This window comes from Canis lupus, chromosome 26, assembly GCF_048164855.1.
Source record: "Canis lupus baileyi chromosome 26, mCanLup2.hap1, whole genome shotgun sequence".
In the NCBI taxonomy this organism is placed as follows: Eukaryota; Metazoa; Chordata; class Mammalia; order Carnivora; family Canidae; genus Canis; species Canis lupus.
Genome location: NC_132863.1, coordinates 3036086 through 3108174, shown reverse-complemented (window position 1 = coordinate 3108174; position 72089 = coordinate 3036086). Strand labels below are relative to the sequence as shown.

At 42.0% G+C, this 72089-nt stretch overlaps 1 long non-coding RNA gene and 1 pseudogene across 1 annotated transcript; one reads left to right on the top strand and one right to left on the bottom strand.

Moving 5' to 3' along the window:
• Positions 1-34763: 34763 nt before the first annotated feature.
• LOC140617823 (uncharacterized) lies at positions 34764-63053 on the top strand. Its single transcript, XR_012017964.1, has 3 exons — positions 34764-35208; positions 35367-35558; positions 62915-63053. It is a non-coding gene; the product is annotated as an uncharacterized lncRNA (long non-coding RNA).
• LOC140617940 (Y-box-binding protein 2 pseudogene) lies at positions 48832-54935 on the bottom strand (annotated as a pseudogene).
• Positions 63054-72089: the final 9036 nt, after the last annotated feature.

Genomic DNA, 72089 nt, shown 5'->3' with positions numbered 1-72089 from the left:
ATTGAGACTTATTTTATGGCTCTATATGTAGTCTATTGTAGTAAATGTTTCACATGCACTTAGGAAGAATGTGCATTCTACTAATGTTGGATGGAATGTTCTAAATATTTCTATCAGGCCTAGTTGGTTTATAGTATTGTTCAAGTTTTCTATTTCCCTAATCTTCTAATTGTGGATAGAATTATTGCTATATTATTGAAAATGAGGTATTGATGTCAAACTATTATTTTTGAATTGTCTGTTCTTCAATTCTATCGATTTTTGCTTCATTTATTTTGAGTTTCTGTTTTTAGGTAAGTATATGTTTATGATTGTCAGATATTCTCAATAATTGACCTTTTTATCATCATAAAATGTCCTTTGTATCTATTGATGGCTTTTGCCTTGAACCTATTCCACTTGATATTAACAGAATCACTTCAGCTTTCTTTTGGTTATATCTTTTCCACTTATTTACTTTTTTTTCCACCTATTTACTTTTTAAAGTTTTTTTTTAAGTAATCACTACCCCAAAGTGGGGCTCAAACTTATAATCCCAGGATCAAGAGTCCCATGCTTTACCGACTGAGCAGCCGGGCGCCCCTCCATCCATTTACTTTTGATTAATTTGTGTCTTTGAATATAAAGTTTGTTTCTGGGGTGCCTGGGTGGTTCAGTCAGTTAAAGCATCTGCCTTCAGCTCAGGTCTTGATCCTGGAGTCCTGGGATCATCAAGTCCTCTGTTGGGCTCCCTGCTCAGTAGGAAGCCTGCTTCTCCTTCTCCCTCTGCTGCTCCCCCTGCTTGTGCTCTCTCTCTGGCTTACTCTCTCCCAAATAAATAAATAAAATCTGTTTGTTTTTTTTTTAAGTTTGTTTCTTTCAGAGAGCACATTAATAGATCATTTCTATCCACTCTTTCAATGCCTGCTTTTTTTTTTTAAATATATATTTTTAATTTTTTATTTATTTATGATAGCCACAGAGAGAGAGAGAGAGGCGCAGAGACACAGGCAGAGGGAGAAGCAGGCTCCATGCACCGGGAGCCCGATGTGGGATTCGATCCCGGGTCTCCAGGATCGCGCCCTGGGCCAAAGGCAGGTGCCAAACCGCTGCGCCACCCAGGGATCCCAATGCCTGCTTTTTTAATTGGAATGTTAATTCATTCACATTTAATCCTTTCATTTTATATTTGGACTTTACATCTACCATTCAAGTTTGTTTTTGTTTTTGTTTTTTGGTCTTGTCTTTTTTTATTCCTCCATTCTTCCATTACTGCCATCTTTCATGTTAAATAAATACTTTCTGGTGAACCATTTTAATTCTCTTACCATGTCTTTTACTGTATTATTTTGAGTTGTTTTCTTAGTGCTGCCCTGGTGATTACAATTAACAATTTATAAAAATCTTGTCCGAATTAATATTAACTTAGTTTCAATAGTATACAAAACCTTTGTCCCTTTCCAACTCCATTCTCCCCTTCTCCTTTACGCTATTACTATCATATAACTTGCATCTTTATACATTGTGCGTGCCCTTCAACACAGATTTATAATTAGTGACTACTGTAGTTGCCTTTTAAATTAGATAGGAGAAGAAAGCACTACAACAACAAATGTTTATGCTATCTTTTATATTTGCCCATGTAGTTATCTTTTCTGGTGCTCTTTGTTCAGTCATGACAATTTGTTTATTCATGTGGATTTAATGTGTCCTTTTATATCAGCCTTAAGAACTCCCTTTAGTATTTCTTACAAGGCTAGAAACAAGTGAGATTTTGTTTATCTAAGAATGTCCTCATTTATCTTTTATTTTTGAAAGATAATTTTGCTGGATATAGAATTCTTGGCTCACAATTTTTTTTTCCTTTCAACCCTTTGAGTGTTATCACACTGCCTCTCAGTTTCCATAGTTTCTGGTAAGAAATTTGTGTTAATCTTGTAAGGATCCCTTACTCACAATGAATAGCTTCTCTTTTTCTGTTTGAAGAGTCTTTGTCTTTGGATTTTGACAGTTTATTTATGATGTGTCTAGGTATAGATCTCTGAGTTCAGATACTTGTGTTCATTGAACTTCTTGGAAATATATATTAATGTTTTTCAACAAATTTTGCAATTTTTTGGCCACCACTTTCTCAAATAGTCCTTCTGGACTTTTTTGTCTTTAACTTCTGGGACTCCCAATATGCATATGTTGGTAAGCCTGATCATGTTCATGTTCAAGTCTCTGAGGCTCTGGGTATTTTTCTTTATTCCTTTTCTTTCTGTTCTTCTAACTACATAACTTCAGTTGGCCTATTTTCAAGTTTGTTGATTCTTTCCTCTGCCAGCTCAAAATTGCCAGTAACGATTTAGTTATTTTTTCATTTCAATTATTTTACTTTTTAACTCCAGAGTTTGTACTTGATTCTTTTGTTTTCCTATTTCTTTATTGATATTTTCTGCTTAGTGAAACAACATTCTCATACTTTGCTTCAGTAAGAGACCTACTTACACAGAGTTTCCTATAGCTCTTTAAACATCTTTACAATAATTTAAAGGAGTTGATTTTTGTTGTTTTTTGTTTGTTTGTTTTGTTTTGTATTTTTTTTGGGGGGGTTGTCTAAGTAGTCTAACATTGGATGCCTGGACCAATAAACTGCCCAGCCTTTTTGAGGGGCTCTATGTATGTTTTCAGGCATGCCTTTAGTGCTCAGAAAGGCAATTACAACTGTCCCTTACCCTCCATTCCCAACATGTGCAGAGCCTCAAAATTAGCCAAATGTGATAAAGTAGGCCCTTTTCAGGTCTTTCCTGGATATGTGCTCATCTTTAAGCATTCACATGCCTTCTGGATTCCCAGGTATACATAGGGGTTTTCAGAGACTTTTCTGAGGACTTCATGACCCAGTTATTACATTTAAGGTTTTTTTGGCTTCAATTTTTCTCATTGCCTCATTCAGCTGCAATTTTTATTTTTTTATTTTATTTTTTTAAAGATTTCTTTCTTTTTTTTTAATTTTTATTCATTTATGATAGTCACAGAGAGAGAGAGAGAGGCAGAGACATAGGCAGAGGGAGAAGCAGGCTCCATGCACCGGGAGCCCGACGTGGGACTTGATCCCGGGTCTCCAGGATCGCGCCCTGGGCCAAAGGCAGGCGCCAAACTGCTGCGCCACCCAGGGATCCCCAAAAGATTTATTTCTTTATTTATGATAGACAGAGAGAGAGAGAGAGAGAGAGAGAGGCAGAGACACAGGAGGAGGGAGAAGCAGGCTCCATGCCGGCCGGTATCCCGACGTGGGACTCGATCCCGGGTCTCCAGGATCGCGCCCTGGGCCAAAGGCAGGTGCTAAACCGCTGAGCCACCCAGGGATCCCCAGCTGCACTTTTTAGATAAATTGTCCCTGATTGTTTTTGACAAATGCTTCCAAGGAAAATTTTTTTTTCATTGGTAGCTTTCTGAGTCAGGGTTAACAAAGACAAGCCTCTGAGTGAGCTTTTCCAGAGAACTGCCATGGAGATCAAATAATGATGATTTTCACAGAATGGAGCTTTATAGGAGCACCAACTCCATTCTGATTCCTCCAGTGTTTACTAGGCTTCTGGTTTTCACTGTGATTGTGGAGTTGGAAAGATGAGATTGGGAAAGGATCAGTTAAAATGCCTCAGGCTCTCTGTTTTAACTGAGATCATCTATTTTACCTGAGTAAATGCTCCTCACATTTTTCCAAGCATTGGATTAATTTCCATAGTTCTGAAAAAGTGTATTCTGGTAAGTTTTGCTATTGTTGCTTTTATGGAGGAGAGGATTTTCAGCATACCTTGCTCCACCGTTCCTGCTGACATTACTCTGTAACATGTTTTATTATTAAAAGCATGTTTCCAATTGTCTTTTATCCAAGATTTTTCATTAGTGGGGAATCCAATTGCAGAAGGGGGGTAAAGCAGAAGAAAATAGCCCCCTTATGGAAGTCGCTCAGGATCATCAGGCTTAGGAAAGAAAAAACATGTAACTAGTATATGCAATCATCATACAGAAACACCAAGTCATTTTGGGAAAAAAAGCACAAAATTCTTCCAAGTAACTTGAAGTTTCTCATCTTGAAAGAAATGAGGATAATAATAATAATACCTATCTTATAGAATAACTGTAACATTTTGAAAAACTAATAGAGAACATCGATAGGACTTTGGGGTAAATATACTCAATAGATGTTAGTTTTCAACTTATAAGATGAAAAGATTAAATAAAAAATTCAATAGAAAATGAAAAGACAACAAAAATGCTTCCTAATATTTGTCCTTGACTGACTGAGTTAATGATTTAAACTATGGGAGAAAAATTATCTAATAGTAAATGGGGAATAATTCAAAATTTGCCTCTCAAGATGGCTTGGTGGTCAGTGATTAAGTGATTAAGTGATTCCATTGTGTTTGAGATCCTGTCGTGTGGGGGTTGCAGATTTGTCTGCATAAACAGTAAAGACTGCTGATATGCTTCTAATAGACAAATCAGAACATTAATCTGTCATCATTAAAAAGTAAGGGTGTTGAGAGAAAAGATATCCTAAGAATTGCTGGTGGGAACTTTGGGATGACAGGCAATGAAGAGTAGGAAGAGTAAGTTGGCTGCCATCTTGGTCCAATGGAAGGTTAAGGTTTTGGAGTGAGGCAAACTGTCCAACAACTGTTTCTGCCTTGCTTTTATCCATGTGGTCTAGAGTGGTTACCTGACTTCCAACTACCTCTAAACCTTCTCAATAATAATGTGGGGTGCTTAAAACACAATTAACATCCTGAACTGATTTTTATCAATATGGTAGAATTAATGGTTTTGTTGATATTCTTTTTGCCCTAAAGTGTTGCTTTTTATGAATTTAAAGAAACAATAGTAACCTCTATTGAAATACTTTTTTATTCTTATATTTCATTCTGAGAAGCTATAGATAAATGTTTATTAATTTAGCACTTAAGACGGAAGTATGATTTACCTAAATGAAAACTTGTTTGCTTACATAATTAAAATTCAAACAAGTTCACTCATATTCTAACTGCATCTCACAGAACATTTAAGGAAATGCTCATGGTAAGTTATTTGCTTTCTCTTGGCTCTAGGCTAATAAATAACAAAATAGTAATATTCAGATGCTCACCTTCGAATGATATGGAATGTGTTAAAGAGTGAAGTGTGCCTTTCCTTCTCACCCTCCACTGTCATAGTCCTCAGAAGAAGCCTATCACCACTTTCATAGCTGTTCAGTTTTTTTCTTCACTCACCACAAAGTTTGTATTTCATACCACATACACATAGACATACACACAGACACAGATACACACACATACACACATACACACTTTTAGACATACACCACACCCTATATTTTGCTTCTTATATAAAAACATAATCATGTTATACATTAACATTATCCTTAGAGCCCTCCAGCTCCTCTCCATCTTACTCAGAATAAAAGTTGGAGTCCTTATCTGGCCTCATCTCTGTTATCCCTGCTTAATTCATCTCTACACATGGTAGACTCTGTGCTGTTCCTCAAACACACTGGGCATGCTCCTGTCCTAGGGCCTTTGCATTTGCTGTTCCTTTTGTCTGGAACACTCCTGCCCTAGGTATTCATATGACTCCCTCTCCTTTCTTCTTCAGGTCTTTGTTCAAGTCTCATTTAACACTGAGACCTTCTTTGTCCACTCCTTTTATTAACAATTCCACTCTGACTCCCATTCACTGTCTCCTCTTCCTGATCTATTTTTTTTTCTATAACATTATTGCCATCTGGTGAACTTCGTAGTTTACTTTCTTATTGTTGATTTCTCCAACAAGAGTGACAACTCTGTAATGACTATTAGGTCTATTTCATTCGTTTCTGCATCATTACTAGCTAGGCCAGTGCCCGGTGCATAATAGTTGCATAATAAATAATTGATGAATGAGTAATGATGGTTTCTTAAATTTTCACACTAACCTCTAGAGATTGGAAGATGGTAAGAACTTTTAACTATAAATTACTATTAGTAATATTTTATGTATTAGATGATACATAGATGATATTTAGACCAATGGAAAAGGTCATCTGTGTAAGAATAAATCATGAACTCCTGCTGGAGTAGGGAACAAAACTATCCAAGGATGTTTGATGCTATGTGTGGGTCTCGACCGTCTGCTCTCTGAGCTTTTGACAACTCTCTTATCTTTCCCAGAACCATGGATTTGAAAAATTGGTATGCCATTCAAATAATAAATTATGTGTTTATCTTATAACTCTGTCTTCTTGTCACTTCAGTACTTAAAGCACTGCTCCAAGTTAGGACCTTTACCTAGAAGTTCACTGCTGGATTTTATCCTTACCTTGTTGTTTACTGGCTGGCTCATCCCTCTCCCTTCAGGTCTCAGCTTGTAATATTACCCTCACAGCGTACTTGCTAACTGTGAAAGTACTACCCTCACAATGTACTTTCTTAGCATTCACCTCTAATACATAGTTTCACTATTGGGATATATGGTTATTGTCTATTTTCACAGAACAGCATGGAAACTCCAAGATCAGAGATCTTGTTTCAGTGCCTGGCCATGGCATTAGCTCAATAAATATTTGTTAATGTACTCGGACTTTAAGAAACAATTCTTGTGGGACACCTGGGTGGCTCAGTGGTTGAGCATCTATCTACCTTTGGCTCAGGGTGTGATCCTGGAGTCCCGAGATTGAGTCCCACATCGGACTCCCTGCATGGAGCCTCCATCTCCCTTTGCATATGTCTCTGCCTTTCTCTCTATGTGTGTTTCTCATGAATAAATACATAAAATCTTTTTTAAAAATTAGCCTTTAAAAAAAAGAGGGATAATTCTTGGTTAGTCACCAGGGTCACAAAACACTTAGCTCCCTGCAAATGACTATTAATTTTGACATCTATGCCTAATATATGATAGATTTGTGGTGTCTTTGTATCCTTTTCTTTATATTTTCCCTGATTATAGATATTATATTCTAGTTGTAAAAAGAAAATAAAACTTCAAAAATGTGTAAGATGTAAAATATATGTCCTATAATCTCATCTTCTAAAAATAACTATCAGCAACCATTTTATATTAAAAATGAAATTTAAAAAATGAAATCATCTTATACACACAAGTTGAACCTTTTTTTAACTTAAAATATACAATGGACACATTTTCATATTGCCATTTTTAGATAGACTTCGTTCTTCCTAATAATATTTTATTGTGTAGAATTTACTACAATTATTTAATCAGTTTCATATTAGAGAAATTTAGCTTGCTGCCAGTGTGTTTTGGGATAAACTATTAAAAAGTGCAGTAAATATATCTTTACATACATCTGTGTAGTTTTCTGTAGGACAAATTCAGAAAATTGATGTGTACAAGGATGTAAATATGTGTTATAAGTTCATATTGTGAATAAGTTCAAGAAAGGAATAGTTAAAGCTGGAAAGTGAAGAAGAGGCTTACCAAAAATTAAAAAAGAAAGAAAGAAATGCTTAGGGAATAAGTAAAAGCTTTTGAAAGGGTATACCTGCAGGACACAGACTGGGCTTTTATTCTAGCTGATAAATGATACTTATGACAATTACTAAACAACATGGGAGAATATGTATAGCCTATTGTAAAATGAAATATTTTATAAAATTATATACACACTATAGTGGCAATTATTAAAAATTATGCTTTTCTATAAATCATGATGTGAAAAGAAAATATGTTTGGGGATTTGATTAATTAGAAAGGATGAATCAGCTTGTTATTTTTTCTTTTGTATTTTTTACCTTTATTGTTTTGTTTTGTTTTGCCTTTATGATTGAAGTATTCATAAACTTGGTCCAGATTACAGATGTGACTGAGGGTGCAGAACTGAGGGTATGACAGGGACTAAAACAGATGAACCCATGGATTTAAGGAAAAGGGAGGAATCATTAAAGGTGAAGGCTGAAGAATGGATGCCTGATGAAGTACCCAAGAATGCCAGGCACCAGAGGAAGGAAATATCAAAGGCAAAGATTAGATTTTTAAGTCAATTTGAAGATAAGTAGCACTAGCTGCACTATTCTCTGGAAGATTTGCTATAAAATCAGTGTATTTCTCTCTTAAAATTTGAGAAAATTCTCTGGAGAACCAGTAAAGGTCTGACTTGTTTTTTGTTTTTTGTTTTTTTTCAGAATTTTTAAAATAATGGATGCAATCTCTTTTTAAAAAAAATATAGGACTATTTGCATGTTCTATTTCTTTTTATATCAGTTTTTAAAACATCATATTTATCAAGGAATTTATTAATTTCATCTAAATTGTCAAATGTATCAGGAAAAGTTGTTTATAATAACCCTCTATCTTTTAAATATTTGTAGGGTCTGCACTCACATCCTCTTTTATGTTTCTGATATTGGATTGGTTTACTTTCTTTTATTTGTGGTCAGTATTCCCGGGGATTTATTTCTTTTATTTTTATTTATTTCTTTTATTAGTCTATTTAAAGAAGTAGCTTTCAGCTTTGTTTATTTTATTTTATTTTTTTGTTTTATTTTATTTTATTTGTTTATTTTCTTAAATTGTATTTTTAAGAATCCCAACTCCAGGATGCCTGAGTGGCTCAGCCTTTGTGTGTGATCCTGGGGTCTGGGATCTCCTTGCAAGGAGCCTGCTTCTCCCTCTGCCTGTGTCTCTGCCTCTCTGTCTTTCATGGATAAATAGATAAGATCTTTTAAAAAAAAAGAATCCTCAACTCCTCATAGCTTCTGACACTTATCCTGTCTTCACTAGACTATGGAAAGCAGGAAGTAAAAAATAATAATAATAAAATTAAATTAAATTAAAAAATGTCTCTAGAGAAGAACCAGGAGAAAGAATTCACAAGTCAGGTAAAACTATATTCACTCATCCTATTTCTCTGGAGCAGAGGCAATAGAGAGCAAGTACATCTCAGATTCAGATGTTTAATACATGTAATGAAACATGATTTATATAAATGCAATCCTGGGTAAATTGTGAAACTTATATGATTTCTCTGGTTCTTTGGGCCATTCTTGTGAGATTTAGATCAAAATGCTTTTCAAACTTTTCATAGGGGAGAATATGTGGAAGAGATGGGAACCCAAAGCAGCTCTTCTTTCAACTTTTTTTTTTTTTTTTTTTTTTTGCAGTTTTATTACTGAGGTGATTAAGAGTCTGGGCACTGGAGTCATATTTTCTGGGTTGGTCTGCTACTTTCTGTGTGACACTTGAGAGCCAACCCACTGAAGTTTAGAAGCAAGTACCTGGATGGTATTTCTGGGTCAAAATTCTCCTGTTTTAAAGTTTAGGTCATTTGGGTGCTTTAGAGACCCACAATCTCCCCTTTTCCAGAGACAGTGCTGTCATTCTTTTAAATAAGGCCTAATGTTGGCATAGGGAAGGAAATTTAAGTTGGTAGAGGGCCAGCAGCTCCCATATTTATATACAGGGATTTGATCTCCTTGTACGCAGGTGACCAGGCATATTTCATGTCTGATTTGAAAATTTTACATATTTCAAAGATCATAAAATAGTTGAAAGATTTCTACTGAATAAATCTTTCATTTCACACAGACCATTTGGCTAATGAAATGCTATTTAATAAATACCTTTAAGGGGGCTCCTGGGTGGTTCAGTCAGTTTAGCGTCTACCTTCATTCAGCTCAGGTCATGATCATGGGGTCCTGGGATGGAGCCTGGAATTGGGCTCCCTGATCGGGGGAGTGTCTGCTTCTTCCTCTCCCTATGCAGCTTCCTCTGCTTGTGCTCTCTCTCTTTCTCTCAAATAACTAAATAAAATCTTTAAACAAAAACAAAAGAAAAACCCAAATACCTTTAAGTCAATAGCTTTCAATCTGGTATCAGGGAGTATGAACACTGAGATGTTTAGTCAAAAAAAGATTTTCATGGTCAGATATGTTTCTGAAGCACTGAATTCTTAGTGTCCACCTTAGGAGGCCTCAATAAAACTTTAGTGTGTCTATTGCTAAAGAATTGTACTAGAAAAATAATGTAGAGACCCAGTGTAATCTAGATACACAGAAATAAGGCTTCACTTGCAAGTAGTTTTTTGGGGAGGTGACGTCAGGAGCACAGAGAGGGAGACAGAGAAGGGAAAGCTAATAGAGCACGTGCTATTGTGCTATTGAGCAGGTTTCTACCAAGGAGCCCAGTTTGGCTGGAGACCTTTGGGGGATGGCATAGACAACCTCAGTGGGTGAGAAAAGTGTGTTGGCTATAGTCCCCTCCAATCCATCTTTGACTGCAGGATGTTCTAGTGGCTCTTGCAGCCTGCCCTGTACAAGCTGAGACAAAGTACACAGGCATTAGGTTGCAGGGCCCTGCAGCAGTATATTGCAAGCATGCATTGGACAGATGGGTGCTATGGGGATGCACGTGGGCACACAGCATCTCTGTTACACTCAGGACTTGACCATACAGTGTCCTTTCCCTCTCCATCCCTTATGGATTTACCCCCTTCTTTTCATAACAACTACTAACATCATATTGAACCAAGGTTTTATAGAATACACTGGGAAATTTTAGTTTTAGGTAATGTTTTCCTCTCCTTTCCCTCCTGCCGATCTACAACATAATCATGGGTTCGTAAGATTTGCTTTTATAAAAGAATGTCTGATAAGAAAGAATAAACTTTGAAATTCTGTCACCAGGCTCCCATGGCTTACAACCTTAGTTGAAATGCTTCCTTTAGAGAATGTCTTATGGTATTGCCTGTTCCTATTACTGTGATTATGTAGCAAGCCACCCCAAAACTCAGTAGTTCAAAACAGTAATATAGATTAAACTCACAGAACCTGTGGATCAGGGACTCAGACAGAACATGGTAGAGATGACTATCTCCATGATGTCAGGGCCTCAGATAGAAGATTGAAGGCCTCTCACTCACATTTCTGGTATTTGGACACACCCATGCCTATCGAAGGGCCTCCCCAGTGTGTTTATCTCCCAGAGAACTTCCAGCATGGCAACCTCGAGGAAGGCAGGCTTTCTACATGAAGGCTCAGGCCTCCCAAGGTGCAGGTCCCAAGACAGAGTCAGGTGGAATCATATCACCCTTTATGCCATCTCCTCAGAAGCCATTTGTCATCCTTTCCCCTGTATCCTACCTGTTAAGGTAGTTATAGAGGTGTGTTCAGGTTTAGAGGGAGGGAAAATGGACCTCACTTCTCACAGAGAAATGGCAGCATGTAAAATGAGAGGTGCGAGAATGCAGCCATCTCTGGAAAACGCAACCCACCACACTGCCCAGACATCTCAGCAGGTGGTGAGATATACCTCTCTGGCACTGAAGGAAACTGCTCCTCTGTTTGTGTCCCTGTGCCATGTTGGATTCAATGTAACCCAAGGGGAATACATTCTTCCTCTTTGCTCCCTGAGGTCTAAACGTGCCTCATTCCTTGCTTTATCTCCAGCATCTGGGGCAACGCTGCATCAAGCACATACTAAGTAATGCGTTTTGAATGAATGAGTGAATCACCTCTTATTTTATTTTAACATTGCTTATAAGGAGAAGGAGGAAGAAGAAGCAACACAAATGTCTGGCCCTACGGGACTCAGTGGGAGGGCGAATGCCACCAGTTTTCCCTTGGTGTTTGTCATTCCCTATGACATGCCATGGAGCAGGTGCCATTAGAACTTCCACTTTATGGGTAAAGGTGCTCATGGCCAAAGAGCCTGAAGGCCATGGCCAAAAGTATGCAGGGATGGGAAGGCAGGCCTTTCCACAGGAGAGTCCACACTTTTCCATCATCCGCCCATCCTTCAGAAGGATGAAGAAATGGCCTGATGGAGTTTCATTTCAAATCCTTGCCCTCTGGCATCCTCCAGATGAGTGGTATGGAGGTGTCAGAGAGGCTGGCTGACTCCCTTCCACCCCCACTGGGTGGAAAACTAGTGCATAGTGGAGTCTTAACCATTCGGTTTAATGTTCAGGAACTTGGTTTCATTTGACTGTTCTGCTCAGACAGCAAACCCGCTTTCTGTACACGTTCGTGTGTGAATGAGTGTGAACATTTCCTGGTGCAAGGTATTTTAGGGCCCCCTTCACCGTGTGGGTAGTGGCCTGTAAAATGCTGCTGGATATCTGGATGCCCCTCACAGCTCACATCCCAGCCCAGACTTCACCTTTTCAATGGGTAGGTTTTTTATTTTTAAAGATCGAAGGAGTTTTATGAGATTTAAGAAGTTTATAGCTTTAGGTTAAGCGAGATCAAACACTAAGAGTCCCATTTAATGTTTTCAAGAGAATCCTTAGATGGGCTCATAAATTCTGAAACAAGGCAGCCACAGATTCCAGCAGAACTGATCTACTCGAAACTCCCTACGAAACCTTCTCCCTGGTGAGCTTTGGAAAATATTTGCTACCCACAGCCTGGGGTGACGGCAAACATTCCTGTGCAGGCCTGGTGTCGGGGCGCCATGGTGTGGCACAGCTGTGACCACGCCGGTTGGTCTCCAGCTTGTGGCCTGTCACAGGGTGTTTACCTGAGAATGAATCTGAGAGCCACAGGGCCTGACTAGTGTCTCGCGGGCAGAGGAAAATGAGCACAGCTATTTTAAAGCAGAGGGCTGTACATCTTGTCCATGGCCTGCTACTCACAAGGACAAACAGGGCTCACCTAACGAGGGGACACTCTCCAAACAAACCCCGTTACACTTCAGGGGTTTCTTTCAGACGGAAAAGAAAGGGGGACAAAAGGGTCTTCCATGTGCTTCTGGTAAAGAGAGCACACAGTTGTGAAGGCAGAGGCCAGCACCCCGCACATTCCCGTCCCGGAGAGAATCCCGAGGGATGCACAAGTGCACACTCACATACATGGGCACACACTCCCACACAGAGACACACACAATCGTGCAGGTATGTTCACACTCATTCACACACGAACGTGTACATACATACATGCACAAAGGCACATACACTCATAAACCTATGCTGTCACACACATGTACATGAACCTAAACACGTGTATGTGGTAGACATTCGCAGAAATATACACACTCACACGTGCATACTCACGCACATGCACAGACAACTCACTAACACTGGCACAATTACATGCCCACACACACACACACACTCTCACTCAGGCCCACTTGCACAACCACATAAACCTCCATACACACATTTCCTCATGCACAACATACACTGCCACACCATGTTCTTGCAAACGCACATATTCTCCTCACACACACACTCACAAACACACATTTCCAGCACACATGCTCACACATGTACAACTCCCACTCAAATACACGAATGCAGTGTCTCTATCTTCTGAACATTTTTGCACAGTGTGAAGGTGTTTTACCATCTTCAGTTTGGTGGGTGGTTTCACACCAGGAACCTCGCTTGGGCTAGGCTGCCCTTGTGCACCTGCTGATGCTGATTGGACTTTAAGTCGAAAGACAGTTCTTTTTTGTTTGTTTGTTTAAGATTTATTTATTTGACACAGAAAGAGAACACAAGCACAGAGGGTGGCAGGCAGAGGGAGAGGCTCAATGCTCTCCATTGAGCAGGAAGCCCGATGCACGGCTCACTCCCAGGACCCTGGGGTTAAGGACCTGAACCGAAGGGATGGTTTAACTGACTAAACCACCCAGGTGCCCCTAGAAAGAAATTTCCACTTTCTCCCTTCTATGTCCTCTGCACAAAGGACAAGGACTTCTGTGGCATTTTTGAGGCCAAGTGGGTGCTGTGGGTGGATTCTCTTTGGTCGGTTGGAACCTCATGGCCAAGGTTCATGGACTCTCCAAAGTTAATGAGCAATTTGCATTTTCCTGTTTGATTACCTGTATTTTGTCAGCTGAAGTTTATCTTATGCAAATTGGTCACTTCTGCGTCCTTTCCCCGTTCCCAGGTGTTTTCTTGCGAAGTCCACAATGACGTGGTACAAAATAACTTGTTGAATGAGTCACCAGCTCTTCTGTAACCTCAAGTTGTCTTGGAAAATCCAAGTCCAGTAAATATGGCACAAGTCTGACCCCCCCACCCAGACAGTGCTGGTCCAACATCTATTCACATGGGCCTCTGTACAGATGGTGAGTCAGGTGACTTTTCTTCTATTATCTGGAAAATTAAGGTAACTTTGGACATTTAAATTATTATTACTGCACAGATTACAATAGTTTTATTGAAATAAAGAAGCATTAACACCTCTTTTCAACCAAATAATTTTAGTGTTCTCATCGTCCCTTTCAGTGCTTATTCCTATGGTCATATAATAAGGTACTTGGCGTTTTATAAACAATCCACATTAAAATTCTCTGAATCCCTGGGAACTCATTCTCTAGAATTATCAGACACTCTTGTATGTAAATGATAGTATCATCACAGCAGGCAGTAAAATTTAAAAAATTAGAAAAGAGGACTATGCAAAAATGAGTCGTGTGTGTGTGTGTGTGTGTGTGTGTGTGTGTGTATGTGTGTGTGTGAGAGAGAGAGAGAGAGATAAAATACATGGAATATAAATTTACCAGTTTAGTAATTTTTAAATGTACAGTTCAGTGGCAGTAAGTATATTCACATTCTTGCATGACCATTGATTTCTAGAACCTTTTCTTTTCTTTTTTTTTTTTTTAAGATTTTATTCATTTATTTATTCGAGAGAGCGAGAGAGGCAGAGACCCAGGCAGAGGGAGAAGCAGGCTCCATGCAAGGAGCCCGACGTGCGACTCGATCCTGGGTCTCCAGGACCAGGCCCTGGGCTGAAGGTGGTGCTAAATCACTGAGCCACCCGGGCTGCCCTCTAGAACCTTTTCATGTGGCAAAACTTAAACTCTGTGCCCTTAAATAATAATTCCCTGTTTATCCCTTCCTCCACCTTCTAGCAACCAATGACTCCACTGTTCTAAACACCTTTGTAAGTGGAATCATGAAATATTTGTTCTTTTGTGACTGGCTTATTTCACTTTCCATAATGTCTTAAAGGTCCATCATGTTGTAGCATGTGTCAGAATTTCTTTCCCTTTTAATACTGAATAATATTCCAATGTACGTGTATATCATGTTGTGCTTATTCAGTCATCTGTGGATGGACGTGTGGGTTGCTTTCACCTCATGGCTGTCGTGAACAAATGAACATTGGTGTTTCCAGAGTCTTTTTAAAGTAAAATGACCTAATAACTACAGATTTCTTACTGTGTTGATCCTAACTTCAGAGTCTTAGTTTCCTTATCTGTAAAGTGACTTCACCAAGGTCCCACAGTTAGTAAGGGGGGTGGGATATATGCTATAATCCAAGTTCTGTCTAAGCCTCAGGAAGAGCAGTTCAAAGTAGCATACAGCAGGACCCAAAAGCACATGCAAGCTTATTCATGAGCATCTTTTTAGCTCTCAGCGCTTGCTCAGCTGGGCAGCCTTTGGCATTCAGTAGGTTTTCTAAGGAATCTAAGGCAGATTCCACGAGCTTATTTATCAGTGGGCCAATAGATGTTGGTGTGAGTTGGGTGACTGGAGTTTCTCCAACTGGAGAAATCCCTGGAAAATTCTAGCTGGGATCTCACATTATAGCATTTCTTTCTTCTTTAACTGCTGCAGATGTGCAGCAAGTAAACTGTAAATTTTTGAAAACAAATTTCCTAACAGGTTTCATACTTTTTTAGACATTGTGATATTGTTCTTACACAGTGGGTCGTGTAAGAAAATTCTGGCCCTATTGGAACTGAAAGAGGCTCTGGAGGATGACTCTGGGCAATGTTGGGCTGAGTGATTAAGAGAAGGCTCAGATGCTTGGTACCAACACAAGAGACTGCAGAGCCTTCCACTCAAACAGTGAATGAGGACCCACCAAATGATAAATCTTGGCCTGATGGCAGGACTGTTTGCTTTGTTGCATTTTATACCCAAGAAATACAAATGATAGGATCCATCAAAGTAGAAATTTCCCAGCCTGGAGGTGGGAGCAGAAGATTCCTGGGGAGAAGCAAAATTATTCCCAGGAGCCTGAAAATCATATGGAACATGGCCTTTGGGCTGAGTAAACACTGTGCTTCCTAATCAGGGTACATTCCACTGACTTTAGGATACCATGGGTTATAAAGCCCACCCATATTTTATGTGCTGCTAGAAAAGAAACACTGACATTAAATTATTAGCACAATGGCTAAGATGTTGTCAATTGTCAAAAACATGCCAATACTACCATATAAAGGAAAAAACCATATTGTGTGCATGGTTTTTCAAGTTACAATAGATATCTTGTTAAAGCAGATTAGTAAGTTCAAATTTATTTTAAAATGTTGCAGAACTCATGATAACATTTTCCTTTTTTTGATGGTTGCTAAAAATACAACTATCTGGGTTTTGACCTTTCAAAAGGTAATAATGTTGAAACTACTAATTTCTCTCTCTCTGCCTCCATTCAGGGGTTCCTGTGAAAAGTCATTAACTCCTGGGGAGTAGATGAAGGTTCTGAAGAAGGTTGCAGAGGAGCTGCTAATTATAATTAGCAAAGGATCGGGTCTGTTAGGAAGTGTTGGGCTTGTTGGGCTCCAAAGGGGATACAGTTTCCACAAAAATCACAGAATGCAACAAAATGCACTTAGAAACATTATATTCGAGGAAGTGAAGTATATAGGACATAAGTTCACAAATATTAAACTATTCCCTTAAGCATGCAGGTCTGACAGATTTCTTTCAAAGCACATCCTGACATCCATTATCATATTTAAATCTGATCAGACTAAGTCTGACCAGAAAATCCATCCGGGATACTTCTGCTTCTGTGACTATTCATGTGTGTGATAGACATTCAGAAAGTGCTACGCAAAAACAGGCCACCCAGAAGTCTTTGGAGTCACACGGATGCTTTGGGGAAGCCACCCAAAACCCTTAATGAGTATGACTTGTATTTTTACAACCTAGTTTTGGAAGTCTGAATGACTGAGTCTGAAATATAGACGTATCTGATAAACAGTGAAACGTCAGAGCATTTACTGGTTAGTTGCAAGGTGACATGCCAGCAATGACATAAACAAGGGGGAAAATCAGTGTCATAATTTGAGAGGATTTTATAGAAGTCTTGGCCTCATAGATTTAGTGATATTTAAGATGCTGGCTCATTAGTTTGTATTCTAGTTCTTTAAATAAGATGATGGGCATCTCCTCTTCCTATTCCACCTCTACATTTCTGCCACTGCCCTGCAGAGGGACCCTTCTTCCTTGGTCAGACAGCCTCCCTGATATGAACCCAGAAGTCATCTGCATCTTCAGAATAGCTTCCTGACTTTTCCTACGAGATCAGCATCTCAGAACCCAGAGGATCAGTTCCATGGTTCTTGTTACCAGATTTGTCCCCTTGTGTCTGCTGTGGACCAAAAAGGACAAGAGAAGTGGCTGCTCACAATTTGTTGAGTACAACTGGACAGCTTTCCCTAGACCTCATCGGAAAAGGGGCTTCCAAAGACCAGAGGATAAAATAATTCTATCTTTGCTTTTCAGTCTTAACAATCTGTTTCCATGGACTATTTTTCAGAAGGCTTTAATAATCCATATCCCTTTTTTTTTCATCCTAACATCCCAGAATAATTAGAAGACTGCAGTCTCTTGACATTTAGTGACCTCAGATTTTTCCTAAATTTGCCAGAAAGATGATTTTATCTGATATATTTTGTAACTTGCCAGAAAGATATTTGGTAAATGATTTCTTTGAACTGAAATTCTTGAAGGCAAAGCATTATTGAAGACATAAATATGCTTTAGGATCCTTTTGCTAGAAGTCATCAGGCCCAACAAATCTAATGGTCTGCCCCATGAGGCACTCAAAGTGTTGATCCTCAGCAATCAGGGAACGTGAACTCACCTGAAAACCAAGAGCAGTCTAAATGTGAACATCCATTGACCGGAATTTGTTGCATGCCTGCTACAAATACAGCTTGTGCTAGGCACCTGATCCTGAGGACTAGTCCTAACTCCTCCGAAGGAGTCAGAACCAGCACACTTGACCACTTAGAGCATTGGTCAAGGGGTCCCAGGATTGTCTTGGATGAAGGAGTGAGACTCTCATCCCAGGAGCTGTAACCTAAGAATTAACAAGAAGTTGATGCTAGAGGATGCTACTTTTGTACTTTTTCCTTTTATGGGGAATCTGAATTTTAGCTCAGCATTTTCTTGGTTTACTGAATGATTATTGGGCTCCTGGAAAGTATAGTATAAGCCAATGTTAAAAGCAAAATGAACGCTGTCCCCAAATTGCAGCTCTGGGGGTGTCCAAGGTGTCAATTGGGAAGAATGTGTCATGACACAGATGTCTACACATCTGGACTACAGGATCCATTTTAAAGTATAACAGGTGTCAGCTTGCACATAGCAGCTCTCAGACTGAGATCTGAGGTTCCCTTGAGCCCACACAGGATCACTTTGTGTTCTCCTTCCCTGACTGGCTGGTGCAAGTGGAGCATGAGGGGAGTGTTGTGCCCTCAGCTCCATGTGGGGCTGCCTGCCCAGGCCCTGCCTGTCTCCTCTCAGCACCATGATGTTGCACACTCCCTGTGAAACACCCCTATTTGCTGGGGGTAGCACCCTCACCTCCTATCTGGCCACAGTCACTTTTCCATGTTAATACATAAAATGCAATTGGCCTTGGTGTTTGTGATTTTGTTTTGCTTTACAGAATCTGGGCGAATGTCCTAGCTTCTTCTCTGTTGTTGGCCATTTCTAGACCCATGTTGAAAAGTCAAATCCTCTTCCCCATCACCTCTGACTTCAGAGGAATTGAGCCCTGTGCAAAAGACCAGCAGTGAGAGACATGCACGGCACATATTCCTGCTGCACTCTCACATGGAGCACTTGGGGCTTCTTGGAAAAGAGGGACATTGTTTCCCATGGAAACAGTCGCTGGCTTATGAACCGCCTCTGGTTTTGGTGCTTAGCACACATCTCTAATTTGCACTGTGTACGAGGTTCCAGCATGACACATCAGGGAACCCCCGGCCACCAGCAGCTCCTGACTCTGTGGATATAGGTAGGCAGCCGGGTTGGCCTTAGACTGCCATTCTCAGAACGGGCCAGGCAGCTCTGTAGCGGAGCCCAGAGGCTCCAAGAGTCCCTACAGTAACACCCCATCAGCTCCCTGGGGTCTCGAACAAACACAGCCTTCTTAGTCAAGGAAATAATGCTCCCCTTGTGATGCAAAGCCCCCCATTGGGACTGTGAGGCACTTCCTGGCCTCACTTTGAGCACAGCTGTCTGCAATTCCTCCTGCAAAGCAGTGGCAAACTGGCGGGCCTGGCTGGGCTCAGGTGGGCAAACAGTCATTTTGAAGAGAGACACACATGGCCAGGGATGTGTATTCACCCCCTCAGGAAGTGTCCAGGTTCCATGCTGCTCTGTGTGGCATAGAGATGCAGATTTCCTCTCAGCCTCCAGGTTTCAAAGCCAGAGCTGGTTGGAGACTTTTCAGAGCTTCACACCTGGGAACAGCTCCTTCCAGAAGGAAAGATTTTCATGGATTCTTCAGGGACGCTGGCTGAACTCTGGCTCTGAGTCTCTTCAAGGAAAGCATCATTTGGGGGTGGGGGTAAATGCGAGGGTCTGAGGCTTTTATGACTCCATCCCAGCAGTGACTATTCTTCTTGACATTCGAGGTGTACTTCCTAATTTCCTCAGTGACAGTGACAGCTTCATTTGAAGAGTTTCGCCTCTACTCCAAGCCCCTTTGCTACATATACTTCTTAAAAGCAAAAGAAAACAAAAACTCTTGCATCACTCCACATGATTTACAAGATCCTGATGTAGCCTTTTATTATGTAAAAACCAAATAGAAATGATTTCCTCAATAACACCTATTCGGCCTGCAGGTCTGAACAGCACGTCTTCAAGGGTCTTCCCACTGTCTGGCCCCAGATAACCATTTCTTCCCATTCTGCAGACACTGCATATTACACAGAGCAGAACCTAGTTGGGTTTGCCTGCTGCTGGTTCCCAATGCCTAACTTAGTGTTACACATAGTAGGCCTTTTGTATTTGAATCCTCCTCTCCTGTAATACACTTTTAGGATCCTCAACAGGAATTTTTCTGCTCCCAGGTTCACACACATCTTGTGTCCCGGTCTTCCTAGCCAACACTCAGGACCCCTGACCCCTGACCCTGGGTTTCCACTCCAAAGGAGCCATATCTTTGAAATTCAACTTGTCTTTTTCTTTGAAAACTTTTCTATTAATATAGACTATGATATCTTTTTCCATTTTCATATATATTTTTATTGGTTATCGTATTGTACAAATTAGTCCAATTTTTAGTCCAATGTTTTATTTTTTAATGGTCTGTATCAAACAGTTTTCTACTCTGATATCCTGGTGATAAATATTAGAAAAATGTGTAAGTATGCACGTGTATATGACACCAGACACCATATAAGCAAATAGTTGCTGCATTATCTCAAATTTCTTAGTGAATGTGCCAAGTCTATTCAATTGAAATATAACCTCCCAGGGGAGAGAAGTGATGTTTCTTTTGTGACTGTTAGTGCTTAACCTTGTTTCAAGAGTACAACGTACCATAAACTAATGTTTTTGAATATATTTGTGTATTGGTATTATATGGGAAGAGAGTTTGGTGTTTCCTACCAAGACTCCATATTGACTAGATGTCCGTGATTCTTAGTCTGGATGTGACACAATCTGTCCATGTGATGCTGTTAATATGCTATTATTATGGAAAGGTGATCATTCATTAGTGGCAATCTATGTGAAACTACATTTCCCATGTTCCCTTGCACTTAGATGTGATCATGTGATTGCGTTCCACCAACAATATGTCAGCAGAGTGGATGGCCATCACTTTCATGTAACTCCCTCCTCTTCCTTCCTCTGTGGGTTGGATGTCCACTCTCAGGGTGACCTTGAAAGTCACATGTTGAAGATGACTGAGCCAGTGTGTGGAGCAGAGCACTTTCTGTACTCAACTCCATCTTTCCTCTATCACCTATCAGTATGGCTTGGTTTGGACCTCATGTGAGTGACAATGATCTTCAGTTGCATTATGCCAAGGTCACATCAGCTGGTACTTGTCATAAGTAATACACTGTGGGGACCCTGAGGGCACAGATGCTGGAGAAAGCCTACCATCTTCTAGGCATTGATTTAGAATGTTCAAAATGTCTTTGTGTTTTACATTACCCTATAGAAATCTTTGCCTTTTGGTACCCATGAATGGACAGCATCTCAAGATGTCAGAACTACATACAGGACTTTATGTTTACAGGATGTTGCTGATCATTCAGTCCAATTTGTCATTTTCAGTCTTGAGACAAAACTCTTTTTTTTTTTTTTTTTTTGAGACAAAACTCTTCCATATGATTTAGTTTGGCTATCAAAAAGAAAAAAAAAGAGAGAGAAATTTTACTTCCTTATTTGACAATTGAAATATTCTTACCTGTAGCTTATGTGATGCTATTTCTAACATTGCCACCTCAGTTCATTTGAACTACTCATTCCTCTCAGCCTCAAATTCTCTGCAGGGACTGAGGGAAAGATCAGAGGGAAGAGGATGTGAGTCTGAGGGGGAGGTTCTATTTTGGCCCTGTGGTTGGTGTCAAAACTTATCATCTGTTGACTTTTGTCCCCAAATAATTTCATGTGACAGATACGTTTTGTTGTTGTTGTTGTTGTTGTTGTTGTTGTTGTTGTTTTGCTGGTGCTTGGGGATATAGATTGGCCTCTAAAAGAATTAAATTACTAACTGATCCTTGAAACTTAGTGGAAACTCTAGATAAAATTGTGAATCAACAAACATGCCCCCAGCATCTTGAAAAAGTAAGGCAGGATATTAAGTCCTAAGGGAGTTCAGTCAACGTTGTCAATCAGTCAATGTGATTTCCAGCTCAAAGACACTACAATCAGGCTGAAAGATACACAGGAATAGCCTAAGTGCTGTATCATCCAGTGTTTGCTGTATTAGAAACCAAGCCAAATGTAGAGTTTAAAAACAATAAACATTACTTATTTGTCAGGTTCTCTCAGTTCCTGGGCAGTTTAACCAGTTTAGATAAGCTCAGTTGGAGTTGGGTGGTCTAGGATGGTCTCACTCAAATGTCTGGTTTAATGTCACTTGGAATAATAGCCATGTGTCTCCTATTCTCCAGTAGGACAACCCGGTCTCATGCCTTTGGTGGCAAAAGTATTCTGAGTATCAAAAGAGGCAAAGCTGCATAAAAGGACACAATCAACAGAGTGGAAAGGCAATGTACAGAATATGGACAATGTACAGATTTGCAAATCATGTATCTGATAAGAGATTAATATCCAGGATATATAGAAAACTCTTACAATTAGACAGCCAAAAAGCAACCCAATTAAAAACTGGACAAATGACTTAAATATACATTTCTCCAAAAAAGATATACAAATGTCCAGTATTTAAAGTATGTAAAAAGATGCTTAGCATCACAAATCATTAAAGAAATGCAAATTAAAACTTCCATGAGGTATCACCTCACATCCATTAGTATTGGCTACTATCAAGAAAACAAAACATAGTGAGTGTTGATGAGGATGCAGAAAAAAATTGGAACCTCTGTGCTATAGGTGGGAACATAAAATGGTGCAGCTGTAATGAAAAACAATATGGTGGTTCTTTTCAAAAATTAAAAATCAAAGTAACATGTGATCCTGCAATGCTACTTCTATGTATATTCCCCAAATAATTAAAAGCTGCATCTCTCCCTTTTTTTAAAGGTTTTATTTTTTATTCATAAGAGACACAGAGAAAGAGAGAGGCAGAGACATAGGCGGAGGGGGAAGCAGGCTCCATGCAGGGAGCCCAATGTAGGACTTGATCCTGGGACCACAGGATCATGCCCTGAGCCAAAGGCTGATGCTCAGCCACTGAGCCACCCAGGCCTACCAAAAGTTGGATCTCAAAGAAATATGTGTACACTAATATTCATGGTAGCACTATTCACAAAAACCAAGAGGTGGAAGCAACTCAAATATCCATCAGCGGGTGAATGGATGAACAAAATGTGGTGTATATAGACAAAGGAATATTACTCAACCTTAAAAAGAAATGATATTCTAACACCTGCTGCAACTGGATAAACCTGGAAGACATTATTCAAAATGAGATAGGCCAGTCATGGAGGACAAATAGTGTGAGTCAAACTCATAGAAACAAACAAGCAGAAGGATGATGCCTGGGACTAGGGAAAGGGGAGTGGAAATTACTGTGTAATGGGTACAAAATTGTAGTTATACAAAGGAAAAAGTTCTGGAGATTGGATGCACAACAATGAGAATGTACTTAACACTACTGAACTGTACTTTCAAAATGGTCAAGATGGTTAAGTGTTAATGTGAATGTATTTTACCACAATTAAAAAAAAAAAAAAGAGTCCACAATCCAGGACACAAGCACTTTTCAAGTATCTGTTTATATTACATTTTCTAATACCTCTTTGACCAGAGCCTTTTGCCCAGTCCAGATTCAAGAGGCAGCAAATGGGTTCTGCTTCTTGATGGGAGGAGTTGGGTTGTGATGGGGTATAATCCCTGGGCTGGTGAATTGTGGGGGCTGTCTTTTCAAACCATCTGCCACCTTGCTATGAGTTCATGGAAAGGGGGAGGGCAGGGCAGGGCAGTGAGGAATATGAGCTTTGCTTTGAAGAAGGTTGGCTTTCAACAGAGGGATGGAGTAGAGTGACAGGCAGCCAGGAGCAGCCTAGAAAAGAGATGGTGTCTAGACTGGAAAAGGAGCAACGTCAGTGCCACTGGCAAGAAAGGATGGAGTGAGTAGCAAAGCAGAAAGATGGGAAGATAGGAAAGCAACCCACCTCAGCAGGCTTTCAACATCAGCAAGAGGACATGCAGACTATCTGAAGAACAGCATTTCCCAAACTGCATGCTGTCTGATTTCATTAAGTATTTTAAAAAGGTTTTTGTGATTAAGCACCTTTGGGTATGTGTAGTGACTAAAGGGGTTTCTTCACTGCAGGACTTTGGAAAGACTATATTATTATAATGTGCTTTTGCATATTCCCAAACAAAGTGATGCAGTAGAAGACGTCTACCAGACACACTGGCATGTGTTCCATTGAACACCATTTAGAGAACCCACAGCAGAATCTGGGCACCTGTGAGCCAGAGAATAAGTGACTGTTTTAATATTATGCAAGTTTTTATTAGTTCCCTGAGGGCAGTCTCTTCTGTGTGTCATCCACCACTGTAAGCCCAGGGCCTGCAAAAATGCCTAGTATATAGTAGGTGCTCATGAAAGAGGTCATGTTGCCTGTAGGATGCCTACCTTTCTAGACTCTGTGTAGGTGAAAAATTAGGTTCAGCTTTTCTGCCCCCACTTCAGCTGGTACCTTTCAGGGCATTCTCCCTTGGAAGGTGGGGTTGAGGAGGGACCCACTAAATAAAGTCTTGAGAGCTTTCCCATGTCTGATGGCGATAATATCAGCAGGACAGGATGGATGGGCTTTGCACTTAGATATAATGAGGTGATCCGCCGGTGGCTTTCTCAGAGGTCCAAGTGGGCAGAAGCTGTGGGCTGGAGGATGCAGCTTAGAGGACAGTTTTGCATGTCGATTAGTAATTCTTTTTTAAAAGTTTAAATTCAAGTTAGTTAACATGTAGAATATTATTAGGGTTCAGGGTAGAGTTTAGTAATTCATCAGTTGCATATAACACCCAGTGCTCATTACATAACATGTGCTCCCTCGTGCCCATCACCCAATTGTCCCTTTCTCCACCCACCTTTCCTCCAGCAGCTCTCAGTTTGTTCCCTAGAGTTAAGTCTCTTATGATTTACCTCTTTCTCTATTTTTATATTATTTTATTTTTCCTTCCCTTCTCCTATGTCCATCTGTTTTGTTTTTTAAATTCCACATATGAGTGAAATCCTATGGTATTTATCTTTCTCTGACTGGCTTATTTCACTTAGCATAATACCCTCTAATTCCATCCATGTCATTGCAAATGGCAAGACTTCATTCTTCATATCTTCTTTATCCATTCATCTGTTGATGGACACCTGGGCTCTTTCCATAGTTTGGCTATTATGGACATGGCTGCTATAAACTTTGGGGTGCAGGAGCCCCTTTGAATCACTATGTTTGTACCCTTTGGATGAGTCCCCAGTAGTGCAATTGCTGGGTCATAGGGCAGTTTTATTTTTAACTTTTTAAGGAACCTCCACACAGTTTTCCAGAGTGGCTATACCAGTTCACATTCCCACCAACAATGCAAGAGTGTTCCCCTCTCTCTACACCCTCACCGACATCTGTTGTTTCCTGACTTGTTAATTTTAGCCATTCTCACTGATGTGAGGAGGCATCTCATCATGGTTTTGATTTGTATTTCCCTGATGATGAGTGATGTTGAGCATTTTTTGATATGTCTGTTAGCTATCTGTATGTCATCTTTGGAGAAATGTCTGTTCATGTTTTCTTGACTGGGTGTTGTTGTTTGTTTTTGGGGTGTTGAGTTTGATAAGTTCTTTATAGATCTTGGATACTAGCCCTTTATCTGCTATGTCATTTGCAAAGATCTTCTCCCATTCTGTATGTTGTCTTTTAGTTTTATTGTTTCTTTTGCTGTGCAGAAGCTTTTTATCTTGATGAAGTCCCAATAGTTCATATTTGCTTTTGTTCCTCTTGCCTCTGGAGACGTGTCTAGCGAGAAGTTGCTGCAGCCATGGTCAAAGAGGTTGCTGCCTGTGTTCTTCTCTAGGATTTTGATGGATTCCTGTCTCCCATTTAGGTCTTTCATCCATTTTGAATTTATTTTTATGTATGGTGTAAAAAAGTGATCCAGTTTCATTCTTCTGCATGTGGCTGTCCAGTTTTCCCAACATCGTTTGTTGAAGAGACTGTCTTTTTTCCATTGGATATTCTTTCCTGTTTTGTCAAAGATTAGTTGGCCATATAGTTAGTAATTCTTAAGAACGCTATAGAGGAAATGAAAAGACAAAACGAAATAAGGCATGTTATATATATTAAATAATGGAAGAGTTTCCCTCTCCTCTGTAGACTCTCTAGAAGGCCTGCAGCATCTCACACTTTCCCCTTTCCCTTCTCCATGGTCTGTTTGTGAATCGTGGGAGAATTCATTAGGAAGATGGCAGGACACTCTATCTGGTGAGCGCTCACACACAGGGACTGCCTGGTCCAGCCTGTCCTGAAGGGCTTTATGTCATATTTAGGCAAATTTGAAATAAGTGCCAGGACAGGAGACTTGGATCAGCTCTATGGAATGAATCAGTCTTCTTACAGATTTGGGGGCAAGTAAGGATAAATCCACCAAGAGACAGGAACAGACAGCACACACAGGAGGGAATATAAATAGTCACCACTTACAGGGAAGTGTTTGACCCTCCCAGTTCTTGAGAAATACAAATAAAATCATGAGGAAATATTCTACACAAAATTTAGTTCCAGTAATGGGTGGCTAGGTCACAGATGTTCATAGTTGCGCTGTTTTACCATAGAACAAAAGGTCACATGTAATCTAAACATGTTAAGTTCAGTTAAATTATGGAAACTGTTAAGTAAATTACAGCATTTTTTACTTGGTAGCATATTATCCAACTTTGATAAATAATAAATAAGAACACTTTAACACAAAGTGATGTTATTTCAAAAATAGGGAGGCAGAACAGAAGCTTGTGTAAACAAAATGTCATAGATGACATACATGTACACCTGAAGCTAGGATAAAGCTAGAAATACAAGTCTGGATGCTGGGCCAATGGGAATATGAGCAAACATATTCTATGTTAGGGGTGGTTAAGAAGCAAAAGAAAATTTCTTAAGCACCTTCTGTGTGTCAATTTGCCAGTAAGCTGCACTTAGTCCTCCCAGACCTATGGGTTAGGATATTATGATTTTTCTTTTCATCTTATAATTACATATTATTAACAATAATCATGACACTAATTATTATGGATTGAATTATGTCCCACCCAAATTCATATGTTGAAGTTGGAACTCACAAAACCTCAAAATGTGACCTTACTTGGCAATAGCATCATTGCAGATATAATTAGTTAACTTAAGGTCATACTAGAGTGGGGTGGGCCCCTAAACCAATATGACTGTTTTCCTTATAAAAAGCCAGGACCAGATTCTCCTTCAGAAGGAACCAAGCTTGCCAATACCTTGATCTTGGACTTACAGATTCTAGAACTTCGAGATAATAAATTTCTGTTGCTTATGCCACCTACTCTGTAGTACTTTGTTACAGCAGCTCTAGCAAACCAACACAGTAGTAATCACAATAATAGCACCTAGCATTTACTGCATCATCTGCAACATGAATGTCAAGGACATTCAGTGTGCAAATAGTGTCATCCTTGCAGAAAGCCTGGGAGAGGCACTCTCAACTCTGCTTAGGGGTGAGGTGCCCAGGGCTTACAGCTCATTGGTGGTAAAACTATGATTTCAAGGTGGCTCCAGAAACTGTGTAGGGTCTTAAATGTTTCTGAGTCTTGAAAGATAAGCTTATCATCTTACCATCTTATGGGTTGAGAAGCAACCTCTTCAGCTGGCTCTATCTTCCTTTCTGGTTGGGTTTCTTAGAAAGGGATGACCCAGGTAAACTGAGGGTTGCCTCCACGGAGCAAGGGGTGTGGCAAGTCCAGGGTTACCCCAGCACAACATGTAATTCTATCCCATATTCACATCACTGAAACTCTGAGGCCTGTCCATCCCACTGAGAATGACCCACTACAGACAGGTCAGTATGAGGGAAGTTTGTGTCTGTCGAGGCCCTAGCAAGTCACAACCCCTTTGGATTGCTTCTACTTGTTCTGTGCACCCTCCTCCAGTGTCCTAGAACTTTTCCGCATGGCACTGAAGCTCTTCTTCAGAGGACAGCTCTTAGGCCCCCAAAGCTGTGGATGCCATGAGATAGTCTGTGGATCGTGTATTTAGTTACATCTCTGTTATGCTAGTCTAGACCACAATCCCAGACCAAGACAATATCTGAACAATGGATTTGCCACAGGAGAGAGGACCCAGGACACCATCTCTCTGTGTCCTCTATACTTATAAATGGCAAAATCAAGTAAGAAAATGATCAAGGCCACCCTGGAGGGGGTGAAAGAGGGGTGATCCACAAGGCAGCATCAGCCAGTGGCAAGGGAAGAGGATGTGAGAAACAGTGGTGCCTAGCAGCCCACTCTGTTCCTTATGTGGCCTGCATCTAAAAGAGCTGCTACCCAGTTAGCTCCCCAGAAGTCTTGCTCAGATATGCCAACCTCTTGAGAGTTCCAGTGGTTACCTCTGTAAAATGGCAAAGCCTGGATTTTTTTTTTAGCTTTATCATCAAAATCCATGGTGGCCTCCACTTAGTTCAGTATCCTTTTCCATGGTTCTTTCTTACACATTAAGTTGTCCCACTGTTTCCAGAAGGAAATGTCCATTTTACATATCCTCCACCATGCTTCTACTCATCTACTTCATCTGCTTAGGAAATCAATAATAACAGTGTATCAGTTAGCTATTGGTACAGATCAAAAAGTCCTAAATTCAGTAGCTTAACATAGCAATCACATGGTACTGCTCATAGGTCTCCTCCACATGTCCACTCTTCAGCTAGTTGATCCAAACTGGGTTTCGCCAGCCATTCTGCTCCAGACTGTCTTGGCTAAAGAGGTGTTGCTTCGGGATCCCTGGGTGGCGCAGCGGTTTGGCGCCTGCCTTTGGCCCAGGGCGTGATCCTGGAGATGCGGGATCGAATCCCACGTCGGGCTACCGGTGCATGGAGCCTGCTTCTCCCTCTGCCTGTGTCTCTGCCTCTCTCTCTCTCACTGTGTGCCTATCATAAATAAATAAAAATTAAAAAAAAAAAAGAGGTGTTGCTTCTCGGTGCTGGTATGTGGGTTGGCAAGTGTAACTCTGTCCCATGTGTGTTCACTGTGGCTGAAGGAGCAGCAGCAACTCAGGGGGAACTCCTCTCATGTCAGTGGCAGAAACATGAAAGTAGAAACGCAGAAGAATCCTTCATCCTGGCTCCAAACTGGAAAACTATTCCCTCTTCTTTCAGGTTCTTGGTCAAACCAAGTTGCATGCTCAAGCTCAAAGCCAAGTGGCAAATGTGTCCCACCTACCTCATCTAGACAAGAGTGCGAATAGGAGTGTGGGAGGGCAGAGGGGAGATTTAGGGACAATGCTATCTGCCACAAGGGGTAAGATGGTAATAATAGCAGCAAAACATAGGACTGCAGGTAGTAACAGATGTTCGTAAATACTTACCACATATCAGCCCCTGGAATTACTGGGTTACATAAATTGTTAATCCTCACTGCTGCCCTACAAGAGAGGAATTCTTGTTCCCACAGAACTGCAGACTAGGCAATGGGGTCACCTAATGGTTCCTAAACTCCCTGAAAGACACATAGTTATTAAATGACAGGGTCTGGATCTGAGCCCAAGATTTGAAATCTGAGGTTTGTTCCGAAGGCCAATCTGTGGCAAAATCCTACCTCCCCTTCAAAAATCTCTGTCAAATTTTGACTTCTCCATGAACCATTTCTTGATCCAGCATTGTTATGCCTGCACACTATGTTACACAATATTGCAGATAAAGATTTTCATTTTAAAATGTGCTCTTTCCTTGTTGGGTGTTTTAATGGAATTCAGTCTAATAGAATTTCCCAACAGGCAGGTGGGTGATACACCAGACTCTACACATGAATACCCCATACTGGAAGTCCAAGAGAGATTCAGTTGCTTTTCACATCTGATGCCATTTGTCAAACAAAGAAGACTTTTCGCACAATTGGAATATGTCCACCATTTTCATCGTCCCGATGTTAGAGGAAAGGGCCTGGGATTGTTAAGAATGAAGTGCTTATCTAAGGTGACTGAGCAATCATCACAAGTACCAAACAATGCTGATGTTCAGCCAAGGGGGCTCCCCTGGACTCCTGGCCACCTGAAACAGAAAATACTTCTTGCAGGCTAGAATACTGGTGCCTTTTGTTTAAGTGAGATCTAAGTCACACCCTTGGGAGAGAACTGGCACAGCCAAAATTTATTGGGCCCACCTGGTGATCCTGAACATTCTATTTGGACAAGTCACTTACTTTTTGAACTTATGCTCTTCAAAAATTCTTTTAGAAATGTCAAGGTGACTGGTGTATTAAAAAAATGAGCCAGAGCAAACAAGGATGACATTCTTTTAATTCTTTTCCTGCTAGGTCATTTTCTCCTTAACATCTAGCTCTGTGTACCATCATCTTCCATAATAGACCTTCAGCCTACTCAAAGGTCCACACTTCAGGGAAATTGTAAAGTAGGTGAGGTTTTTTAATCACTTGACCCAGATACCCCTTCACCTTTTCTCACCAAGCCTCTGGCTGATGTTTAGACTTGAAGACTTAGAAAATGAGAAAGTCATGCTGGCAGCTTACCTGTGCTGCACCTGCTAAAGAACAAGAACAGAAATCACTAATGGTGGCCTCATACACTGGCCACTGGGGTGGCGATATCCAGCTCTTCATTACATCTCACCTGCGACTGCCAGGTCAGCCTCACTCTGTGGCCATGTATTGCCAGATTTGCAGTGTTTGCTAGTTAAGAAATGCCACTTTGAGTTTAGAATCTGGTTTTGGCATATTTTTTCAGTGAGTGTGTCTATGCATCACATCGATGAAGGTGGTGATCTGAGGGTTTTGTCATTAGGTTAAATCATATATATTTGCTATTGTTCGATTATTTTTAGTCTACAGAAATAATTTTTCTGTATGGTTTTACTTAAGGAATTGCTTGCTTTCATGACTCCACAATGAAAAATAGAAAGAAGTATGCATAGCTGACTTTTGAGAAACTATGTTTTCTGGAAAATTCCTAAATCCAATTTCTATATACTGAATGCAATTTCCCTCTCAAGCATAGAAAAATCAGTCACTTCAGAAAACTATTTGCTCCCTAGATATTACAAAATCACACTTAGGAAAGAAATTAACGTAAAAGAAGACTGATAGAAAATCAGGACGCAAACTAATCATCATTTCTGAAACCCTGAACATGAAGCAGAATTTCTAGAAGTGGCAACATAAATGTCTAAGGAAAAACAATTGTTTAATTAAGAAAACCTGTTGCATAGAAATACTACCTTCCTACATATTTATAGGACAAATTGAGGTCTGGGGTATATTCCTGGGTGTCTTCAGATTCAAATGAAAATTTAAAAAATTTCCATTTTAATTTTCCTGATAACACAGAACACATAAGCTGGCATTCCTCCACAACTTCAGAGCTTCACTGGTCATTAAGTCTCTGTCACTGAGTGTGGCCAGAAGCCAGGCTATGGGGGGACAGACAGGCTTGTCAGTGAGACAGAAATGGCTATAACTCAACTGTACTGGCTCATCTATCCCAAAAAGCTGACAGTAGCCGAGGCATATTTGTGGCATGTTTGTGTTTGTTGTTGCTGTTGATTTTTAGCTAATAGCTTTCTCAGACTGTGGCTTTGTATATGTCAACTTGCAACAGATCCCAAGTAGTAATAACATACAGAATATGAGCAAAAACTTGTCATTATATGGTATTTTCTGCTTTTGAGTACTGCATTCTTTAACATGTCATTAGAGTTGATTGATCCATCAAAATAAATAAATTCCTAAAAGAAATAAAAAAGTTGAAAGTGACAATGATGGCATAACAAAAGATGTCCACCATTCTTAATGGCAAACAAGACAGGAAAGCAAATAGTAAATACATCTTTCTACACTTAAATTCAACACGGACAACTTTGTTTCACCCAGATACCATCTATTTTGGTAAATTCATGTGGGTAATTTGAATTTATTCCTCTTAAAGTTTTGGATGTGATAAATGCATAAATTTGTTTGGCTGTTATCCATTGTTATATTCATTTCATAAAAATCTTTTCTTTTTTTTTTTTTAACGAAAACTTTTTCTTTACAAAAGGTTGGTGCTTTTTCCAGGTTTGGTGAGCACTATTGCAGAATTACAGCCTTGAACCAACCTCTGTTTTTTCTGGTGGGTCCTAATACTGAGGAAAGAGCTGGATTGGGGTGATCAGTAGGAGTCACAGAGGAGACAAGGCCAAGATCTCTACCCCAGGGGTGGAGGAACAGGTTCACCTCTTCTGCCTCTGGCGGGCACCAGCACCAGCAGGTTGGGTTTCTGAGAGCTCAAGAAGTGTATTCTTGAGTTTCAGGCTTCCAGAATTGGGCAGGGAGGTGCTATCCCCGGGAAGGGCCGTTGGCCATCTGTCTGGGATGGTCTACAGAAATGCTCCATCTGGATTAACAGGGAGAAGTCAGAGGCCTTACTTCCTGGATGGCCCTTGGCCCCAACCTGTTCTGACTTACACCACTTAGAAACTCTTTCTTTGAAAAAGTGAGCACCTTGTGTCTGTGGCTGTGCAAGGAGTCCACTTTGGAGCTGCGGTCCACATTTAGCAGGCCATACTTTTGGCCTAACACAGCTGGGGATGCAGCCCTTTTGCAGGAAAATATAAATTGCAGAATTTCTTGGTGGGTCAAGCCAAACCCTCAAAGACAAGTTCTGGATAAAGTAATCCATTACATCAGGGGTTGGCAAATTGTGATTCAAGGACCAGTTCCAGTGTACTGCCTGTTTTTCTAAAAAAGTTTTATTGGTACGCAGCCACACCCATTTGTCTTCATTTTGTCTGTGGCTACCTTCCTACTCTAATCACAATTGACTGGTTGCTACAGAGATCTAATCTACGGCCTGCTTAGCGTAAACTGTTTTCTTTCTAGCTCTTTACAGAAACTGTTTGTTGGCCTCCACATTACAGGCATTAAAGGAAAACAGGTCCATGCCAGGAGACCCTGGGAGCATCCCATACAATCACAGTACACGGTACTGTGTACCCTTCCAGCTCTGGCTCCCAGGTTGTGAGACCGTCAAAAGCTCTTTGAGCTCTCCTTGCAAAATAACATCAGACTTTGCAAAAGGAATGAGAGCAACCAAGTGACTGCTTTTTCCTAGAGGTTATGTGGGCTATGGGGCTACTAGACCAAGTTCGAGTGCCTTCTGCCTCGGTTGCTACCTGAGTGAACCCAGGCACTTTCCTGACCCTCCTGCTCTGTGACTTGGTTTCCTTCAGTGTAAGATGAAGAGAAGTAAATGCTTGTCTCATTGCATTTTTATAAAGAGGAAATAAGAAGTTCAGAGTAAGGTATTTAGAAACTAGCCTGACACATATTAAGTATTCAGTAGACTTGAGGATTCCTGAGTTCAAGGGATCCCAGAGGGGGCACTGTCATTACCATCCATTGGAAAAGGGAGTTGCAATCCAGAGATAAGGTGATCCTCTCCATCTGTGAGATAAAACTTTCTTACTCTGATTTTACAGATAGGGAAAACAGAGATAAAACAGCCCAGAGGTTCTGGAGCTCCGACTTGTCCAGCACCTTGTCTGCCCCATGGAAGGCACCAGTGCATGCCCTCCCCTGCTACACGTATTGATCCACTCTGGAGAAATGCAGCACTTTGGGGTCCTACTACTGAGGAGTTCTGGAGGAATTCAAGTAGAAAATGCCTCTGGCACAAATTCTCCCACTGGATTAGTTGATTTAAGCCAGAGCTTCCCTGGCTGGCCCCCTTTTCTTGGGTCTGGTATTGCAATGGGTCCATCTAGTGGTCAAAGGCAAGAATTTCCAACCATCAGGCCTCTGGAAAGCAGCATAGCCAGAGACCCCTTCCAGTCTGTGTCCGGTCTAGCTGTCCACCAGCTCACCAGGTCAAGGGACAGGCAAACTGGCCAGATACTGGCCTTGGGGCTACCTGGCAGTGGGCGTGTTTGCAAACGCACTAAGGAAGGACATTTACAGTGACCAGTGCTCCCTCCTCAGACAGGTGCTCCTCCTTTCAGAGCCTCTGTATATGAGGTCAGTCAGAGGCAATTCACCCAAGGGGACATTTGACCATGTCTGGAGATGACTTTGGTTGTCACCAATGGGAGATGCTACTGGCATCCAGCGGGTAGAGGCCGGGGATGATGCTTACACCATGCAGCGCACGGAATAGACCCCACTACAAATAACAATCCAACCTCTCCTGTCAGTTGTGTTATCTGTCCTTAAGAAACCCAACTGTGCCCTCCTTATAAATGGGACTGCCATGTTGTGTAGGCAGGAGGTTTGAGTGAGGCTGTGCGTGCTCAGAGTCTTTGCATATGTTATTCCTTCTGCTCAGATGGCTCTTCCATCTTCCTTATTCCCTTATCTCATATTTTCCCTTCAACTCTCAGCTCAAGAGCACATGTGCAAGGAAGCTCATCTGGTCACCTCTGCCTCTTTGTTTCTTTCTGGTCTCTTTACAGACAGGGAGACAAGGATTGTGGGGAAGATGTTTATTTAAGAGGTGACCCCGGGACACACGTGGAGGGGATAGGGAAGAAACAGCAGTGGTAGTGGCATTCGGGGCAGTGAAGGGGAAAGTAGTGAGCAGTTATTACCTGAGCAGCTGAGGCCTTATCTCCAGGGAGGGGAGTGCAGACCTATGTTAGGTGAGCCTCAGAACTATCTCCCTCAGGAGGAGAAACCTGGGGTATTTGTCCTCCAGCTTCCATCTCTCATGGGGGAGGGCTGATTCTGTGCACTGCCCCCCACTGTCGCCCTGTCCGTGTGCTGGCAAGGAGTGACAGGTGCATACTAGGCGTTGTCTGCCTGGGTTCACTTCTCCGACTGAAGCTCTAGAGATCGGCAACCGGGGGCCTGGCATGGTTGAGTGCACAGCTGTGCTTGGCAGCTGTGACATCACCATGGAGGCAGTTCTAGCTCCTTGCTCTCCGTGGCCACATCATCAGGGCTTCAGAAATCTACGATTGTTAAGTCATATCCCCAGCTAGACTGGGCTTAGTTTGCTTAGTAAGAAAAGCAATATTTTTGTTGAATTTCACATATTCTACGAAGTAATGAATTAACCTTTTTGAAATCACAAAGGGGATCACAGCAGGAAAATGAAGCCATAGCTTGTCCGAGCGAGTTACTGCACACAACCATTGGAGATGGGGACGGGGGAACTGGGCAAAGGAGCGGAACACAGGCCGTGAAAGCATTCAGTACTGATTGCAAACACGGCAGGACCCGCCAGTAATAAAATGGGTCAACTCCCCATCTCAGTGTGGACGGATTCTGTGGTGTGTGGAATGAGCTCTGACTTAACAAGCTGGATTCTGAGAGGGTTGAGCTGTCCCTCGCCCTGTTGCTATGGGGGACAACTTTTAGCGACAGAGAGCTAACCAAACAGCATCCATAGACGAGTGGCCAAGACAAGGTAGGTGGAAAGCTTATAACTCTCTATCTTCAGTGACACAAACACACTCCTGATTAATTGGGTAAACAGAGTAAATGACCAGATGGGCTGGCTGAGGCTGTAGAAAATCATACTGATATCAAGCAGGATGAATAATGTCCCTGACGTCCTTTGCTCAGGCTTTTCCCATTTTGTGAAAAGTGGAAAATCCGATAAACATTGATGAAGCACCTATTGTGGCCATGCCTTGAGGCCGGGACATCTGGACTTGAGCAGGAAGGAGGGACATCTGGCGCACATGCTACACCTCCCCTCCCCGCCTCTCCGTTCCTCTGCACCATGGAAACTGCATTTCTCATGCAGCAGAAATGGTAGGTTCAGCCAAGGGCAGGTACTGGCAGACATGGGCTGGTGGAGAAAGGCCCTTCTCCCTGTGTCTTCCTGTGTCATGTGGCATCTCCAGCAGTGGCCCTCCCGACCGTGGCTTCTGCTCCTCCAGAAGGTCCCCTCTCTTTGTCTCCCTGCTGTCCAGCCGAGAACCTGGGCTCTGACAGCACCACGTTGTCCTTCCGCTGCGCCTGCGAGGGATGGCATCAGTTCTTGGCATTATTAATACCTGGATTTGTCACTGTTTCTTATTTCACTCCTGAGCTCACCGCCCCACCCCCGGCCCCCGGCCCCTGTGTGTCGAATTCCCTGTATTGAATTCTCTCGGCTTGAAATAGCCAGTGTGGTCCCTGTTTCCTGGGAGATCCTTCCTTCCCTTCTAGATGTGTTTCATATCCTGTTGCTCTCTGTCACATGGCTTCAGACTCCCCCCTGTCCTTGATGGCCCGAGATATCTATTTCCTTCTTACTCCAGGGCCTTTGCACTTGCTTTCTCTCTGTGTTGTGTTCTTGTTCTGGATCTCTTGGTGGCTGGCACCTTCTCATTCTTCAAATTTCAGCTAAAATGCTATGCTCTCAGAGGCCTTGACTGATAACTCTGTCTGAAGCTGTCCCCCCACCCCACCCCCACTGCAAGTTACTCAACTTTCTTTCAAGTGGCCCTGTTTACTTCTTTCAAATTATGTATCACCATCTGTAATGATTTTATTGACTTGTTTGTACAGCTACTTATCTGTTCTCTGCACTAGAACATAAGCTCCCTGCTTCCAACATTTAACCTTGTGCTGACACAGAGTAGACATTGAAAAAAAAAGTTGAGTGAATGAATGAATGAATGAATGTGTGTTTTGAAACAGTTTGAATCCAGGACAAAATCAAAAGTGAACAAGTTTTTAAAATGGTGTGTTTCATCAATTTTGGAAATAAATCTGGAGCAAGGGGGCATAAGTGTTAGAGTTTGTGAAAGGATCCTCACAGATACTCCTTCTCTTCACTGCACCAGGCCTGTGCTTATAATGGAGAGAACAGTGTTTCCCTGCCTTTTAGTGTATGGTATTCTCTGGGCTAGAATCCAAGACAGTCACTCTCTGGATGGCAGTAGCTACCCTCCTATTGATGCTTCAAGGGTTATAAGCATCTCACTGCAAAGAAAGGTCATGCTGCTTGTCACTTGGTTGGTCGATCAAATCTGTATCCTATGAGCCTGCCTGAGTTCACCCTCATCTAGGAAATATGTCTCCAGCCCACCTTCCCAGCTCCAGCCCTGCTCCTGTCTTCTCTGCCCCGGGGCTTCCCTTGCCACAGAAACTGGCATCATTGCCATAGGGTTGAATGGGGGCTATGAGGTGGAGTGGGGTAGGACTGAGTGACAAAAAGACGTAGCTCCAACTCTCCAGTGGGATGATTCCCAGGTGTGGCCACCATGCTTTCTCAAACATGATTAGGCTCCCAGCGACCAGAGTGGTCACCTGGTCACCTGCTTACTGACACCTGGTCATGCTCTTCCTCAGCTGCCTGTCTCTTTTCCCTTCTCCTTCATTTGTGCTTCCTGGACCACATCTCAAATAACCTCCCTGCACCCAATTCCCTGTCTCCAAAGTGAATAGAGAGTCCAATCCCCATTTTCTTTTTTTTTTTAATATTTTTTTAAATTTTTATTTATTTATGATAGTCATACAGAGAGAAAGAGAGAGAGGCAGAGACATAGGCAGAGGGAGAAGCAGGCTCCATGCACCGGGAGCCCGACATGGGACTCGATCCCGGGTCTCCAGGATCGCGCCCTGGGCCAAAGGCAGGCGCCAAACCGCTGCGCCACCCAGGGATCCCCAATCCCCATTTTCTTAGCAGCTCTTCCTCTTTATTCCCTGTAAGGATTTGCTTCTGTGGAAAAGGTGGGTAGACAGTGAGCACTTCGCTCTCCTGGCTCACCCCTGCTCACTATATTCCTTACCAGGAGAAAGAATTGGCATCTGGAGAGTTCGTACATACCTGGACCTCTAAAGTAATGGTTTTCCAAGCATATGACAGGCCTGCAACAGCAGGAGCAGTGTTACCCAGGAGCCAGTGAGAGATGCAGTGCTTGCCCCTTGCCCCTGGGGGCTGAGAATCAGAAACTGGAAGTGGGTGTGCTATCACAGGGTGCTGACCAGCCCCCAGGGATCCTAAAACTCGCTGTCATATGGAAAGCAATGCTCCAAAGCCAACTAATCAGAACCAGATGTGCAGGTCATAGGCAGCTTTCTCTGCTTCTAGCTATTGGGGAAAGGTTTGGGTCCCTGATTAGTGCATGAAGATTCTCATCAGTTATGGCAGATGCCCTTGTGCACACTGATTTCTTCATATTAGATAGCCAAAGTGACTCTCCGTGTCCTAAAGCAGATGCTGGCAAGAATAGGGGTTTGGGAGCCAGAAGCACCTGTGTGACATTCCGCCCCAGTGGAGTGAGTGGCATCCCGTCAATACTCTGTGTATCCTTAGGATACTTCACACTCTGGGTGACCCTTCCAGGTGCTTCCACTCTCAAAACCAGCACCTGTGTTTCATTTGCTTGTCTTGCTTGCATGGGGAGCTGGGACAGCCCTCACCTAGTGACAGATGAATTTGAAGATCAATGAGTCACTAGGACTCACAGGATTCAGAAAAGCCATCATATCCGTAGTTACATTTTGTTACAGTGCAAGGACACGGATCCAAATCAGCACCTAGGTGGGTGCAGGGGTGCAGGAGAGCTCCAAGTGATGTCCCAGTGGCACTCCATGGTCAGTGCTTATTCTCCCAGTGATCACGTGTGGAGTATTTGCTGACTAGGGAGGCTCACCGGAGCCTTGGACTGTAGGGTTTTTAGTGGTGGTGGGTCACATAGACACAGGTGCCTGCCCACGAGGCTGACCTTAATCTCCAGACTCCCAGAGGTCAAGCTGATACTGTGTGATTGAAGGCCCCCACCATAAATCACACTGCTAGCACAGACGGTCTGGCGTGGCCCAAGGCCCCAGGTAAACAAAGACACTGTACCAGGAATGACATTCCAGTGCTGAAAGGTTACTTTTTAGTTGCTTAGCAAGGGGCATATCTTTCTCAGCAAGCCCAAGTCTCCAGTGTACATCAAGCATAAAATGCTCCAGCTCCTGCTGAGGGGGTCTCTGCAGATGTGACCAGAATGACCCTGTCTCCAGTTTCCTTTACACCGGAGCCAACAGTAGCCTCAGGGACCCACATTAGCCCTGCCGGTGGCTTAGCTCTTTCCCTGCTGGGTCTCCCCTCCCCCCTTCCCTCTTTCTGAGCTCTGGGAACGTTTCCTAACAAGTCCCCCCATACTAATGTACTTCTGGGGATCCCCAAATAAGATTCTGCAGGAATCTGCCAAGTTCTAAGCTTCCTTAATTTTCTGTATTTCATTAACCCTCTTGTGTAACTAACCATGGCTTTGAAAGCTGCAGGTACACACTTTCTCCACACCTCACCCCTGCAGGTACAACTCAGTCATGTTGACACTGACGACACTTTTTGCTGGCTTTTAGTCAGTGCTCACATAGGCCACTACTTCCTGAGGTCTCCCCACACCAGTACCTCTCCAGGAGTCCCCAGGGGCAGTTTGGTCCCATGTGGTCACCAACATCCTCTGCACCAGGCCATTTCTTCTGGGTGCCACTCCCATATCTCTGCACCTGCCACCTCCACTGGGAGCCGTGGATCCTCAGGCCAGTACCCTTCATGTTGGAAGCAGAGCCAGCTATTGGGTACATAAGGCTGCCTCTGGCCTCTCTGATGGGTGTCACCCTAGTACAGGCAACTCCAGTTCCAAGGTCTTTCCAGACTCATTCTTGCATCTGGCCTCCTCCCCAAAGCCGGCCATGCCCGCCATCCACACTCTGATGGTGGGCCCCTGTCTTTTTCATTCTTTTGCCAATAACTTCTTTAAAGGCCCAGTGTGGACTGGATCTCATCTGGAACTGAGAGCTTCACAAAGATGGTGGCTGCAACTCTCTGTCCTCGTCCTCCTGTCATCTTTCCCTCTCCCTCTGACCCATCTGCCTGCACTAGGCAGTGTGCACCTGCCCTCTGCTCACTCTTCCCGGCAGTGAGGGCTTCCCCATGCAGCTTCTGTTCCCAAAAGGATCTCTTCCTGTCTTCTTAGGGAATGACAATACTACCCCGCTTGTATGCTGCTTCATAGTCAAACTCCCTTCAACCCAGGAAATGCATAGGGCAGGACCACCTCTGACCGAAGGTGGGCAGGTGAGTGTGCTGCTGTAGGAGCTTCCTAGGGCTGCTGCAACAAGTTTCATGAACAGGGTGGCTTAGAACAGCAGAAAGGTAATGACTCACCCTTCTGGAGCCTGGAAGTACAAACTCAAGTTGTTGACAGGGTCATGCTCCCTCTGGAACTTGTAGGGGAGAATCTGTCTTTGCCACTCCCTAGCTCCTGGGGATTGCCATCAATCTTGAGGATCTCTTAGTTTTTAGACACGCATGGCTCCAGGCTCTGCCTTCATCTTCACATGCTGTTCCTCACATGGCCATCTTCTTATAGTAAAGACACCAGTCATTGGATGGGGACCCACTGTGTTGGAGTATGAGCTCATCTTAAATGATCACATCTATGACCCCCTCACTCCACATAAAGGCATATTCTCAGGTTCTGTCGATTGGAACTTCAACAGACCTTAGGTAGGGAGACACAACTCAACCTGTACCACTTGCCTAAGGTTCTAAAGCTGGTGAGGGGAAGTTAAATTGCAGAGGTGAGAACATTACTCTCTGAATCTGAAAGAGTGTGTTGTCTGGTGCTAAGATGGTCTAGGTGCCAGTGGCTCCTGAGGCATCCGAATACTGAGGAGAAATCCGTTTTGACATCCAAAAATGTATGCTCTAGTCATTTGTTGTCTTAATAAAGTTTGTTCAAGGAAACAGCCCACACCAGGTGGTCACAGGAGGAATTTGATACAGGGAACTAGTTACAAACATGATGGAAGTCAGCATCCCAGAAATCAGTGATAGCGGCTTATCAAACTAGAGCTGTGGAGCCGCAGCACAAGGCAGTGTTAGCAGAACCAGGGCCAGGGTCTCCCAGTGGCCACAGCACCTAGATGGGGGCACTCTGGTCTCTATTAGAAATTGGAGGTCAGGGGTCAAGAGGAGGGTGAGAAAGGCTGGGATTGGTCCCTTCCTCTTGGCTTATCTCCTGGCAGAGCTTCCCGTTGGCCAAATCTAAATGGAACCCAGTTGAGAAGAGAAATTAAGAAATATGGTTCCCAAGCAAAAACTGTGGGATGGATCTCATAACAAACATGTATATTTTATTATCACTCAGTGAAAAAAGGCAACGAAAAAAAGACCTAATATGAATTTAGCAGCACTTAGGGTGATTAAAAAAAACAACAAAAACACCAAGAGCTGTATACACTCGTAAGGTATAGTGCCAGTGTGGGAGGGGCACATTATTTGTACAGTTTATTCTCAAAAGCTTGGTAGGCGTGTGCTGAGGCCCTGGCATTAATTCTGGGTCCCTCTATTCCTCCCCAGGTAGGCAGCCAGCAGTCTGGTGCTCTCTTGACCAGGGGAGAATAAACAGCCAGAGCACCTCATCCTAACAGCTGAAGATGAGGTCTAGAACAGAAAGTATAATCCCCTTACGTGTCCGTGATATTGATGACCTTTGAAAACCTGATGAGCTCTTTTAATTACCAGGGACCCTTTCCACATTAAGCTGGTGAATAGTGAAGTGTAATTCATCTTCTCTGTGTGTCTGGGAAATAGTTCTCATTCACTCCTCTGTCTGTCCTTTGGCGACAGTGGCTGCAGGGCCTCGCACCATGTCAGGGCCATGGCCTTCCCCGGCCCTCACCTTTGTGCTGCCCCACCTGGGGGAACAGGGGGCGTGCACCGGATTTTGTGAGCCAACGCAGAGCCCAGGTGTGGAGAGCGAGGACCCCTTTCCTAGATTGTCCTGAGAGAGCTCTTTGAACAGAGGTGTCATTTTCTCTTTGAGGCTGTAATTAAGCCACATAGCTCCCTGGCTGTCAGGCAGCTGGGTGTTTCCAACAGCCCCCTGAAGAGCCGGTGAAATATAAATGCAAAGATAAAGCCCCTCACATTTTGACTGTTTTGAATCCTGTCTTATCCTGAGCACCGGGAGTGAAGCCCCACACACAATAGGACTGCATATGACCTTGGGGATGGGATGACCCTTGGTATCTGGATAGTTGGCTCACTGTCTCATGTAGGCACAGAATCTGCAGCTACGTGCTGGTCTGTGTACGCCACCCAATGGCTCAGTGGTTGCCTGACAAACGCTCCCAGACTCAAGTGCTTGTTATCCAAACAGCAGACAGGACTACAAGGTCCCAACTTTGAGTTCCTGGAGTCACACATGATCAGCCCTGAGAGCCCGTGCAGAGAGCAGGAAGGCCACAGAGAAGACCTTTGTTCAGACCAGTGCTAACCTGTTTTCTTACTCCACCATCTGACCTCCTATTGCATAGACCAGACCATGTGTCCCACTCTTACTAACACGTCAGCAAGAGCTTCAGAGACCATGGTTAGCCTAAACGGCTGCTGCAATCCCCCCACTTGTCACTGACCGGGCAGGAGGTCATGGCCCAGGTCAGAAAGGAAGCCTGACTCTGTTCCTCAGTTTCTAGGGGGTGTCACTGAGGTTTGCTTACTGCAAGGTGATCTATGCCAATAAAGCAATGTACAGAGGCAGGTCAGGAATAAATCATGTTTAAGGCAGAATAGTTTTATAAGCTCCCTGCTCCACCGGCGGCCTGCACCAGCTGCAATCAAGCAGCGTGAGCAGCGGAGGGCAGCAGAGGACGTAGTTGTGAGGTGGCGTGGTGCTGACCCAGGCTCCCCACCCTGCGGGAAAAGCCCACAGACCTTGCAGGGGCCAGTTCTGCCAAGATGCAAGCCTTACCTCTTCAACACGTCCACTGGGCATTTGACCGGTGAACCGCAGGTCAGGCCCAATAAAGAAGTAGGCTGTGCGAACAGCCTCCAACTCCGACTAAGGGGAGACAATTTACAGGTGTTCTCTTATCCCACCCACGCGGCCAGGGAGTGGAGCAGCAGCCTGCTGACCCCCATGCTGGACAGGCCCCCTGTCCCTCTTACAACTGCTGAGAGTGCCTTGGGTCCTCAGGTAGCTGCTTGGTTTTTGAAGATGAAGAATCTCATCTTAGAATTCCCCAAACCTCTAAATTGTGCACCTAGGAGTTCTGGGTCCTTCATGCACCTGCTCCCCAAGTGCTGTCTGTGATTCAGGATAAGTGGGTGAAATCAGATTGACCTACTTCCTCCCCCACCCCTAATATCAGTGCTGAGATGAGCGCTGTGAAAATACCTCCAACATGGAGAAGAGAAAAGATGGAATGGAAGTGCAAGCCCGTGGAAAGAAGAGGGGCATACCTTGAACAGCCTTCACTGGGTTTCTCCCCACCTTTATTGAGTTATAATTGACAAATAAAATTGCATATGTTTAACACATACAATGTGATGATATGATATACACACAAACTACAAAATGATTATCAAAATCAAGTTAATTAACACATCCATCGCCTCACATAGTTTTTTTTTTTTTTCCTTTTTTTCTTTTTTTGTAGTGGGAACACTTGAGATCTACTTTCTTAGCAAATTTCTACTCTCTTAGCAACTTTCAAGGACACAACCCAGTATTGTCAACTAAAATCACCAGAACTTACTCTTTTATAACTGGAAATCTGTACCCTCTGACTGACATTTCTCCAATTCACCCAACCTCCAGTCTTTGGTAGCAACCATTCTGTGCCATGTTTCTGTGGGATTGGCTCTTTAAAAAAAGCAATTTTACGTATGAGTGACCTCATACTGTATGTGTCTTTCTCTGCCTGGCTTACTTCACTTAGCATGTCTCCAAGTTCGTCCATGTTGTCACAAATGTCAAGATTTCCTTCTTATTTCATGGCTGAATAATATTCCATCATATATATGCCCTATCTTCTTTATCAGTTCATCCATTGATGGACATTTAGGCTGTTTCCATATCTTAGTTACTATAAGTAAAGGCTTTATTGTTTTTTTACTTTTTTAAAAAAAGTTTATATATATATATATATATATATATATATATATATATATATTAATTTCTACACTTAACGTGGGTTTGAATTCATGACTCCAAGACCCAGATTTGCTGACTCTTCCAACTAAGCCAGCCAAGTGCCCTCACTGTTTTTTATTTCTGTAGATGCTGCTGCCCTTGACTGGGCATCAGTGTTCCTAATGACCTACAAGGCACACAGTATCAGTGGGATCTCAGTCCCTTACGGAAACCCACAATTCACTCAAGCTATTTTCTTTTCCCTTCCAGATTTCATATTTTTCCAGGCTGACACCCTTTCTGCAGCTTGCCCAGCCTTCTCTCTGCCTAGAAGGAGGGCCTGCCTAGTCCTTACCTCCATGACCCTCTTTTGATGGCTGAATGGCCATTTTGAGGCTGTCTTGTTCTTTCTAGTCCTTTCTTGTCACTGTGGCCATGCGGTAGCAGGGCTGTGAGATGGTGAATCAGAAGCTCACTGGCTTAGAGTAAGATGGATCTTGATGCTGGTCTTGATGCTCTGGAAGAGGCTTGCACACCTATTTCCTGGGGTTGGCTGTCCATCCCGCAGCCCAACTCCCTCACCACCCTACTCTTGCCTGGGATACCCACCCTTACTGGTTTCATTCTGCCTAGGTCACGGGTAACACCCTCTGTTGCCTGAGCCCAGGATGTCCTTCTACCTCCCAAGGTGTTCCATGTACACAACTAATGGGGGTGTGGCTGAGTAGGAGGGGCAGCTTCGAACCTCCTTTTGAGACTTCTGTTTCCTGGAAATTCACAGAATTGAGCTGAGGTCTCTGTGGCAGAGGCCAGTCAGGGGTGGGCCCCAGATCTGGGGAAAAGGAGGCCCCAGTGGGAGGTGGGGAACCTGAGACTCTACACTGAACACCTCTATCTGGCAGCAACAATGGTCTGTACTTCCTCTGCAAAGTAATTCCAAAACCATTTCTAGGCTACCCTATCTTCAGTCTTCAAGTAAATAAACTCTTGAGTTCAATTGTTCAGGTTATTTTTCTATCTTCGATCCCCTCATGTCACCCTTTGGACAAAAGCAACCCTGAGACATTACTCTGTGGATTCTATGCCATCATCATGCCCATGGAGCAGCTTGAGGATCACCCAGCTCTTCAGGTAAATGCAGGAATTGCCAAATGTTCACTCCCTCCTAAACAGGGAAGAATAGCCATGCTGGTTCAAGAGTGCACCAGAAATGCAGAGCAATTGAGATGCTTAGAGATATGAAACCCAGGAAATATTCCATTAAAAATGGCACACTCTAAGGCAGCTCAAGCTCAAAGTAAATGAAAAGTTCAGGCTGGGATAATCCCACCAAGATATTTGAGAAGAGAGCTATTTCCAGATTGACCATACCTGACCTCCAGTTTTGTTTCTCAATGCAGTAGGGACCAGCTAAGCAGCAGGAGGAAAGAGGAGGATCTGATAACATTTAAACCCGAGTCCTTTGCCCACATTATTCCCAAAGCAAGAACCCTCAACTACTGTTGCCTTCACACTCTCCTCCAGATCACTTCCCTTCGTTTTAGGCCAGCCGCTGTACCAGAGCTTTCTGCCATGGTGGAGATAATCCTGCTCTGCATTGTGCAATATGGTAGCCATCTGCGGCAAATGGCTATTTAGCACTTGAAGGGTAGTCACTGCAACTAAGGAAGAAATTTTTAAACTTTATTTAAGGACAGTTAATTTAAATTTAAAAATTAAAATGGAACTAGCCATGCTATGTTGTAATGGAGGGTACTGTTCTATTTTCAGATCATTAAAGATCCAGACTCGCTGTCATTATCTCCAATATTATATGTGCTTTCATCCTTCATGATTTCAGTGTGCTCATATGTGATCCTTTCCACAAGCTGGGCTTTCAGTTCTTTTCCCTCCCCCACTCAGCTTTATTACGATGTAACTGACTGTAACACTGTGTAAGTTCAAGGTATAAAAAGTGTTCATTTGATTCACTTATATCTTTTTCTAAAAATTTTTTATTGTAGTTCAACTTGCCAACATATAGCATAACACCCAGTGCTCATCCTGTCAAGTGCCCTCCTCAGTGCCCATCACCCAGTCACCTCAACCCCCAGCCCACTTCCCTTTCTACTACTTTGTTCATTTCCCAGAATTTGGTGTCTCTCATGTTTCGTCATCCTCACTAATATTTTCACTCATTTTCTCTCCTTTCCCTTTATTCCCCTCCACTAATTTTTATATTCCCCAAATGAATGAGACCATATAACATTTGTCTTTTTTCGATTGACTTATTTCACTCAGCATAATACCCTCCAGGTCCCTCCACGTCGAAACAAATAGTGGGTATTTGTCATTTCTAATGGCTGAGTAATATTCCATTGTATACATAGACCACATCTTCTTTATCCATTCATCTTTCGAGGGACACTGAGGGTCCTTCCACAGTTAGGCTATTGTGGACATTGCTGCTAGAAACATCGGGGTGCAGGTGTCCCGGCGTTTCACTGCATCTGTATCTCTGGGCTAAATCCCCAGCAGTGCAATTGCTGGGTCGTAGGGCAGGTCTATTTGTCACTCCTTGAGGAACCTCCACACACTTTTCCAGAGTGGCTGCACCAGTTCACATTCCCACCAACAGTGCAAGAGGGTTCCCCTTTCTCCGCATCCTCTCCAACATTTGTTGTTTCCTGTCTTGTTAATTTTCCCCATTCTCACTGGTGTGAGGTGGGATCTCATTGTGGTTTTGATTTGTATTTCCCTGATGGCAAGTGATGCGGAGCATTTTCTCATGTGCATGTTGGCCTTGTCTATGTCTTCCTCTGTGAGATTTCTCTTCATGTCTTTTGCCCATTTCATGTTTGGATTGTTTGTTTCTTTGGTGTTGAGTTTAATAAGTTCTTTATAGATCTTGGAAACTAGCCCTTTATCTGACACGTCATTTGCAAATATCTTCTCCCATTCTGTAGGTTGTCTTTGAGTTTTGTTGACTGTATCCTTTGCTGTGCAGAAACTTTTTATCTTGCTGAAGTCCCAATAGTTCATTTTTGCTTTTGTTTCTCTTGCCTTCATGGATGTATCTTGCAAGAAGTTACTGTGGCCGAGTTCAAAAAGGGTGTTGCCTGTGTTCTCCTCTAGGATTTTGATGGAATCTTGTCTCACATTTAGATCTTTCATCCATTTTGAGTTTATCTTTGTTTATGGTGAAAGAGAGTGGTCCAGTTTCATTCTTCTGCATGTGGATGTCCAATTTTCCCAGCACCATTTATTGAAGAGAGTGTCTTTTTTCCAGTGGATAGTCTTTCCTGCTTTGTCGAATATTAGTTGACCATAAAGTTGAGGGTCCACTTCTGGGTTCTCTATTCTGTTCCATTGATCTACGTGTCTGTTTTTGTGCCAGTACCACACTGTCTTGATGACCACAGCTTTGTCGTACACTGAAATCTGGCATTGTGATGCCCCCAGATATGGTTTTCTTTTTTAATATTCCCCTGCCTATTCGGGGGTCTTTTCAGATTCCACACAAATCTTAAGATTATTTGTTCCAACTCTCTGAAGAAAGTCCATGGTATTTTGATAGGGATTGCGTTAAGCGTGTAAATTGTCCTGGGTAACATTGACATTTTCACAATATTATTTCTTCCAATCCATGAGCATGGAATATTTTTCCATCTCTTTGTGTCTTCCTCAATTTCTTTCAGAAGTGTTTTACAGTTTTTAGGGTATAGATCCTTTACCTCTTTGGTTAGGTTTATTCCTAGGTATCTTATGCTTTTGGGTGCAATTGTAAATGGGACTGACGCCTTAATTTCTCTTTCTTCAGTCTCATTGTTAGTGTAGAGAAATGCCACTGATTTCTGGGCATTGATTTTGTATCTTGCCACACTGCCAAATTGTTGTATGAGTTCTAGCAATCTTGGGGTGAAGTCTTTTGGGTTTTCTATGTAGAGTATCATGTCATCGGCGAAGAGGGAGAGTTTGACTTCTTCTTTGCCGACTTGAGCCTTTTATGTCTTTTTGTTGCCTGATGGCTGAGGCTAGGACTTCTAGTACCATGTTGAATAGCAGTGGTGAGAGTGGACATCCCTGTCTTGTTCCTGATCTTAGGGGAAAGGTTCGCAGTGTTTCCCCATTGAGAAAGATATTTGCTGTGGGCTTTTCATAAATGGCTTTTAAGATGCTGAGGAATGTTCCCTCTATCCCTACACTTTCAAGAGTTGTGATCAGGAATGGATGCTGTATTTTGTCCAATGTTTCCTCTGCATCTATTGAGAGGATCATATGGTTCTTGTTTTTTCTCTTGCTGATATGATCAATCACATTAATTGCTCTACAAGTGTTGAACCAGCCTTGCATCCTGGGGATAAATCCCACTTGGTCATCGTGAATAATCTTCTTAATGTATTGTTGAATCCTATTGGCTTGTATCATGTTGAGAATTTCTGCATCCATGTTCATCAGGGATATTGGTCTATAATTCTCCTTTTTGGTGGAGTCTTTGTCTGGTTTTGGAATTAAGGTGATGCTGGCCTCATAGAACAAGTGTGGAAGTACTCCATCTCTTTCTATCTTTCTGAACAGCTTTAGTAGAATAGGTATGGTTTCTTCTTTAAACGTTTGATAGAACTCCCCTGGGAAGCCATCTGGCCCTGGACTTTTGTGTCTTGGGAGGTTTTTGATGACTGCTTCAGTTTCCTCTCTGGTTATTGGCCTGTTCAGGTTTTCTATTTCTTCCTGTTCCAGTTTTGGTAGTTTGTGGCATCCAGATATGCGTCCATTTCTTCTAGATTACCTAATTTATTGGCGTATACTGCTCATAATAAGTTTCTAAAATCGTTTGTATTTCCTTGGTGTTGGTGGTGATCTCTCCTTTCTCATTCACGATTTTATTAATTTGAGTCCTTTTCTCCCTCCTTTTTAATAAGGCTGGCTAATGGTTTATCTATCTTATTAATTCTTTCAAAGAACCAACCTCTGGTTTTGTTAATCTGTTCCACAGTTGTTCTGGTCTCTATTTCATTGAGTTCTGCTCGAATTTTTTTTTTTAAGCCTGTTTTTTGTTTTTACTGGAGGCTCAGGTGGCATATGACAGTTCATAAAATGGCTTCAGAGGTAGGGGCTGGGGTTGTTGGGAGGGGGAGACAAAAAATAAACTGGGGTGGGAAATAAAACAACCAGGAGGAGGTAAGAGCTGGCTGGTTCTTTCTCAGCCTGATTAGGGGAGGGAGCTGGTGCCTCTGAACAATAGGATGGATCCCTTCCTTCACCCTTGGTGGGGGAGAGAGGAAAAGCAAAAGGCTGTTGCTTCGGACCTCCTGAGTCTCAAGGAAAAGGGGAAAGCCGGTGTTCTGATGTCATGAATTCTGGGAAGGGGGAGGGGGTGCTGGGCCGGGTAGAGGGCAGCTGGAAAAACTGGCAGATAACCAGATGGTAGCCCTGGGGGTCCTTCATGTTGGAGTCACTCCAGTATGGTGGTGGTGGTGGGAGGTCCCCACTGTTGATGGGGGCCGAGGTCTCCTGGGCTGTGGACTGCCTGGGTCCGGGCGGCTGCTGCTGCCGCCGCCGCTGGAAGTACGGACGGTTTCGTGGGCACTGGGGCTCAGGCCGGGACCATCAGTGGGGCCTTGGCTGGGCTTGGTCTCGCCATCCCACCATCCCAGTGGTAGGCTGCTGGGGTGGCCTGGGGCGGAAAGGCCTTCGGTACCTAGGCCGGAACCTGGGAAGGGGACCCGCTCATCTCCTTGCTGTTGGTCTCCCTCCAGTGGAGCTGTCTCTGTGGGCTCTACCCGGTCGGTGCCCTCTATAGGCTGCTGCTGGTTGAGGGGCCGAGGGCCTCGCACAAAGCGCCGGCGGTAGAAGAAGGGAGGCGGGTGCCGCCGCCTGGGCCTCTGCCCAGAGTCCTCAGCTCGCTCCCCCTCGCTGCCCGGTTCTGTCCCACCTGATGGAGCCTCTGCCACCATGGGTGGCGGGGCAGCTGGACGGGGCCGGGGGATGAATCGGCGGAACCTGCGACGATTAGGGGCATAGCTGCTGCCCTTCACTGGCACGCCCCCGGGCCCAGGTACGTTGGCAGCTTCTGCACCCTTCTCTCCCTCCACGACATCAAACTCCACGTCCCCCCATCTCCGACGCTGCGCAGGAACTTCCTGGGGTTGCTCCTCTTAATGGCCGTCTGGTGAACAAAGACACACTCCTTGGTGTCATTCCTGTTGATGAATCCGTAATGATTCTGGACGTTGAAACGAATTCTCTTCTTCCGCTGGGTGTAGGATCTATCTGCTGTTTTTTCTCCAGCTCCTTTAGGTGCAAGGTTAGCTTTTGTATTTGAGTTCTTTCCAGGTTTTGGGTGGATGCTTGTATTGCGATGTATTTCCCCCTCAGGGCTGCTTTTGCTGCATCCCAAAGATTTTGAACGGTTGTATCTTCATTCTCATTAGTTTCCATGAATCTTTTTAATTCTTCTCTAATTTCCTGGTTGACCCTTTCATCTTTTAGCAGGATGGTCCTTAACCTCCACGTGCTTGAAATCCTTCCAAACTTCTTCTTGTGATTTAGTTCTAGTTTCAAAGCATCTTGGTGTGAGAATATGCAGGGGACGATCCCAATCTTTTGGTATCAGTTAAGACCTGATTTGTGCCCCAGTATGTGGTCTATTCTGGAGAAAGTTCCATGTGCACTTGAGAAGAATGTGTATTCAGTTGTGTTTGGATGTAAAGTTCTGTAGATATCTGTGAAATCCATCTGGTCCAGTGTATCACTTAAAGCTCTCGTTTCTTTGGAGATGTTGTGCTTAGAAGACCTGTCGATTGTAGAAAGTGCTATATTCAAGTTTCCAAGTGTATTATTATCTAAGTATGTCTTAACTTTGGTTATTAATTGATTGAGACACTTGGCGGCTCCTGCATTCAGGGCATAAATATTCATGATTGTTAGGACCTCTTGTTGGATAGATCCTTTAAGTATGATATAGTGTCCCTCTTCATCTCTTACTACAGTCTTTGGGATAAATTTTAGTTTATCTGATATAAGGATGGCTACCCCTGCTTTCTTTTGAGGACCATTTGAATGGTAAATGGTTCTCCAACCTTTTATTTTCAGGCTGTAGGTGTCCTTCTGTCTAAAATGAGTCTCTTGTAAACAGAATGTAGATGGGTCCTGCTTTGTTATCCAGTCTGAAACCTTGTGCCTTTTGATGTGGTCATTAAGCCCGTTCACATTCAGAGTTACTATTGAAAAATATGAATTTAGTGTCATCGTAATACCTATTTAGTCCCTGTTTTTGTGGATTGTTTCCTTGGACTTCCTCTTTCTTTTACAGGGTCCCCCTTAATATTCTTGCAGAACCGGCTTGGTGGTCACATATTCCTTCAGTTTCTGCCTATCTTGGAAGCTCTTTATCTCTCCTTCTATTATGAATGAGAGTCTTGCTGGATAAAGTATTCTTGGCTGCATGTTCTTCTCATTTAGGACCCTGAATATATCCTGCCTGCCCTTTCTGGCCTGCCAGGTCTCTGTGGAGAGGTCTGCTGTTATCGTAATGCTTCTCCCCATAAAAGTTAGGGATTTCTTGTCTCTTGCTGCTTTAAGGATCTCCTCTTTATCTTTGGAATTTGCAAGTCACTAATAAATGTCGAGGTGTTGAGAAGTTTTTATTGATTTAGAGGGGAATCTCCCTATCTCCTGGATCTGAATGCCTGCTTCCCTTCCCAAGTTAAGAAAGTTCTCAGCTATGATTTGTTCAAATACAGTTTCTGGACCTCTGTCCCTTTTTGCGTCCTCGGGAACCCCAATTAGACATAGATTTTTCCTTCTGAGGCTATCATTTATTTCCCTTAACCTGTCCTCATGATCTTTTGTTTTTCTCTTTTTTACTCAGTTTCCTGCTTTGCCATCAACTTGTCTTCTATGTCACTCACTCATTCTTCTACCTCATTAACCCTCATCGCTAGGACCCCCAGTTTGGATTGTGTCTCATTTAATTTATTTTTAATTTTGGTCTGATTAGATATAAATTCTGCAGTCATGAAGTCTCTTGAATCCTTTAGGCTTTTTTCTAGAGCCACCAGGAGCTTTATAATTGTGCTTCTGAATTGGCTTTCTGACATTGAATTGTAATTCCGATTTCGTAACTCTATGGGAGAGAGGACTGTTTCAGATTCTTTCTTTTGTGGTGAGTTTTTCCTTCTAGTCATTTTGCTCAGTGCAGAGTGGCCAAAAACAAGTTGAACTGGAAAAAGGAGAAAAGGAGAGAAAAAAAAAAAGAAAAACAAGGAGGGGGGGACAAACAGAAAACAAAAAACAAGGGTGAGTATCCTCTGATTCTATATACTGTAAATCCCTCGACTTCCCCTGAAACTTTCCAGTGCTGCTTGGTCAATAACTTGCTTTTCCCCTGTCCTTCCAGCTGGTCTTCTGGGGGAGGGGCCTGCTGTGCTGATTCTCAGGTGTGTGCTCCTCGGGGAGCTGCCCTGCCCCCTGCCTGGTGCATGGCTCAGTGGGAGCTGTTTATCCTGTGAGTCCCCTGCTCAATCCCAGGTACAAGGTGACACCAGGGGAACAACAGTGGCGGTGGCCAGCTCTCCAGCTATAGAGTCAGCTCCCGCAGTAACTAGCACAGCTCTCAGTCCTCAGGGGCCTGGATGCTCCGGGGCGGGGGGCGCCAATCTGTACAGCTCGGGGGCAGGAGCATCCTCGCTGTCCTGTGTCCTCCCGGCCTCTGCCTGTCCCGGAGGGAGCGCCGGATCCTGGGCTGTGTCCCCCGGGGCCCTGGGCTCCGGGGCCTGCACTGCTGGAATCGCGCTCCTGGGGCCGCGCAGCCCCCTCCAGGCGGAGCCACCGCCTGAGCCACCCGAGCTGTTTCTGAGGTCCCGCGGTGCAGCCCTTTAGGGAGCTCGGCGGGGGGTGTGGCGGCTCTCCCTGGGGTACGGGTCCTCAGTTGGTGCCCCCGGGAGCCTGAGGGCATCCCTGCTCCCCCCCACCCCCGGATCCTGCCCGAACTCCCTGCGAGCGCCTTTCCGCCCGGGAAGGTTGGTGCAGCTCCTGCTTCTCCGGGATGGGGCTCTCCTGTCCTGGGGACACTCGCCCCGGCCTCAGCCCGGCTCCTCGCGGGGCCCCTCCCCCTTGGATGCCTTTTGTTTCTTTATTTCTCCCCCCCCCCCCCGTCTTCCTACCTTGATAGAAGCGCGAATTCTTCTCACTGTAGCATTCCAGCTGTTCTCTCTTTAAATCTCAGGCCGAATTCGTAGGTTTTCAGGCTGATTTGAAAGTTATCTAGGTAAGTTGGTGGGGACAGGTGACTTGCACCTGTCTTCCACCATCTTGGAAACAAGCTGATTCACTTATATCTTGCAACATGTTCCCACCCTAGTGTTAGAGGACACCTCCACCATCTCACATAATTATCATTTCCTTCCCGTGGTGGGAACATTTCATCACCACTCTTGGCAACATTCAAGTATATAACACTCAAATGTTCTATCACTATACTATAATCAGAATGCTGTACATTAGATCCTCAGAACCTGTTGATCTTATAAATGGAAGCTTTGTCCTGTATGTCCCCATTTCTGCCACCCTTCAGCCCCTGATAACCACTTCTTCACTCTCTGTTTCTTTGAGTTTGGCTCTTTTATATTCCACATATAAGTGACACCATACAATATTTGTCTTTTTTTTAATTATCTCACTTTGGCATCAAGATCCATCCGAACTGTCACAAATGGCAGGATGTCATTATTTCTCGTGACAGAATAATATTCCATTCCAATAGATATTCCATTAATTAATTATAGATTTATAATATATGGTATATATTATCAAATAAACAATTGATTATATAATTATTATATATTATATAATATATTATAGAATGATATTCCATTAATTAATATATAATATTTCCTAATATTCCGTTCCATTTCCAATGCGTGTGTGTGTGTGTATATACACATATAATGATGGAGTGAACATGGGGGTGCACATATCTCTTTGAGAGCCTAATTTAATTTTCTTCAAAACAGTATGCCAGCTGGAATTGCTGGATCATATGGTAATTCTATTTTTAACAAGAGTTCCCTTTCTCCACACCCTTGTGAGCACTTGTTTCCTCTTGTCTTTTTGATGACCTTGACCCTTCCATTCTTGAACCCCTCTCCTGCATTGGCTTTGTCCTCTACCTACTTTCATAGGTTTGCTGAAGACATTGCTTCATTAGTAATAACTACAGCTCTGCCATCATCTTATTTGGCAACACCTGTATTCCTAGAATTCCAGCAATCTTTGAGGACACTGGAACATGAATTCTATTGACCCTACCATCTTGTTGGTGGTACCTTGTTTTACCTTGTTGGTGTTGAATCTTCTTCCAATACTGTTCTCTTCTTAAGCTTTGTTCTGGGATATAGGTGAGTTAAGGAGAGAGTTTGATCCCTTAGGAGAGAGCTTGATCCCTTAGGGTCTTACTTTCAAGTGAGGCCAGAGCAGCCTAACTTTACCCTATTATTGAGGCAACACCCTTGTGAGCCTGTGAGCAGTGCCCTGTGTGTTATGGCACTTTCTACTCTGGGGTACTCTCCTGACACTCAAGTATATTCTGCTGAAGACTTAAGGGCACTCTGTAGCTTTCTAGATTCTCTCTCCCAGCAGCTATCCTTTCGAGGACTCTGCTCTACAGAGACTCCAGCTGTGTTGACCTTCCCAGGCCCCCGCACCATCTCCTCATCTCCAGAAAGTTGCCAGGCTCTGTCCAGGGCCTCCCTTCTTGCGCCGCACCCTTGACTCTCTCCAGGAAGTATGCTGGACAATTGTAAACTCAATCTGTTGGTTTCTCATTTCTCAGGGATTCCTGCCAATGCTGACTGTTTTCCAGTGTCTAAACACCATTGTTTGAGAATATATATAAATGGAGGAGGTCCAGATTTTTAGTTATTTAAGATGAGAGGGTAAATCTTGGCCAGCAGACAGAAATCCTCATTTTCCCTCTTCCTCACACCCCTCCTTACTCAGTTTAGACCTCATGCTCAATCACTGTAGACATGACCTTGTTCTTTGCTCTTTTCTTCTTCTAGCTTGACAAACCATAGTCCTGGTTAAATCCAGATCTCTGCCAATCCCTGTTTGCCTCTGCAGATGAGCACACCTGCATAGAAATACCTACCATGGCGGCAGCTTTGTATTTAAATTTATGGCTGTGGACACCTGTGGACCATTCATGCTGCCTGACAAATACATTGTCTGTCTCCAATCCAATCTCTAAATGGCCACACCAAGCCTTCTTCTCAAAGTCCAAATTTTCCACCACCATCTTCTCTCTCTCAGCTTCCAACTTTGTTGGAAAATGTAAGCCACTAGAGTCATTTCAAAGACAATCCGTGCCAGCGTCACTGACTTACGCTTCCCTGCACTCAACCTGCTTTCTGGCCTCTTCCAGAGATGACCACCCTCCCCTCATTAACCTATCTCTTCCTCTGTGCATGAGGCCTCAGTTTCTCATTTCAAAGGACTTTACTGCAGTGATTCTCCTTTCTCTCTCCCACATCATCAGGTGGTTGCCTTTCATTGGATCATTCCCATTACTCAGAGTTTCTCTCATCTTAAAGGAACTCATGGCCCTGCTTCCTCCCCATTTCTGTATCATTTATTTGCTCTCCTTTTGAAGCAAAACTCAGTGAAAAACCTCACTGCCATTAATCCATCTCTTCCCACCTTCTCTTGATTCCACCCTTATCAGGCTTTAGCTGCCAATACACACCTAAAAATGTTCTCATCAAGGTCACTGTGACCTCCATGTCACTAAAGCCAAAGGTCAATTCTCAATTCTCATACTATTGACCCAGGAGCATTGACTTAATAAGTATTTTCTTCTCTTGGAGACATTTTCTGCCTTGGCTTCTAAGACACCACATGTACCTGCTTTTTTTTCTCAGTCCCCTTACTGGTTTCTCCTCTCGTCCATGACCTTGTTTTGTGGAACACCTCAGATTCAATCCTTTATCTCTTTACCAATACCTTCCCTTTTGATGATCGTATCCTGTCTTATGGCATTATACTGCATCCATGTGCTGCAACACCCTCCCTCATTTACATTTTTAACCCAGACTGTTCTTCCAGCTTAAGACTCATACACCCAACTGCTTACACAACATCTCCACTTGGATGCCAAGGGACATCTCCAGCTCATCATGGATGAATGAGAATTCTGTCCCACTTATCCAGTGCCTTCTAACTCGTTTCCTTGCTTCGATCCCTATTCCTTCATAATGTATGCTCAACATGGCAGCTAGAATAAGCAATCCTTTTAAAATTTAGGTCAACAGCATCCGTCCTTTGCCAATAACTTCAGTGCCTCCATTTCATTCAGATTAAAAGACAAAGTCCTTGTAGTGGCCTGCAGCCTGCTGATCTGGGTCCTGTGACTACTCCACTGTGTCCTCTGACTTTCCTTTTGTTCATTTTGTTGTGTCTGCACTGGCCTCTCTGCTCTCTGAAACATGCAGCCATGCTCCCTGCTTAAGGCCTTTGCAGGAGCTGCTCTCTGCCCAGAACACTTTCCCCCCATTTATCAGCCTGGCTCACTCCTTCAAGTCTTTGCTCAAATGCCACCTTCTCAATGAGGTGATCTGATGGTTCCACTTAACTCCATAACTAGCCTTTCCTTGTGCTCTGACCCACCTCCACTCTGCTCCTTGCCATTTCCTACCTTCCTTACTTCCTTCCTTCTTTCCTTCCTTCTATTCCTTCTTCTTCTTCTACTTCTTCTTCTTCTTCTTCTTTCCTTCCTCCCTCCCTTCTCCTTTCTTTCTTTCTTTCTTTCTTTCTTTCTTTCTTTCTTTCTTTCTTTCTTTTTCTTTCTTTCTTCTTTCTCTCTTTCTGAAGTGCTCCTTGCCATTTTCTAGATAATTCACTTGCTCATTATGTCAATGTTCTTGTCTCTAATGGCTAAGATATAGGCTCAATGAGGCTCCAAAGCCTGATTTTGTTCACTCATGTCTCCATGTGCATAGAACACTGTCAGCACACACAAATACTTGTTAAATCAATGTTGGCTGAAATTCCTATTCCTTTTGTTCAAGTTTATGTGTATGTGTGTGTGTTTCAGTTGTTCTTAGGTTCCTGTTGCTCATTTTAATCTGATTTGACTTGGACAAAAGTATTTAGGTGAAGAAAAAGAGAAAGTGATTTCAGTGATTTTGGACCATAAACCTGACTTCAACCTGAAAATCATCATGCCAAAGAGTCTGGGTTTAAGACCAGTGATTATAATGTCCTACCTTTCCTGGACCAAGATATCACCAATGCCATCTCACATTAGGATGGCAAGAGTTAGTTGTGAGATCCAGTCAGGCTCTGTGCTCAGTGCAGAGTCTGCTTGGGATTCTCTCTTTCCCTCATTCTCTGCCCCTCTCCTCACTTGCACTCACGTGCTCTCTTTCTCTCTCATAAATAGATAGATAGATGATAGATAGATAGATAGATAGATAGATAGATAGATAGATCTTTTTTTTTTTTTAAGTGTGGCAAGAGTGTATTGTTCTTCCTATAAAGGCAACCAGTGTCTGTCCCCTCTCTGTCCTTTGGGCCACAGAATGGTCAATGTCTTCCCCAATATGACCACAGTACAGTCACATCATTTAAACCCCAGTTGATTACCTCTCAGCTTTTGATTTAAAAGTTCAGTCTCCTATCTTTTCTCAGCTTTCACTTGACAGTTAATGGAAATGAGTTGTGTTTCATTGTCTGGACTCTACTTTATACTTTGAGTATTTCCCACCTTTATTTGCTTAAAAAAGTGGAACATTAAGTGGCTCAGCTGTGCTTCACACATGAAACCTGTGCACCCATAGGCATCACCTCTTCTGCTTTACCCCAGTTACCATGAATGCAACTATGTGTGTGCACAGGCACCTGTCCCACAAAGCCATTAGCAACCTTGAGATAAGATTCTTTGAGGCAAGTTTGTAGCATTTAGACCAGCACATACCTTTTGTGGCACAAGTGAGAAGCTGTCACATAATGAACTGGACAATTTAGCAGCAGTGGTAGAGTCAGTGCTTTAACATACACCATACACAGTTAGGAAAACAATGCCCCATGATTGCACTAACATCTTTGCCACAACTATTTCTCTGCTTATTCTCCTTGCTAGCTTTCCCTCTTTTCATCATATGAATTGGCAAATTCAGTTTATTCTCTCCTTGCCAGAAGGAATTCAGTGCCCTTCTAAACTTAAATAGCTATGTGATTTACCTGTGGGAAGTTCCTCTTCCAGAGTCTTTTTTTTAAGTTTTAATTCCAGTATGGGGGGCTCCTGGGTGGCTCAGTGGTTGAGCATCTGCCTTTGGCTCAGGTCATGATCCCAGGGTCCTGGGATCGAGTCCCACATCAGGCTTCTTGCAGGGAGCCTACTTCTCCCTCTGCCTGTGTCTCTGCTTCTCTTTGTGCATCTCTCATTAATAAATACATATTTTTTAAATTCCAGTATAGTTAACATGCAATGTTATATTAGTTTCAGGTGTACAATATAGTGATTCAATACTTCCATACATTTCATGATGATGTTCATCTCAACAAGTGCACTCCTTGATCCCCATCACCTATTTCACCCATCATCCCACCAACCTCCCATCTGATAACCATCAGTTTGTTCTCTATAGTTAAGAGTCTCTTTCTTGGTTTCTCTCTCTCTGTGTCTCTTTCTCTTTTTTTCTTTGCTCATTTGCTTTCTTTTAAAAAAATATTTATTTAACATTTTTAAAATTTAAATTCAATTTGCCAACATATAGTATAATACCCAGTGCTCACCCCATCAAGTGCCCTCTTCATTTCCCATCACCCAGTTATCCCATTCCCCCTCCAACTCTCCTTCTGCAGTCCTTTGTTCATTTAGCAGAGTTAGAAGTCTCTTATGGTTTGTCTGTATCTCTAATTTTTCCCACTCAGTTCCCCTCCTTTCCCTTATAATCCTTTTCACTATTTCTTATATTCCCTGTATAAGTGATATCATATAATGATTGTCCTTCTCTTTGATTGATTTACTTCACTACTTCACTCAGCATAATACTCTCCCAGTTCCATTCACGTCAAAGCAAATGGTGGGTATTTGTCCTTTATTTTTTTTTCATACTGTTTTCTTTAAAGATTTTATTTATTTATTTATTCATGAGAGACACACAGAGAGAGGCAGAGGCATAGGCAGAAGGAGAAGCAGGCTCTCTGTGGGGAGCCCGATGGGATCACGCCCTGAGCCAAAGGCAGATGCTCAACCCCTGAGCCACCGAGGGGTCCCTCCATACTGTTTTCCACACTGGCTATATCAGTTTGCATTCCCACTAACAGTACACAACGTTTACTTTTTCTCCACAACCTCACCAATACCTATTGCTTCCGTGTTGTTGATTTTAGTCATTCTGACAGATGTAAGGTGACATCACATTGTAGGTTTGATTTGCATTTCCTTAATGATGAGTCATGTCAAGCATCTTTTCATCTGGGTGTCTTCTTTGGAGAAATGTCTGTTCATGTCCACCCATTTTTTTTTTTTTTTTTTTTTTTTAAACAAGAAGTACTTTTTGTTTGTTTGTTTTTTATTTTTTTTATTTTTTATTTTTAAAGATTTTATTTATTTATTCATGATAGTCACAGAGAGAGAGAGAGAGAGAGAGAGAGAGAGAGGCAGAGACACAGGCAGAGGGAGAAGCAGGCTCCATGCACCGGGAGCCCGACGTGGGATCCGATCCCGGGTCTCCAGGATCGCGCCCTGGGCCAAAGGCAGGCGCCAAACCGCTGCGCCACCCAGGGATCCCTCCACCCATTTTTAAATTGGATTTTTTTGGTTTGTGAGTGTTGAGTTGTATTATTTCTTTATATATTTTGTCTTCCAGTCTTGAAGGTCAATATTAAAAATATTTTCTCTCTGTGGTGAAGACTGGACCCCAAGGTGTCCAGACAAGGACAGAGAAGGAGCAGCTACAGGAGGATGGGATCGACCTCTGGCCCATGCAGGCACCTTTGATAGGCACATTAGTGTATGCATGTGTATACATGGGCATATGCATGTTGCAGGCATGTACACATGCATATATGTGTGCATGTGCTTGTGTGTGTGTGTGTGTTCAGGTATTTGAATACAGCAAAGGGGTAATTACATCTGAGGAGGCAGGCAGGGTCCCCTTGCTCTTCAGGAGAGACTGTCACTTGATACCAAGTATGTAGGGGTGGGAGGGTGGGAATGCTAGTACCAGCAGCTGCTTTTAATAATGCCTCTCACCTCTGCTGATTAATACATTTGTCAAAAGAAAAGGGAAATGGAAATGCCCCCCAATGCTGGGAGTGGGATAGGATTGGTTGAGATGTCCAACCTCAGATTAATTATTAGTGGTCTCATGTCCTCTCTTGGGCTCCAGATACAATAGAGTGATAAGGGAGGAGACACATACACAGATTTGTCTTGCCCTTTCTATATCCAGCTGGCATTCAGTTCCCAAGGGGGTTGGAGCATGGCTCGTTCCCAGCCAAAACTCCCCAAAGGCACCAGCAGTTTACAGAAAAGCCGGCAAACTGCAAGCTCCATCAAGAAAGGCACCAGAGACCAAAGTAGTTTTCCACCTTCAAACAAAAGCAAGCAGAACCTGAGGCAGATTTGGGTTTGCTCTACCCAGAAGAAAGATGACAAAGTTAGCTCAGGGAAGAGATTTCCCACAGCCCAGAGAATGGACAGGGCCCTGGGGACAGACTAAATAAGTTTGGACACTTAGGTCTGCATAGATGAGTGTTGGATTACACTAAATTGCACATAAGAAGGATAATGGAAATAGCTTATTCTCATTGTACCCCAGAACAATAGAACTGGTAATTATCCCAGGAAGTTTCAAAAGAATTCTTTTCTTTCAAATCCAACAAGAGTTTTTGAATTTTAGGGTAGAGGTAGTTCAATGCAATGTTTTCACTAAAACCAAAACAAAACAAAACAAAAAAACAAAAAAGTTTCCTTCTTCTCCTAGGTATATAGAGAGATGTTATTTCCACCTCTTCTGTGGTTGAGGGTCACATGACCAGTGGGATGTGGGTGCAAGTGATGTAATTTGACCCCCAAACTTTCTGTGAGAGCTCCGTATTCTCTCTCCCATCAAAGACAGTCTTGTGGAGCTGCTTAATAGGATAGCGCTGCAAGGTGGAAGGCCTCTGGGTCCTTAAATGATTTTGTGGAGCAGAGCTACTTCTTCCCTACCAAGCACTCACTGGGTGACAGACAAGACTGTTTCCTAGTGCATGAAGCCTAGGGCACCATTAATAAGGTATGCAAACTGGGTTTGCTTAAAACAACAGAAATATATTGTCTCACATTTCTGGAAGCTGCTCTGGACCATATTATTGTCTGGGAAGGCTCTAGGGGAGGATGCTTCTTTGCCCTTTCTTGGCTTCCAATGGTTGTGGCAATCCTTGGCATTCATTTCTGGGTTTGTAGTTGGTCACTGTAACCTTTGTCTGTCCATTGCATGATGGTCTCTCCTTGTGTATCTTTCTAGGTGTCCAAAATTCCATCTTCTAGCAGACACCAGTCATGAATTAGAACCCACCTTAGTCCTGTATGACTTCATCTTAACTTGATTTATATCTGCAAGAAACTATTCCCAAATAAGGTTGCAGTCACAGATATTAGGAGTTAAGACTTGAACATATCTTTCTGGGGGACTCAATTCAACCCACTGTAGTATCTAAAATTTGGAGCTTGTTTGTTATAGAAGATGGTATTATTTTCTCTGACTGATACAAGTCTGGTATTGGTCCCTGCTGAGAAGAACTTTCTCCAGGAAACCCTTCTTAACCTCTTTCCTAAACATAGACCATGTGCTACTTTCACAGTGGATTCTTCACATTGCCTAAATTTCCCTTATTATTTTATTTATTATGCTGAGCTATGATGTCTTAATTATCTATATAAGTCAGCTTTTTGTCTCCTCTGCTACACTGTTCATGTCCTAGAGGCAGGAACTTCTTGTTCTTCATTGTATCTCCTGTGCCTGGTACATAATATATTTCTTAATAAATTCTTTTCAGGTAAACAAATGGATGGTGTGAGGAGGGCTTGGATGCTCTGGCACAAGCAGAATTAGTCTGACTTTCTGCCTTTAATTTGTTGTAGTCCCTAAAGGTCTCCTTGTTGCCAAATCCACAGGCTTATTCTCACTTCCCTTGTCTTTCTTGTTTCATGTGCCAGAGTTGGATGTCCTTGAACATCTCCCACATATTAATGATGTTTTAAGAATCTGGCTTTCTTGGGTTCCTGGTTCTCAGCTTATTATCAGTTCCTTCTTAAAAACTGCTTGTTTCTCATTTCTATTTTGACCCCTTGCCTATCACTTCAAACCCCACACCTCTAATAGAAAGTGTTTCTTTCACTCACTCCATTGGTAAAGATGGTTGGTTGAATTGACTTGAATTCCTTCTTAATCCATCTCCCAGTCCAGAACTTGCTTCATAGTGGCCACTCATCTCAATCAAGTCCCCCCACATGGACTTGAGAGCTACCTGGTCCTCCCCAGTTTTTCCAAGAATTACCACATCTCAGGATGTTAGCTAGGAGGTGCTCCCTACAGACCCATCAGGAGCCCTCAGGGATGGCAGGACCCTAAAGGTAGCCTTGTTCACTAAGCCATGCTTAGTTTTAAAAGACAACTTAAAAATTAGGCTTTATTTTTTTAGAGCAGGTTCATAGCAAAATTGAACTGAAAGTACAGAGTTCCCAGATACCCTCTGCCTTCATACATGTATAGCCTCCCCTACTATTATGGATTGGATGGTTATGTCTTCCCAGAATTCTTATGTTGAATAGTCTACATTACATTTTACAGGTTATGACAAATGTACATTTACCCACCATTATAGTATCATATAGAACGGTTTCCCTGGCCTAAAAGTCCTCTGCAGTCTGCCTATTTCTCCCTCCCTCCCTTTAACCCCTGGAAATCACTGAAATTTTTACCTTCTCCATAGTGTTGTCTTATAGAATGTCATATAATTGAACGTGTAGAGTATGTAGCATTTTCAGATTGGCTTCTTTCACTTAGTAATGTAAATTTAGGTTCTTGCATGTCTTTTCATTGCCTGGTAGTTCTTTTTTTTTTCCCCCCTAGCATTGAATACTATTCCCTTATCTGGATGTACCAGTTTATTTATCCACTCACCTAGCAAAAGACATCTTGATTGCTTAAAAGTTTAACAATTTTGAATAAAGTTTTCACATTTAAGTTAAATTAAACTAAATTAAATTAAATTTTTTTTTAGATGGGAAGGAGAGAGAGAGAGAGAGAATTTTAAGCAGGCTCCATGCCCAGTGCACAAGCAACCCTGAGATCATGACCTGAGCTGAAATAGACTCTGATGCCTAACTGCCTGAACCACCTAAGTGCCTCACAATAATGAATAAAGCTTTTGTAATCAACCATGTGCACGTTTTTATATGGACATAAATTTTTCCTTTGGATGAGCATAAAGAAGTGTGAATTTTAAAAATTATTTATTTATTTATTCATGAGAGACATGGAGAGAGCGGCAGAGACACAGCAGAGGGAGAAGCAGGCTCCCTGTGGCGAGCCGGATGCAGGACTTGATCCTAGGACCTCGGGATCAGGACCTGAGCCAAAGGCAGATGCTCAAGCCACCTAGGTGTCCCAAGAAGTGTGATTGTTATATTATGTGGTGAGACTATGTTTAATTTTAAAGAAACTGCCATACTGTCTCCAAGGTTGCTATACCATTTTGCTTTCTCATAAGTAACAAATGGGAGCTCCTGTTGTTCCACATCCTCACCAGCATTTGGTGGTGTCAATGTTCTGGATTTCAGCTATTGTAACAGGTGTGTAGTGGTATCTCATCATTGTTTAATTTGCATTTCTCTAACGACATATGATGTAAATCATGTTTTAACTTGCTTACTTGCTGACTAAATATCTTCTTTAGTCAAGTGTTCAGATCTTTGGCCCATTCTTTTTAAAGTCAGTTTGCTTGTTTTATCATTGAGTTTTAAGAGTTTTTATATATATTGCCTAACAGTCCTTTTTCAGATCTGTCTTTGGCAAATCTTTTCTCCCAATCTGTGGCTTGTCATCTCATTCCCTCAACATTGTTTTCACAGAGCAGAATATATTTACATATTATAATTGCCTTTGCTTCTTTGTAAAAATTGGTTGACTATATTTAGGTGTTTATTTCTAGGATCTCTATTCTGTTCCATGGATTTGTCTGTTCTTCCACTAATACCACAATGTTTTGATTACTGTGGGTCTAAAGAAAGACTTGAAGTCAGGTAAAATTAATCCTATAAATCTGTTTTTTTAATGTTTTCATATGATTTTTTTAATAATAAATTTATTTTTTATTGGTGTTCAATTTACCAACAAACAGAATAACACCCAGTGCTCATCCCGTCAAGTGCCCCCCTCAGTGCCCGTCATCCATTCACCCCCACCCCCCGCCCTCCTCCCCTTCCAGCACCCCAAGTTCATTTCCCAGAGTTAGGAGTCTTTATGTTCTGTCTCCCTTTCTGATATTTCCCACCCATTTCTTCTCCCTTCCCTTATATTCCCTTTCACTATTATTTATATTCCCCAAATGAATGAGAACATACAATGTTTGTCCTCCAATTGACTTACGTCACTCAGCATGATACCTTCCAGTTCCACCCACGTTGAAGCAAATGGTGGGTATTTGTCGTTTCTAATGGCTGAGGAATATTCCATTGTATACATAGACCACATCTTCTTTATCCATTCATCTTTCGATCAGGCTCCGTCCACAGTTTGGCTATTGTGGACATTGCTGCTATAACCATCGGGGTGCAGGTGTCCCGGCGTTTCATTGCATCTGCATCTTTGGGGTAAATCCCCAGCAGTGCAATTGCTGGTCGTAGGGCAGGTCTATTTTTAACTCTTTGAGGAACCTCCACACAGGTTTCCAGAGTGGCTGCACCAGTTCACATTCCCACCAACAGTGCAAGAGGGTACCCTTTTCTCCGCATCCTCTCCAACATTTGTGGTTTCCTGCCTTGTTAGTTTGCCCCATTCTCACTGGTGTGAGGTGGTATCTCATTGTGGTTTTGATTTGTATTTCCCTGATGGCCAGTGACGCGGAACATTTTCTCATGTGCATGTTGGCCGTGTCTGTGTCTTCGTCTGTGAGATTTCTCTTCATGTCTTTTGCCCATTTCATGATTGGATTGTTTGTTTCTTTGGTGTTGAGTTTAATAAGTTCTTTATAGATCTTGGAAACTAGCCCTTTATCTGATATATCATTTGCAAATATCTTCTCCCATTCTGTAGGTTGAAATCTGTTTTTTTTTTTTAATTAACTTGGCTTTCCCTATAAACTTTAGAATCAGTTAGCCAACTTCCATAAAATAACTTTCTGGAATTTTGATTGGGGTTGCATTGAATCTATAGATCAAGTTGGAAAGAACTGATATCTTGACAGTATTAAATCTCCCTAAGCATGAACATGGAATATCTCTCCACTTATATAGTCTTCAAATTTATTTATTTCCTCTTTTTGTATATTTTTTATTGGAGTTCTATTTGCCAACATATAGCATAACACCCAGTGCTCATCCTGACAAGTACCCCCCTCAGTGCCCGTCACCCAGTCACCCCATCCCCCCACCCACCTCCCCTTCCACTACCCCTTGTTCGTTTCCCAGAGTTAGCAGGGAAACCTCATGTTTCCATCATGGGTGACCATCATGTCACTCTCTTGATATTTTCCACTCATTTTCTCTCCTTTCCCCTTTAATCCCTTTCACTATTTTTATTTCTTTCATCAGAGTTTTATAGTTTACTTCATATAGATCTTGTACATATATTGTTAGATTTATATATACTTCATTTTTTAAGCTAATGTAAATGGTAATGTGTTTTAAAATTCAAATTCCACTTCTTAATTACTGATATATATATATATATATATATATATATATATATATATAAACACAATTGACTTTTGTATGTTAACCTTGTACCCTAAAATTTATAATCACTTACTAGTTCCAGGAGCTTTTTTGTTGATCCTCTCAGATTTTCTGCCTATATAATTATGTTATTTTTTGTGAACAAAGACAGTTTTAGTTCTTCTTTCTCACTCTGTATGCCTTTCATTTTATTTTCTTGTCTTATTGTATTACAAGGACTCCCAGTGTGATACTTTGAAGGAGTGATGAGAAGGGAAATCTTTATCTTTCTTGTTTCTAATCTTGGTGGGAGAGCTACTAGTCTCTAATCATTATGTGTAACGTTAGCTGTAAGTTTTTAGAGAATTCTCACGTATTTCTAGGTTTTCTGTGTTTTTAAAAAATCACAAATGGGTATTTAGCATTTTCTCAAATGCTTTTTCTGCATCTATTGATATGATAGTATGTTTTTTCTTCTTCTTTAGCTTGTTGATATGATGGAATTGATTTTCAAATGTTGAACAGGTTTGCATGCCTGGAAGAAACCTCACTTTATTATCATGTACAGCTCTTTTAATACACTTTTGGATTTGCCTTGCTAACACTTTGTTGAGAAGTTTTCATTATCCTTCATGTATATATTGGTTTGTTGTTTTCTTTTTTTTTTTTTTTTTGAATGTCTTTGTCTACTGTTGGTATCAGACTGCCCTCCTAGAATGAATAGGGAGTATTCTCTCGGTTTCTATCTTCTGAAAAGGATTATAGAGAATTGGTAGACTTTCTTCCTTAAATGTTTGTTAGAGCTCAGTAGTAAACCCTTCAGGGCCTAGTTTTTTTCTGTTGTGGAAGACTTAAAATATTCATTCAATTTTTTAAAAAACATATTATTAAAGTATAGTTGAGATACAATGTTATATTAGTTTCAGGTGTATAATATAGTGGCTTGACAATTCTATATATTACTCAGTGCTCACCAAGATAAGTGTAGTCACCATCTATCACCATACAGTGTTATTGTATTGAGTATATTCCCTATGTTATACTTTTCATTTATGTCACTTATTTATTTATTTTATAATTGAAGTTAGTATCTCCTAATCCCCTTCATGTATTTCACTCATTTCCCCACCTGTCCTCCCCTCTGGCAACTCTCAGTTTGTTCTCTGTATTTAAGAGTTTGTTTGGAGCAGCCTGGGTGGCTTAGAGGTTTAGCACCTCCTTCAGCCCAGGGCATGATCCTGGAGACCAGGGATCAAGTCCCATGTCAGCCTCCCTGCATGGAGCCTGCTTCTCCCTCTGCCTGTGTCTCTGCCTCTCTCTCTTTCTCTCTCTGTGTCTCTCATGAATAAATGAATAAAATCTTAAAAAAAAAGAAAATGGATAATTTCCTAGCTATAAAAAAGAATGAAACCTGACCATTTGTAACAACATAGATATACCTAGAAGACATTGTGCTGAATGAAATAATTCAAAGACAAATACTACGTGATTTCATTCAATGTTTTTAATAGATAAAGATCTATTAAGATTTTCCATTTCTTCTTGTGTGAGTTTGGCAGATTGTGTTGTTCATGGAATTGGTCCTAGGTAATAAATGTGAGCATAGAGCTGTTTATAGTATTCCTTTACTATCCTTTTAAAAATATATTATTATTATTACTATTATTATTGTAGAGAGGGGAAGAGGGAGAGAAAGAGGGAGGGAGAGAGAGAAGGGGGAGGGACAGACGGGGAGAGAGAATCTTAAGCGGCTCCATGCCCAACATGGAGCCAGATGCAAGGCTCAATATCACCCCCTGAGGTCATGACCTGAGCCAAAATTAAGAGTCAGGTGCTCAACTGACTGAGCCACCCTGGCAGCCTTACTATTATTATTAATCTTCATATCTGTTTTTTCTTTCTTTCTTTCTTTCTTTCTTTCTTTCTTTCTTTCTTTCTTCTTTCTTTCTTTCCTCTCTCTTCCTTCCTTCCTTCTTTCTTTTCTTTTATTTTCTCCTCTTTTATTGAGAGAGAGAGAGAAAGAGAGCACAAGACAAGCATAGTGGGGAGAGCAGAAGGAGAGGGAGAATCTTAAGCAGGTTCCACATAGAATGTGGAACCTGACAAGCAGCTTGATCTCACAACCCTGATATCATGGCCTGAGCTGAAATCAGAGTTGGACATGTAACCAACTGAGTCACCCAGGTGCCCCTATTTTTTTTTTTGTAATATAACACTCAATGCTATAAATTACCCTTCCAGTACTGCTCTTGCTGCATCTCACAGATATTCATTAAGTTGTATTTGATTTTCATTTAGGTCAAAATATTTGTAAGTTTCTCTTGAGATGCCTTCTTTGACCCATGTGTTATTTACAAATGTGTTGTTTTACCTCCATGTATTTTGGAATTTTCCAGTTATCCATCTGTTAATGATTTCTAGTTTAAGGCCTTGTGCATGGTATTTGGGGTAGTGAAGTAAGGAATAAATGTATTTGGTAAGAAATGAAGCCCATTGACCCTGACCACAGCTTCTTTGAGTGATATTAGGAAATAACTTCTGAATACCTAACTCTATTAGGTATTTATTATTACATAACCAATTATTCCAAAGCTCAGTTGATTTAAACAGCAAATATTTATTATCTCTGTGGTCCAGGTATTCAAGTATGGCTCAGCTGGGTGCCTCTGACTCAGAGTCTGCCATTAAGCTGCAGTCAAATTGTGGGCCAGGACTGTGTCTCATCTGAAGGTGCAATGAAGTGGGTGTGGGTTGTTGGCACGTTTGGCCCCTTGCTACATGCATCTCCTCATTGGATTGCCTTAATATACATAACTGGCTCACCCAGGTTGACCAACACAAGAGAGAGGGGATGAGAGCCCCAAGAAGGACATCATAGTCTTTTTACAACTTACTCTTGAAAGTGATACTCCACCACTTTTGCTATATTCCATCCATTAGAAGTAAGTTACCAAGTCTGGCTATGCTCATAAAGAGGTTATTGCACAGGGGTGAGAATGTTAATGAGAGCCATTTTAGAAGTTGCCAGCCATAAAGACCATATGTCTACTTGCACACTCTCAGTCTATATCTTTCAGTGTCTGTCCTGGTTTGGTTCCTCCTATTCCTCTTTTGGTTTCCTTCTATTCCCTATAGTGTTAGCACAATGCAATCCAAAAGCCATCAATTGGGACCAAGCAAGTCTGATAAAAAGTTGATGAGATACATGTTATTTACATGGTCAAAAATACTCCCCTCATTATACACACATATTACAAAGGGGGAAAAAAGTAATTTTACAATGGAGAAGTCTGGCAGACAGTACCTCAATTAGTTGAATAAAGTTAATATCACCAGTAATAGAACTAGTTAAAATCACATTCCACTTGATAGGATGCAATGAGAACACAGCATCACTTATGTGATGTTCCTGCCAAAGATGAGTACCCTGCATTTAATTATGAGAGAGCATTAGACATATACAAATTAGTAAATATTCTATAGTCTATACTCTTCAAAATGACAGAGTCATAAAAGTCAAAGAGATATTAAGGAACTTTTCCAGATTGCAAGCAACTAAAAAAAAAAAAACATGATGACTAAATGCAACATGTGATTCTGAATTGGATCCTGTTTCTATAAAAACCATTATGGGGACAATTGGTGAAGCCTGAATGAAGATTAATGACTAGATGGGGCAAAGTACCAATGTTAATTTCCTGATTTTGATGATTCTACAGTGGCTAGTTAGGAGAATGTCTTTGTTTATAAGAGAGACACATTACCACACTCAGGAGTGATGGGGCATCATACCAGCAACCTACTCTTAAATGGTTTCAGGGAGAAAAAAGAGCTCTTTGTACAGTACTTGTAACCTTTCTGAAAGTTTGAAATTTCTTTAAAATGTAATGTTTGAATTCCCCAATTAGGATGGAAAATTATATGATTACTCCACTTATGGATATAGGAGTTCCTCTAAAAACTTCTCCATACTCGTTATTCCCATAAACACTAATTCATCCTTTTGGCCATGTATTTTCCTCTGGAGAAAAATATTTTCCAAAGCAACACAGAGGACACAGCTCTAAGACTGAGCTTGGAAATGCCAAATATAATTAAACTCTCCTAAGCACAGGAATTAGAGAAGCAAGATAAAAAAAAATTCTACATTTGGAAACTGAATGTATATTAAGGAGAAGGTGGAAAATATTGAATTACCTGCCAAATTCTTAAGATTTTGGTTAGTTTAAAAATAGAAATCCTGGAGCACGTGGCTGGATCACTCAGTAAAGGCTGTGACTTTCAGGGTCCTAAGTTTGAACCCCATGTTGGGCATAGAAATTAGTTAAAAACAAAAACAACATAAAAAAGATTAAATAAATAAAATAAAAGAAGAAATCCTGATCCTTAGTGAGACTTTACAATTTAAATTATGCTCAGGTGTTTCCATATTTAGACTATGAAATAGAAACAAAAAACTTTTGTACATACCACCAAAAAATCTGCCAAGTACCATCACTGAAACCTTTTATTGAGGTACGCTCTCAAAAGATTATGGGGACAAGAGTAGGTGTCATAGTCAGCAAGAATTCATAGGGAAAACAGTAAGAGGATCTAAAGTGTCATGGACCTTGAAATAAGGATTCTCTAGAACAACAGAAATACTGAAACCCACATGCATGGAAATGGACCAAAGAATGGAAGGAATATAAAAATGAATAAAAATTTACATTTTTGTGAAACTACTATAAAAACTATCCAATGCCTTCATTATATAAAGAATACAAAAATTTGGGAGTGGGTAAGTGATGTTTATAACTACTAAAATCTCTTGGGTTTAAGGTCACAAAGCCATTCAGGACTTCAGACAGGATGGTAGGTGTCATGCTTCCACTCCTCTATGTGGCCAGGACTTCTGGCTCTCTGCTTCTCTTACTGCATCTGGCAGTTGCCCAGTGGGAACACTGACTTCTACATGTCCAAATAGACCATTTTTAGTCTTCATGAGTAAGAAGCATGAAGGTCAGATGCAACATTCCCCCATTGATATAATCAAACACATGTTCTCCTCAAATCTAAAGTATTTGACATACTCTACAGCCTAGGCTCTGTTGATTCTGGAAACTACACCAAATGCAGTTTTAAGACATGAGATACTTCTTCTCTTATCTAGGGTCACTCTTTGTTCTTTTCATATTTTCCCCTGAAGCTTTGGTAAGCTCTGTAACCTTGTCTGTGATGATTCATATCCTAAGTAGTTTTTCTTTTTTCATACATTCCTTAAGTTATATTTTCAAGGAATTTGTTTATATCTACTAAGTTGTAAAATTTATCATCAATACATTAACCATCATATTGCCTGATGGTTCTTTTGGTGTCTGCAGGATCCATTATGTCTGCAGTTTTCTCTTTCATTCCTGATGTTAGGAATTAGAGTTGCCTCTTTTTTTCTTGATCAGTCCAGGTATGGACTCATCCTATAACATTTTAAGTTCATGTTTAATTCAGACTATTTATGTCCTTTTGCTTCTCTTGAAATGCAAGTTGGTTAGGAGCCAGTGAATTCACAGGCCCAGCTGAGGTCAGAGCCAGAGGAGGAGGTATGGGTGCAGGCAAGGTCAGAGGCAGGATCTATGGAAGGTGGGGAGGCTGATAAGGAGGGAGCTCAAATGACTCAGAAGTTGGGTGGGTGCAGATCAGCGGGCAAAATAGTCACAGCTATCCACCCTTCCGCAGTTATTACAGGGATACTTCCTGGTAATGTATTGCCAAGGACCATTTCCCAGCACATTCTGCCGAAGCCTGAGGAACTGACCACTTCTGCTCTCCAGCTGTATATTAAACTCACAAGAGAGTCTGGAATGTGGAGCTATATATAGAGAGTGTATGTTTCTCTCTAACATGGGAAGGAAGAGACATATAACAAGACTTCAGAGACGGTGAAAAGGCTACATTTTTATCAACCTCTATTTGTGTAAACCAAAGTTCCCTCTGACATATTTGCATGATGGGTAATTCTTGGTTTCCGATTCCCCACAGCAGCATGTATTATTTATTATTTAATAAGAAAAACACACATTTTGTTACTATTTCTGCTACAGTTTAGTGAAACAGAAGGTGGTAAACATAAATAAAAATGCCATAAATGAATTGTTGATATTAAAAATAAAATAATAAAAAATTAAGACCATGCTGAAAACCAATGAAAAGCAAAGCATGAAACCATGAAACCATAACCTTTTTTTTAAAAAAAATAAGATACTAAGCACTTCCTTTTGACCTTAGATCAGACCCAGAATACAACCTTGTCTGTACTCTTGAGCACAAATAGGGAGTTTTTAAGACTTAGCTCTGTTTTTCCAATGACCACATTCTTACTTGGGTTATGCAGTTGACACCACATCAGCACAATTTGGAGCTGTTACCAGACCTTCAATGGAAATACATGGTAAAACATAACACATTTATTTAAAAATGAGAACCCTGACTGGATAAAAGAACTAAGGGGATAGTCTACCCAATGTGATTCACAAAAGGCTCAAG